This window comes from Pyrus communis, chromosome 7 (assembly GCF_963583255.1).
Source record: "Pyrus communis chromosome 7, drPyrComm1.1, whole genome shotgun sequence".
Taxonomy (NCBI): Eukaryota; Viridiplantae; Streptophyta; class Magnoliopsida; order Rosales; family Rosaceae; genus Pyrus; species Pyrus communis.
This window is the reverse complement of record NC_084809.1, coordinates 14,710,338-14,782,034: the sequence shown is the minus strand read 5'-3', so window position 1 is coordinate 14,782,034 and position 71,697 is coordinate 14,710,338. Positions and strand designations below refer to the sequence as shown.

The window sequence follows — 71,697 nt, the reverse complement described above, 5'->3', positions numbered from 1 at the left end:
TGAGCAGCGCATACGACTATAGCTTTGGCCAACAATTACTCACGACCCGTCACATTTGTTTTTGACACATGGGCTTCACGCGACCGTCCCTCTCCATGCCGATGGTCATGATGAGGAAGTTGTTTTTTCCTCTTATACAATGCCGGTTTTGAGGGGGAGTGACTTTTGGTTCATATATAATTATATTAAGGGTTAATCTCAGTTTACTACCATGAAGTTTTTTGATTTTCAACATTTGGTACATGAAGTTTTTTTCATCCCAGTTTGGTACCTAAAGTTATAATTCTGGGACACTTATATATCCGTTAAAACTTCTGTTAACTAATGACGTGGTGCCCACGTGAACAATAACTGGGCGCTATGTGTCAATATGGGGCCCACTTGAATATTAAAAAATACAAAAATACAAAAACACAAAAAAAAGAAAAAAAAAAAAAAAAAGAATACCCACCCGTCTTCTACCTCCCCCCAAACCCCTCCCTCGTTTCTTTCCTCTCTTTCCTCTGCAACCTGCACTCTCCCTTCTCTCCTCTGCAACCTTCACCACCCTTCCTCATCTCCTCTAAAACCCACACCCACCTCTCCTACCTCACCTCACCCCTGCTCCCTCACTTCTTTCCTTTGCACCCACCCAACGCTCTATACCTGACCCACCTCCACCTTCTTCACATTCCATCCCTTCTCTCTCCTCCATCCTTTTCACTTCCACCTTTTGCAAAGACCCTAATCCCCAAAATTTGAGGAACACAAATTCGAAATTTTATCTAGAGTAGCTGTGGTTCACTAGCCACTCAAGGACAAAGAAGAACCGAAGTAAGGGTGCCACCACATGCCGTTGTCAGAGTCCAATGAGGTGGCGGCAGGGGCTAGGAATGCTCAAGAATCGGTTAGGATTTGGGAATTTATCCAAATTAGGGATTTGGGTCAACTGGGTTTTTGAAAAATTTCAGAAATTGGATGGGTTTCTTGTTGAATTAGAATTCCTTTGGGGGGGATTTTGTTGGGTTAGGTGTGCGAGGTGGGTGGGTACAGGTTGCAAAGGAGAGAATAGAGGGTGGTGTAGGTTGCAAAAAAGAGAAGGGAGGGAAGGGGTGCGAGTTAGAAGAGAGAAGGGAGGGAGAGGGAACAAAGGGTGCGGGGATGAGGTAGGAGATGGATAGGTTTTTTTTTTTTTTTTTTTTTTTTTAAATTTCAAAATTTTTAATTTTTTTAATATTCAAGTGGGCCCATATTAACACGTGGCGCCTTGTTATTGTCCACGTGAGCACCACAGTTAATAGAAGTTCTAACAGAAAACTTAACGGATGTATGAAAGTGTCCCAAAATTATAACTTTAGGTACTAGACTGGGACGAAAAAAACTTCATGTACCAAATGTTGAAAACCAAGAAACTTCATAGTAGTAAACTGATATTAATCTTTATATTAATCAACTCATTACTATGCTCTTATGTTTTTCCTAAACCTTAGGGTTTTGCTGGTGATGTCGTTCTATGTCTGGGAAAGTGGTCTTGTGTCCCTGTTTTCAATTTTTTTTTTTTTTTTGGAAACTAGGGAATTCATTACATGGGCAAAGATGCCAGCCAATACAAAGAGAGCCTACACTGAGGCATGCAAACAACAAAGCATAAGAAAAACTACGGACAGCAGAGAGAGTTACATGGAAGATGCTAAAGCCAGGCTATCGCGTCACCCCCTCCACTGCCCCTATTACATTACGGAGGATAGGGTAACCCATCATTTTGAAGCACAAAAACCAATGAAGATGGGGGTCTATTGACCCATGAAACATCGCACATCTCCGCACACTACTGTGATGCCATCAATTCTGTCACCATGTTGGCTGATCTTGGGATCCAAGACCAGCGACAGTCCTAGAAAGACTCCCATAACTGTTTAGCTTTCACTAAGGAAGGCTAGGCCTCCCATCTGCCAATCTCAAGAGATTTCGAAAGAGAGCAAAAAGATTCATATGAATCAGACTCCACAATTACCTTTCAAAGCCCTAAAGCTAAACCAAACTTATAGCCTTTAAGGATAACCACAACTTCTGCAGCACCCACGCATGAAGCCCTAATGACATGCCTGATTGCAGCAACAAAAGAGTTGTCGCCATCTTGTAGAATAATTCCCACGAAATCAGAGCACGTCAGCGCAGACCACCTAGCATTAACATTAATTTTTGTGAACATCGTGGGAGCAGTAGACCATCTAGGCTGACGACCAGCCACCGATCCATGTTCTAGGAGCTCCGGGCTCTTTCTCACAACTTCGAAAAAAGTTCCAGCTGAGTTGAAGATAGCACATATAACTTGTGTGGGATTGATTTGACTATTATTGTACAAAAGATTGCATCTAGCTTTCCAAATGTGCCAGCACGTAAAGGTAACATACAAAAAAAGGGTCATTTTATCACCGGTAAGACCGCCATGCACATTTGAGAAAGAGAGTACCCACTTCATCCAGCTCGAAACCTTACACTTATCAATCTTGAGGTTAAGAGTTCCACCAAACCAGATAGGTTCCACCCAAGGGCATAATAACAGTAAGTGTTCAATCGATTCATCTTGGTTGTGGCATATCGGGCAAGTCGGATTAGGGACCGAATGCCTTTTGAACAGTTCATCCATCGTCGAAAGAGCCCGGTGGAGGGTTTTCCACATAAAACTTCTAATCTTTGCTGGTGTTTTAAGCGTCCAGATAAACTTCCAAATCCGACTTAGGACCGGGATGAAGAGGGATGATGCAACACCGGGGGGCTGATTTGGGCTTCCTCCCAGTGCTACCTGGTCTTCACCGAGTACTGCCCATTCTTGGTCTCCGACCAAATAAACTTGGCATTACACAAAGAGTCTCCAATATGTATATCATTAAAAACACTGAGATCGTCCATAGATAAGATGGGTTGAAGTGAGTTAAAATCCTATGTTCGAGTTGCTGGACAAATAAAAGTTGCCACTTGAGTATCCTTAGTGACCAACACCTTTCCACCAGGAATATGATGGCCTAACGAGAGGGATGGAAGCCACTTGTCAACCAAGAGTCGCACCTTCTGCCCATCCATGATTTACCAGTGAGCCTTATTCAATAGTAAATCTCTTCCCACTAATAAGCTGGTCCAAACCGAAGACGCCCGGCTACCCTTCTAAGCATCAAGAAAATAAATATTTGGGAAATACCTGGCCTTAAGAACTGAAGCCTATAACGAAGTCGGCTCCATGATCAACCTCCAACATTGTTTGGCAAGGAGAGCATCATTGAAGGATTTAAAATTTCTAAAACCCATTTTGCTGCCTCTACCATAACCTAAAAATCAAGGAGTCCAACTCATTACAAATAGTATTCGGGAACTTAAATAAATTCATCAGGTACGGTGGAATAACTTGAGCAACGACCTCTATCATCACCTCTTTACCAGCCTGTGAAAGAGTGCACTGCTTCCACCCCTAGACTTTTTCCATTAAACGACCTTTCATATAAACAAGCCCGCGACATTTTGAGCGGTTGCATATGGCAGGAATTCCCAGATAGGTTCCCGGATCGGACACCGCCGGTATACCTAAGACATTCCCTAGTTCTTCCGCAACTGCCATATGAGTATTGGCACTAAAAAAATACGCACGATTTTGTGTAGATTCACTACCTAGCTGGAGACCAAGTAGTAGGTTTCAAGTAGTCGGCCCAAGTTGCTACAATTTACCATGTCTGCCTTCAAAATGATTAGGGTATTGTCAACAAAGAAAATGTGGGAAATAGGCAGGCCCTGAGCACTCATCCGAACCCTTTGCAGCTTCATAGAATCCGTGGCGAAACTTATCATCTTAGACAAAACATCACTAACCATCAGAAATAGATACGGGGAGAGTGGGTCACATTGCCTTAATCCTCTTGAAGGAGCAAATTTATTACCAGGTTACTCGTTGAGGATGACAGCAAAGTTAACAGAACTCACACACCCCATGATAAGCCTTCGCTAATAAAGATGAAACCCCATCTTTTCCATCACGGCATCCAAAAAGTCTCATTCCACATGGTTGTAGGCTTTGTGCATATCAAGCTTGATGCCAAGTCCAAACTTGCTCTTTGTTTTCTTGAGCTTAAGGAAATGGAATAGCTCATGCACAATCCCGATGTTGTCCTGGATTTGTCGTCCCCTCACGAACGCATTCTGTATGGGAGAAATAATGCTTGGAAAGGTTTCAGTCTATTAGTTAAAACCTTGGATAATACTTTATAAGAAAAATTACATAAACTAATAGGCCTGAATTGAGAGATCGATTCCGGGTTCGGGACTTTTGGGATTAAAACTATGTGAGTTGTATTGAGCTGTCGAGGGCAGGTTTCACCATTCGACAAAAACATGACAAGCTCGTTAACTTCCTTAACAATGCAATCCCAAAAAGAGTGGTAAAAAACTCCTTGGAACCCATTCGGACCAAGGGCCTTGAGGCCTCCCATTTGTTGAGTAACCTCTTTAATTTCCTCCTCTGAGAGGCAGTACCAGAGAATGGTTCATTCCGTTCGTGACTACCAGGGTGATGCACTCCAAAACCTGCCATCAATTCTTCTAACTTGACGAGTTAAATGGCTTGATGAAGTAATAATCAACCAGTTGATGCCCACGACTTGGGTTCTCTTCCTAAACACCGTCATCCTTCTTCATCTTCACCACTTTATTCCTCCTCTGTCTTTGCAAAGTAAATTGATGGAAGAACGTTGTGTTGGCATCACCCTCTCGGAGCCATTTCACCCTAGACCGCTGTTGCCAAAAGCATTCTTTTTGTCCCTGAAGCTTGTCAACCTCAATGGTCTTTTTCTTAATTTTCTCCGCATTTGGTCCCTAGTTCATTTGGAGTTCCCTGAGTTGGTCTATCAGAACCTCAATATCTCTAGCTCAATGATTGAGCTTTCTTTTATTCCATGAGGTGAGTCTAGATCTACAGTCACTAATTCATTTGTGCCATCTGGTAATTACGTCCCCATTGCATGGGCGGTTCCAGCAAGCTTCGATTAAGTTCCTACATTCCTCCTCCTTGGAACATAAAGCTTTAAAACGGAATCATTTTCTACCTTCTCTCTAACTTGGTTCACAGCGGATAATGATCGGGTAGTGGTCTGAACTCACCACCGTTGCATGGGTAACAGATTGCCCAGCCCCCTGTCAATCCATTCCTCGACTAGCTCCCCATTTCTAGTCCTTCGCCATGTGAATGGTGGCCCCTCCAGATTTTTCGGACTCCCAGATGAATTCATTGAAATCACTCTTGCATAACCAAGAAGTATCTGAAGTCCGGAAGTGAGATGTCATCCAATCCCAAAAGTCTTCATCCCCCCCCCCCCCCGGGGATAAGATGTTCCATATACTCCAATCACCTTTACCCATATAACATCTCTGACGCCCCGAACTCTAGCATCGATGATATGTTTTGATGAAAAGGTAATTATGACCTTCAGCGAATCATCCCACCATAGACTAAGACCACCTGCCCTGCCAATAGGCGAGACATTGAAACCATCAGAGAAACCCATTCTTCTACGCACCCCGTCAATTCTATGATCCTTCGTCTTAGTTTCCGAAAGAAAGATCATAAAGGTGACATTGCGAACAGGCTAATAGGTAATAGTTGAGCGATCCTAATATTATTTTTATTAAAATTTGTAGTCTAATAGGTTGAACATTCCATTTTTTGCAAAATAACTAAATAAGGATAGGGAAGAATATGCCTTGTACCCAGTTTTTTTTACAATCAATATTTTACGGTAAATAAGACTACAATAAATAATACTACCAGAACAATTCTCCACTATTAATGTATTTCTCTCAGGGTTTTTATCACAAATGGTCCCTGAGATTGATTAAACTGATCATTTTGGTTTCTCACTTTCAAAATCAATCAATGTCGTCCCTGACATTCACTATCCCACATCAATTTAGTCATTCCGTTAAGTTTTGTCAACTATTCAGTTAGTTTGTATGTGGGACCCACAAATCCAATGAAATGGTGACACGTGGATTTACACAAAAAAGGTTTTTATCGCAAATGGTCCCTGACATTGATCAAACTCTTTATTTTGGTCCATGAGTTTCAAAAATCGATAAATTTGGTCCCTGACTTTCGCAACGCACATTAATTTAGTCCTTTCGTTAGAATTTCATCCATTCCAATCATATGACTCCACGTGGATTAAGTATAAGAATTTTTTTTTTAAGAGTGAACCAACGAACGAGTATTCCACGCTGGCATTTTTCTCGCGTCTCACAACCCCAAATTGAAAAAAAAAAATTCAATCTAAATTCGATAAAATCGAATCCAAATTCAATTCAAATTTGATAGGATTATAACCAACTAGAGTGAATGAAGAGTGAGTTATGGAGGCCAAGTACTTTTGTGGTGTCATAGTGCCTTACCTTTCTTTTTGAGCATACCCTGATGAAAACGATGATGACTATTTTTTCTTTTAGTTTTGATTTTTAGTTTCTTATTTTACTTTTAGTTTTAAATCTTACAAAAAAAAAAAAGGTTCTTGTAGTTAATCCACGTGGCACCATATGCTTGGATTAGTAGGACAAAAATATTGACGAACCTTTAACAGAAGGATTAAATTGACGTGTGGTATTGAAAGTCAGGGACTAAATTTATCGATTTTTAAAACTTAGGGACCAAAATGAGGAGTTAGATCAATATCAAGAGCCATTTGTGATAAAAACTCTTATTTTGTGTAAATCCATGTGTCACCATTTCATTGGATTTGTGGGTCCCACATACAAACTAACAGAATAGTTGATAGAATCTTAACAGAATGACCAAATTGATGTGCGGTAGTGAATGTTAAGGACGACATTGATTGATTTTAAAAGTGAGGGATCAAAATAATGAGTTTGATTAATCTCATGGACCATTGGTGATAAAAACCCTTTATCTCACTTGTTATGTGACCATATAATCAGAGATGGCTAAGAATCATTCGGCCGCATGATTCATGTTGGTTGGTTTATTTAAGATTCATGTTGGATGGCATACCTAACATTAGTTCTATATCTTTTTCACAAATCACAAGCAAATAGATGGTCCTAATTAACATGGCTTAGCCTAGATGAACAAAAAGAATAGCCTCCCCATTTGGGAATTCATTTTCCAAAAACAGGTAGGGTGTGCAATTTTTTCTAACACTACTTTCTTAAAAGTAGGAAAAACAGCAAAAACATTACTTTTGGCAATGGCCAAACCAAGGTCGGTAGCTAGGCTATATAACCCAGGACAATGTTTGGAAAATTAAGCAGGAGACGATCCTTAATCACGAATATTGTTTGACTCAAATTTAATTAGCTTTTAATTTTTCATTCAAGTCTTTTACTTTAGTCCACTCCATTATTTTAGTATTAATTAAATAACATGTTTGGCTTTTATTTTGTTTTATTTTATACCAAACGATATTATCTACATCAAGGGATAAGAGAGTGTGTCAAGCCTCACAATGGGCTAGCCATAATAATGTTGTTCAAATTCATTTTTGGCAAGAATGAAACCTAAGACCTCTAACTTACAAGTGAACAAAAATATCACTAGACCATAATACTAAATGATATTTACCCTTTAACTATTCTTAACAAAAACTTTATTTAGTGTACTTGATATTATCAGGCAAAAAAAAAAAAAAAAAAGGAAATTAAAATTGGAACTTATTTTTGTGTCAACCCATAACAGTTTCTTATTTTGATTTGGAATCATACTTCTTTTTCTTATTGTTCGTAATTCGTAATAAAAACATCATTTAATTTAAGAAATTTGGAGGAAGAAAAGTGCAGATTGTTTATCTGCAATTGTACCCATAAACATGCTTTTGGCGTATCTGAAATTGTTACGAATGGGTACACACTTAATATAAGCCTGACAAACGGGTTGTGTTTGTCATGTTTCGTGTCATTTTTGTATAACATATGTTATCTTAACGGCTCATGTCCTATCACATCTATTATCTTAACGGGTCATTAACAGGTCGGGTCACTTTACCCAACAAGTAAAATGATCGGAAATGATCGGACCCATTATGACCTGTTAAGAAAAATATTTTTTTTTCCTTAAATTTGCACATACCGCATTGCCACATAAATATTACTTCAAAACATAAAAACACATTTGTCATTAATTACTACATCTACACTCCAAAATAAGAGCCTAATAAAAGAGCACCAATACACTACTAGTCTACTACAAAATATCAAATGTGCAAGGATATGCAAAATGAACGAGTTTTTCTTTTCAAGACTATGAAGCCTTTCTCAGAAGTTAAAACGTTGTCAATGAAATTCAAAGCTTGCATGTTATTCCTTTTACAAAATTATTCAATTTTCATCCATCATGGGAAAATTGTATTAGAACTTTGGCTTGATCTATTGCCTTCAAGAGTTATGTCGATGATGTTTTTAGCAAAATTTTCTATATGAGAACTCTCTTCCGCATAAACTAAGTATAGAAAAACCAACAGTTTACCAAAATAATTATGAAAAGAAATATAACAATAGTACTATACCATATAAAATATATTACCTCACTTTTTCCAAATTTTCTAAATTTAAGTTAATATATATAATATTATGGAGAAATTAGGTTTTCATCCCTCTTTTTTTCAACTTTATTGATTGAAACCTTATTCCTTTTCAAATTTTAATCAAGGTCCCTTGGGTTTAATAAACATCATTAATTATTTCAATAATAAAATATTTTACATATCAAGATTATTAAATTTTATTTCTAAATTATTCATTTAGTGTTAGAACGTTACATTTGATATACTTGTATTTATGGCTAAATTTTGTATCAAATATTTTTATTTTTAGTTTGTACCCATTTTAATTTTCTATCCTTTTTTTAAATTGTGCCAATTTTCTATTCAGTTTTAGTTTGTACCCATATATATATATATATATATATATATATATTTTTTTTTGTCCATATTTTTCAACTTTTATTTGTACTCATATTTTTTTGACCTTTTATTTGTACCCATAATTTATATTAATAGTGTACTCATTTGTCTTTAAAAAGGTACCACTTTGTTATATGTAAAATGTACCTTTTTTTTTTTTTTTTTTTTTTTTTTTTGTAAGTACCATCTCTTTTGTGTAAAATGTATGTACCCATTGCTTTTTTTTTTTTTATATGAAATGTACGCATTATATAAAATGTATCACCTATTTTTGTATAAAATGTATCAACTTTTTGTATGTAAAATGCATCGTATAAAAATGACCAATTTTTTGCATGTAAAATGTCATTAATATAAGTAATGACAAATCATGGGTTTTATTTAAAGTATAATTTATTTTAATATTTTCAAAAAATTATGAATTTTATTTAAAATCTCATTAATATAAATAACTACAAATATCAAATTTTAATTTAAAATTATAATAACCTATATAGAAATGCATTATTGCATTAATTTCAGGGACTTCAATAAAAAATCAAGAACCAACAAGGTTTCAATTAAAGAACATTGATAAATGGGGACCGTATCTAAAGTCACCCTAATATTATATATATACATAATTATTATAGTATATAATATTATATATATAAATAATTGTGTATATACATATAATTATTATAGTATTTTTAGGGTATAAAATTATTAAATTAATATTTTGTTTATCGTGTATCGGGTTATCCACGTGTATACCCTGACCAACCCGTTATCTTAACAAGTGCTTATCAAGTTACTCGATAACGACTCGATTCATTGTCGTGTCGACCCGATAACCTATTAATTTTAGGGGTGGTTTTGATATTGCAAAATCGATTACCATTATCGTGCCAAACTTTCGGTATTACCGAAGTTTGGTATGTCAAAATATTTCGATTGGAATGGTATGATAATAGTAATTACTACTTTATTTCGGGCCACTTTTTTGGGCTAAAATTTGAATTTTTTTTTTTTCATCAACCCAATTCAAGGCTCACTTTTTTTCAATTTTTATGCCCTTATCTCATATTTTACATGCACAATTATATAGCTATGTAGATAATTCATACCGTTTAGATGATTTAATCATACTTGAAGCAAGCCGATAGCAAGTACAAACAATAAAAAACTTCAGGCAACAAAGCATAGAGTAGAAAGCACATGCAACATCACAACAACACAAATCCCAGCATATTTTATGTAATTGACGCTCATTAAATATATATTATTTTATATATATTTCATGTACCAAACACTAAAATATATGTAATAATATATATTTATATTTTTTGATACGGTACAATGATACTGTGGCAATGGTATCGAATACCAATACCGTACCAGAAAATTTTGGTACGGTACATAATCGTGTCATTACTGGTTGGCACAAAATCGGTATGGTACGGTTGGCAAATCGGTTGACATGGTAATTTGGCATAAAAATCCACTCTTGGTTAATTTTATGTCGTGTCATATCGTGTTAACAGGTCGTGTTAAAAATTCATAAGCCTAACTTGATATACAATTTCAAAATGGGTACTTTTGACATGCAAATTTGACTATGGATACATGTACCATCAAACTTTTCCATTACAATTGGTACATTCCTTTAGCAATTTTTATGGTGGGTACATTTCACAGCGACCATGTTAATCTGAGTCATTAGGTTAACTTACATTTGCCAAGAAAACTTTCGTGGGGTACAAGGATCAAGCAAAAACTAATTTTGCATTTCTAGGTAGAAAGATCAAACAAATAGTTAAATTATTAAAAATTGGTCATGGACTTCTTGGTTGATATTTTGGGATACAAAATTGGTTATGCCTTAAGTGAGTTTGTACCCAACAACATACATTAGAACTTCCAATTTGAAATATATTTGGTTGCGTGATATGGGGAGGGATATATGGATAAATTTCTGGTTATAAGAAGTACATTTAACTGTTTATAAATGACTTGTCACAGTGAAATAAGTATGTAACTTGAATCAAAAACTGAAAATCAATAAAGTTAGAGTCGAAGAAAGAAGTTAACCTGGGACCAGAATCAAAAGTTCACAATCAGACTTGATTTTCTTGAATATTTTTAGGTCATGATCGTGTTTCTACTAAAAATACTATTATTAAACGTCATTCCCAAGTTCTCACATGATTCTCGTGTAAAAGGTGCTTGTTTCTTAATATTATGTTTGGATGAAGGAAATAAATTTGGAATTTCGATAAAAGTCAGAATTTATAATTGACATGCATCAATCCCTTATTTGAATTCAAAAACATAAAAATTTACAATTTTCGTGTGGGATAAAAACTTGGAATTTGGAACCTCTAATTTTCAAGTTTAAATTTCATGTAAATAGGTAACATTTCTAACTTTACATGAGTAAGAGTTTAAAACTAACAAATTCCGTTTCAAATTCTATTGTTTTTTTAGGTTAACCAAATAAGAAAATTCACAAATTCTAGAAAATAAATTCCGTCATTTTAAAATTTCTTAATAATCTTAGATTTCCTCATCCAAAAATTTTCTTCTCAATATATACAATATGGGTAATGTTAGAAAGATGAATCATATTTTATAGATTATATGATGTGGTAGTTGATAATTGAATTCTTATTCAAATCTTTAAAAAAGATATTTAACAATCATCCTCTACATCATATGATCTATAAAATATGATTTAAAAATATAATATTTATGGCATTTTTAGTACAACATATACACACACATGATCAGTGCATGTAAAGTGTACAAAGTTCAGCAGTCATAATCATAATAATTGAAACAATATTGTAGCATGATAATTTACAAGTGCGATTCTTTATTTTTTGTGCTTGTATTGTTTTTTTGTTTTTTTTGTTTTTTTTTTTTTGTTTTGGTAAAGTTAGAGATACCATTTATTTGAGCTATATTTTATAGATTACATAATGTAACAGTTAATAATTAAATTTTTATTTAAATAATTAAAAAAGTATTCAATTATTAACTATCATATCTACAAAATATAATTTAAAAACATGATCTTCGTAGATTTATTCTTTGGCAAAGTGCTTGTATTGTTCCTATCCAACGAGAGTTAACGTGATGCAAAAACATGATGAATTAGACAATACAAGCACAAGAAATCAAGAGTCGCACTTGTCAATTATCATGGTTGTTTGATGGACAAATTCTTACTTTTTAAGGCTTCAATGCTACGTTATTCATATGCCTAAGATACATACATAGAAACCCCTCCGTTTGGATTCCACACGAACTCATTGTGGTTGACCCGGTCGCTGAAATTTTCGTGTACGTCTTGAGTTTATGATGAACGTGACATGAAAGTCCTTGCTCAAGAAATTGTCATTGTACGTAGTGGCGAAGCTAAAAATTATTAAGGGGAGGGACGAAATTTGAAAGGGTAAAAATTGTTGCCGACGAGGTTTCATGTCATGAAAACGTTCCATAATGTGCTCGTTCACTGCATAATGAAACGTTATTAACAAGGGTAAAATGTTGTAGTAAAAGGTATTGAGCCGTCGGAAAAACTTTTAGAGGAAAAAAATTGTCGTTGATCGTCGCAAATTCTTCTATTCGAAATACTTTTTTTTTTCTTTTCTAATTAGTCATCCAAAAAAACACATTTTCGACACCAATCACCCTTCGGTTTTGGTTAAATACTCGTCGAAGTCAAATTTTAAAAAGGTTAATTAATAATCCTAAATTAAAGAGGTTTTTTTGTCAATCTGGTGCAAATATAGTTTGCAAGTTAGCTCATATAAGGTTCTCAAGCTCACAATGTCATCAATTTAATAAATTATCATACAATTAGGCCGAAGATAAAAATTAATACACTTATAATATATCTTATGATGCATTATGGGAATTTTAAAACTTCATGACCCATTTTAGAAATCATTCCAAATGTGAATAGTGTAAATTGTAGTTTACCTGTTTTTTTAAGGTAAACTCCAAATACATACGACCCTTCATTTTTTTACTCATTTGAAAAGATTAAAATGAACTCTACTGTGAAAACAATCAAAATGAAGACTACCAATTATCAAATATTTACATATATGTAAGAGATTGAATTATGTGCTAACTATTAATGTACATTAGGTGATTGTAGACTGAAATTTATATTCATGTGTACAAAATTGAATACATTGCCAATATAATTTAACAAGTCAGAACTTAAGGGTATATTTGTGAATTGTGAGTTTTGGGGCATATTTTGCTGCTCTCGTAAAAGGGATGCGGTGTGTGTGAGTGTGAAGAAGAAATGGGGGACCAATGATCCCTACTATAATCATTTATTTTATTTTTTTTATCTCAATAAAGCAAAACGGCGTCGTTCCGCCTAGAAATTTTCAAAAAAAAATTATAACCCTTCGCTGTTGCTGCTGCTCGTAGTTGCAAAGAAACCAGAGCAGTAGCCGGGACTCCATCATTTCCGACGGGACCAGAGGGGAGGAACCATCACTCCTAGCTTGATTCCGGCGAAGGGAGGGGCGTCCGCCCCTCCTCGCTCCTTTGTAGTTTCGTGCGAGTGGCTTTTTCAGTAGTTGGTGAGGTGTAGTATCATAGCTTGCACCAATATCTCCCATTTTCTTCTTCCTCCAGTTGTTTAATTTATTGTGTTATAGATATCTAGGGTGGAGTAAGTGCCACGCCTCTGAGTTATTTTGTACTGGGACACACAGGTGTTTTCTTGTCAACTTGATCGATGAATGATACGAATGTGATTAACTGTCACCACCAGATGGCTAATTAAGTTTCTTATATGAAATTAGATTTGTGGAAAATATCCCATTTCTGCAACAACCCATGTGACTAAATACTAATTTTTTTTGCTAATTATTCGATCGTATGATTGAAAGCACCCTGTTGCTAATTATTCCATCGTATGATGAGGACATAATTTTTTTATATTTGTTTTAGGAAAGATAGCATACCAACTAATATTTTGATTTAGTAGCATTTTTCTTTATTTGTAAGTGAAAGATATGAATCACATATGTGACATCCCACATCGCTCAGGGGAGTGATCCTTGTATGTATATTCCCATCCCTACCTAGCACGAGGCCTTTTGGGAGCTCATTGGCTTCGTGTTCCTTAGGAACTCCGAAGTTAAGCGAGAAGGGGGCTAGAGCAATCCCATGATGAGTGACCTACTGGGAAGTTGTTCGTGAGTTCCCAAAAACAAAACCGTGAGGGAATGGTAAGCCCAAAGCGGACAATATCGTGTTACGATGGTAGAGCGGGCCCGAGAAGTAATCTGTCCCGGGCCGGGATGTGACACATATGACAATGATGTGCAAAAGTTTGTGTTGAATTTGATACTTATAGTAATTTGTGTTAGTTGAATTCAATACTTAGCAGACTAATTGTGTTGCTAACTCAATCCCTTTTCTCCTATCATAACCTTAGAGTAAAATATCTCTTATAATTGTATCAAAAAAAAAAAAAAAATCCTACAATTGGTTTTTTAATCATATATATGAGGTTATGAGCCTCGAAGACATGTAGTTACTTATAAATCACATAGCAAGTAAAGTTATTTATTTTATAATGTTTTAAATCTAAGACATTTGAGTTTACAATTCATTACATGATCTTACCTCTATCACTTTACCCAAGAAGCCTTAGAAGAAAGTTTCTACTATAAAATTAATTGACAATATAATCAGTAACCCAATTATTCTCAACACGCCCCTTCAAGTGTGACAAAATTTCAAGCCTAACACGTGGACAACACAATCAAGTGACTTGGAGCACGTGTGGCCATGTGATAATCTGATATGTGACCATGTGGAGCACGAGTGACGTTGAGCTTAACACATGGACAATCTGCTATGATAAGAAAGTTAAGGTTCCAACTTAAAACCAATTAGTAATAATAGAAGTAGTCTCATTACATATAAGCATATCTAAAATCTTTATTTATTTATTTATTTATTTTTATGTTGGATTCAGCCTCTCTAACACCTCATACTCACCATTACTGAAATCTATAGGATTCTCAAAGGCAAAGAAAATTAATGAATGGAAAGTTGCATGTTTCTTTGGAAAACGAAGTTGGATGACCCATTTGCTCACTCTGCATGTTATTGCAACTTGCAATACAAAGAAGTCACTTCACAATTCTTCCATCTTTTATCACATATAGAAATTTGGAGTGATGTCATGGCGATGAAGCAGCCCAAGTGTGAAGGAAGTTCAATCTTCTCATAAACTAGACTTGGCGTTCGTGTCGTATTTGTGTGTTTGTATCGTTTTCCTAACATACCCATATTTTAACGGGTCATATCGTGTAACACGTGTTAAAATAAACGAGTAATATGTCTCGACTCGGAATCAACCCATTAATATTAACGGTAATATGACTCAACTCCTTACCCATTAAAGAAAACAAAATTTAAATCGATAACTAATCAAATGAAAAACATAATACTGAATTATTATCTCTACATACCACATTGTCACATAAACATTACTTTAAAGCATAAAACACATTTGTCTTTCAAGTATTACATACCCCAAAATAAGAGCATAATACAAAAAATATTAGTACATTACTACAAAGTAGTGTTTTAATTAATGTAGAGGTGTAAAAAATATTTAATATATATATATATATATATATATATATATAAATGCTCGTAATGGCAAGCTCTACAACTTTTGTGAAAAGGTCAACTTCGAAATTTGCCACTATAATCCCATAAACCATAAATTTAAATTTAACCGTTAATTGTAATATGTTTACGGTCCATTCGTCCCACTGAATTTAGTTTATTTAGATTTTCTTTTTTGAAATCATGATTTTTTCTAGCGGATACAGAATGATGAACTCATCTTGCATACAAATTCTGGGGGTCCCAGGTCCTGCATCCACCAAGAACATTTCTTCCCTTAAGCGTAAAACTTCAGATTGTAAGGCATTTCCACTACATAAGAAAAAACTTGAATTAGATCTTGGAAATGCTCGACTCAAATAGATGCTCATCATAAGCTTTTTATTAAGATTCACTTGTAGTTCCGCTTTTTCTTTTTGCTATAACAGAAAGACTTGTGGAAATCTGGTTGGTCCAACCAAGAAAGGCACGGGAGTCTTTGGGCATCTCACAGTAATGCAACCATCAAATCTTAATAAGATGTTGACCCGTTTTTCTTTTCTTTGCTGATTCCTCTCAATGAAATTTGCCATGTTGCACTAAGTTACTTATGGAATCTCAAATCTCTCTCGACGCCGAGAATTTTTTATGTGTCCAGGTCGATCAGAGGTTCGGCTTGCTTCTCCCCTACCCTTTAGCGTTCTGGGCCCCTGAAAAAATAAAGAAACCCGAAAAAAAAAGAAAGAAGAGAAATTGGAACTGTTCAGATCGTTAATATAATTTTCAGATTTTTAAGATTAGTAAAAATATTACTTGGAGTTTATAAAGTCTCTTGAAACTATATAACATTGACTCATATTTCGATTAATTGTAAAAATCGGAACGTGATACCAACAATCCGAACCGTTCATTTTTATGCGTTTCCGTGTTATGTTAATGGGTCGTGTAAGAAATTGTCAGGCCTATCATAAACCATAGTAGGGACCAAATGGTGAAATAAATTCCAAATTATAAGGGTCAAATGGTCTTTTTCCATGTTAAAAGGTAGATGTTCGTTTAGAAATGAGTGTCTTTATTCGCATCCTAATGTTTTATCTCCCCCATTCACTTTTTAATGAAGTTTAAATTACAAATTTGTCATTTTTAAAATGATCATGAGGACCTTAAAAATATATATAATAATAGGTTGGGCGCAAAAAAGTGAAATGAGCCTTAGACTTACATTGAGTTGTGAAAGGAAGAGACAATAGGTAAGTCAAATTCGCAAAAAGAAAAGATAAAGGATGAGGATAGAAGAAATTCTGGAACAAAAAAGTGTGGATGCCCTTTCCAATTAAGAGGTAAGAAGTTAGAAATAGATGATGATCAGATATTGATGTTAGTTATTGGATTGAATAATCACACAGCAGTAGAGTATTTGGAGGGTCATTTAGTTATCGTCTGAGGATACTTTGTTGTTGGGCAAATAGCTATTCATTTTTTTAGGAATAACAGTTGGGTGGGAAATAGCATATTAGGGCATATTTTTGGAATAACAATGGGTGAAAAAGTAACATTTTATATTTTTAACATTTCATGATAGGTGAGATTATAATGTGGGTGAGGAAATCGGACACTGGGGTGGGTCTAGAACCTCTCTTAAAATTGTTCTTTATCATGAATTTTGTGGTTGTAAGAATCTACCATCTTCAGTCTTGACAAATTTGTAACTACAAAACAATTAACATCTTTGATCCAAAACCAAATCCTCATGTGCATATGAGGTGAGAGGGGGGTTTGGCCAATGGACCTCTGATGCCTAAGTCAGGAACTCTAAAAAAAGTGTGTTTAGGGTTTGTATGAGTAGCCAAATCTTACCAAAATATGGTGGAGATGAAAATTTATAGGGAGGTGGTCGACCTAGGTGTAGGGTATTGTGTTATATGTTGCGACTTCCCATTGGCCAAGGTTATGTTATCCGTAGGATGAATGAGGAATTAATATTCCCACGATGTTAATTAGGAGATAATATCTTGGGAAATTGGTGGAAGTATCCTTGATTGGTTATGAGGATGATTCCTTACTTGATGGAGTTGATCTTCAATTGGGAATGGATTAAACATGAGATTTATAATTCGAGCATGAGAGTTTTAAGCAGTCGTGGTCAGCTACTTGGACCTTCTGAGATGTTGAGCTGCGCATGGGAATATTTGATAAGCCCACCTATTTAAAGAGGGCAATCTTGTTTTTCTTGAGAAAAGGTCCTTGTGTCGCCTTTTGCACTTTTAAAATTATTTTTGGCTCCACAAATGCCCCACACCTACTTGGCTGCAAGCAGAAAAAGGCAATAGGTGTAGAAATCCCATACTCTTTAGGTGAGTAGAGAATTATTTCCCAATTTGATGTAGATCTTCTACTTTGACTTAGAAATAGAGTTTTCTAGGAAAGGGAATCTAATTACCACCAAAACCTATTTAAGAATGCCTTGAGTAGGGGGTTAAATAAATTTGGAGAACAATTTTTATCCTAACAAGAAAGAAAGAAAGCCAGAGGAAATTTATTCCTCATCTTTAGCTTTCTTCTTTGCTTCCTTTTGAAAATAGTTGTTTGTCGTCCCTTCTTCTCTACGCTACACCAAGGTAAAAAAACTAATTTTCTTTCTTCTTTATTTTTCTGCAGCCTATGGGCTTGATAGAATGGTTCAATAGGGGCCACAAACTTGGGTAGGCATGGCTGGGAAGCCACAGTGCTGCTAGGAGCAGCTCGGAACTACTGTAGAGAGGACTCATCTCGTCAGGGAGCCGAGAAGCTAGTGTGGCACGGCTGGGTAGCTAGGGCTAGGTGTTGGCTTAGCTCAGGTCGAGGAGCTAGTGTCACATCCCGGACTCGACTCCACCGTAGCACGATATTGTTCGCTTTAGGCCCCCGACCACGCCCTCACAGTTTTGTTTCTAGGAACTCACACAAGAACTTCCTAGTGGGTCACCCATCCTGGGATTGCTCTCGCGCGAATTCACTTAACTTCAGAGTTCCGATGGAACCCAAAGCCAGTGAGCTCCCAAAAGGCCTCGTGCTAGGTAGAGATAGGAATATACATATAAGGCTTAGAGGATCCTCTCCCCTGGGTGATGTGGAATGTTACAGCTAGGGCTCGGCCTGTGGCTGGAGCGGGCCAAGAAGGTTGGGGCGCTGATCATGGGTGAGCTAGACTCGGCCCATGAGAAAGAAAGAGAGACGCGAGCCTCTTTCCGTGATTGGGCTTGGCAAGCGAGAGAAAAAGGTTGGGCCTAAGGGCTTGACCTGTTGGATGAGAGAGAAAAAAAAGCTTGGCTGCTGTTGGGCTTTTTCACCGTCCGAAAGAAAGAAGTGAAAGCCTATGCCTCTTGTTGACTTGCCTGAGGCACTAAGGTGCTACAGGCTAGTCCGTGAGGGCAGCAAGCTGGGTTGAGGCTTGGCGCGCTACTCTATATGTATTTTTTTCTATTTCTTTTTTGTCAAGTACCCCTTTAATATTTTTTTTTTTATGTCCACCATGTAGGAATTCTTTGAGTATGTCTCCCTCAAGTCACAAAGGTGATGAGTATCTTTAGCCATTGTACCATCAAGGCAGATCTTCTAGTAAGGTAGGCTACTTCAAGGCAACAACATCAAGATTAATTCCAAAGAGCTATTTAGGAACTTTCTTGAGACATTCAGGCACGTCATTCCATTTAGGGTTCACATGAGACGTGCGAAGTAAATAAGCAGCCATGAACATGCCGTAGAACAACTAAGAAAGCCATCAAGTTCCATCCTTACTACTTCGTGCTAGGGTTCACTTTTCCTATGCCGTGTTTTTCTAGAAGGTAATCTGCTCCATAAAGTGCGCTCTTGTCTAGTGTTCTCCAAACATGATTCGCATGATGGTGGGATTCTTCAACTTGAGCAAGTTCTTTGACTTCGACCTAACCATTGATGAGTTATGGTAGTTCTTCGACATAGGTCTTATTGACGGAATTATAAAACCCGTAGAATACATGTTCCCAAATGGTTATGTCTTTACTGTTAGGGATGTCGCAATAATTTAGAGGTCCATGATATAGACCGTAGTTGTGAAATCTTATAATCATTCCAAGCTTACCCTACTTCACATGCCACACGTGAGAGATATGGTTGAGAGTTCTTGTTGAGCATATGTGAAGTACCTGCAGTTTTTCATCCATCCTTGAGTTCCAAGAATGATTCATAAGATAATACAGCGTGTTTCAAAAAGACCAAGACGTGATACATCCACAAACTCAACACCAATCATATTGAGCCCACATCAAATCAGTGAAGCATAAGAAGATTGAAGTCAAGAAAATCCGATCCTAAGACAACCTTGCCGACCTCTATACGAAATCACAATTGAAGGCAACATTTCAGAAGCTTGTCTGATGAATTGGTATGTGGAAATTGTCTCATTTGCAATGCTTGTAGTTCTCATTTGGAAGTTTTGTCAAACTCAAGAGGAATATCTAGAAGTATACTCGCTTGACCTTAATATGCTATTTTCCCCTTAGATTAGGAGCATTTTCCCACTGAATTTTTGCTACCTGACGAGGTTTCAACTAGGCAACCATCTTGGGTTGGTCATGCCTTGTGTGCATTCTACTTGTGTTCTAAAGGCTTTTAGTTTTAACTTATTGCTACTTCTCACTTTTCTACTTAGACTATGGATTTTATCCTACCTTGGGTTTTACCATAGCCAAGTTTTGTGAGTTTTACTACTTATGCATTCTTCCGTCTAATTTTAGACTCTCATTCGCTCATTGTGCCAACTAGAGGAGAAGACTTCATCAACTATTTATACATCATCACGTGAACACCTCATGCACCATCTGTTACACACTTAAGGGAAAGTGTTGCAATCCTAAATTCATTAAGAGTGTGAATGTGTAAATCCTAAAAGATTATATATAGGAATCCTATGAGATTTAGAAGATCTTTCCTTGTACAACTTGTATTTCTTTTGAAGCAAGTTTTTCTCTCCCTTGTTAATATAAATAAAGGCATAAAGCATGAAAAATTCATGACCTCAAGCCTTTCTCTCTTCTCCTTACCGCGGGTTCTCTCCCTCTCTTTTCCCTCAAAAAAAATAAGCCTACAACAACGTATATAATTTCCAACAAATTACGCACTTTACACTTCTATCGCAGATTGTGATAAAGGGCTTGTTGGGAATATAGTTTTTTGCGAGATTTGTTTTGTGAAGTTGTTCAATACTTAATCAAAGTTCCACTAAGCTGGGTCATCACTCCTCAAATTTCGGTTTCTTCTATAAGGATACTGTACTGTACGATACAAAACCGATTTTTATTCTAAGATCTTGGTTAATGCTCTTAACCACTTTGATTACAAACGCTTTACGACCACAAATCTCTTAAGCAACCATATGATGGAAGTCCAATAAATTTAGAATAAGAAAGCACAAAGGTTCTATTTTTATCACTATTTTCTACATTGGTTCATATGCTAGCCAGCTCAACAGAAAATCTTTTGTCCACGTAGAACTACACTCACTGCCAAAATTGATGGTTTTTGTAGAGACGATGACAGATTTCCTGGGTTGCAGAAGAAATCCTAGACCAGAAGGACCCGTTGCCCCTCGCGTTCAAATCACAGCACAACTGAATGCACATAACATTCAGATGGAACTTATCAGTTCACTGGTGAGCACTGACTGCAAATATAAGAAGGAATGAGAGCCTCGTCTGCAAATTTACAATCAACTCTGTAACGATGGGTATGCATGCATTTCTTTCAACGGAGGAGCCTATTATGGTACTCGACTGGAGGATGTGAAGGATTCTCCAAGGCTTCAACCTCCCCCAGAGACGAGGCATAACCTTCTATACTTGGGGAGCCAAGGATGCATCAAACTTGCGCGACTACTCTGAGAGTGCCAGGAGTGATGCTAGTAAAGAAAATGCTGAAGGAACATTAGGGTAGATGCTTATACCTGCTTAAACATAGTAAAGAAAACCATTTAGCTAGTTGATTTCTCAATAGGAGATAAATTTCACACACAGAAAAACGTGCAGACAAACTACACGAACCTAGATGAGAGGGAGAGAGGGTAAAGAAGTTAATGAATGCATCACAAATATCCATATCGTACATAAGTATATATTCTTCAAAAATAACAATTAAACATAAGAATCCTCATGCAAAAGAGATGAAATAAACCCAGCTTGGGTTCTTCGTGTACAAACTGTGAACTACCAAACTACATTGTCCTTCAAAGAATTTGGATGATTCTTCTGTTTATTTTTATTTTTTTCACATAACAGATCTTTCAACTCCATACAAGCGAAGACATCCTAATTGGAGTGACTATTCAACTTTCAACGAGGGATTCTGCCAATAATGGCAGATAATCATTTTGAGGTAACTAAGAACTAAGAAGGTTAAATAGTATAGAAGCAACAATAGTGGAAAACAGTTTAGGATTTATGCTAATCAACTTCTGAAACAATCCACAGAGACATGTAAATTTGACTCCCTAATGACCATTCTGTATTATTATTAGTACTGCAGTCCACCCTACCATGATGTCACGTACATAAAATGACATGTATCGTAAATCTAAGATCAGATAATATCAAATTCATTTCCTCTCCTAAAGGCCCCAGTCACTAATGGATTTATTATAGTAGGAATGAGAATTTGCATTAATCAATACTCCAAAAACATCCAACAAGAATAGTGCTATAGCAGGCTGATCCCAAAGTCAAAAATAACTTCAACAGGGTCTGGATTAAGATCAATATAACACTAACAGGTTCTAGAGCATATTGACTTTCAGCATATCAACCAAAATAAGAAATTAAAAAAATACAAAGTAGGCCAGAGACGAAAGGCTTACAATCTGGGATGCATACTTATCCACTCACACCCTCCCGATAGGTTAGTTCTCTTTTGTGCCAGAAAGAACAAGTCTTTGAAATTTGTCGGATAGTTCTTGATAAAGATGAATTTCTGTTGGCTTCACTTGTTTAATTGCAGTTTTTAAATGTTGCATTTTTACTTCTGAGGCATCAAGGCTCTCCTGATAGAATAAATAATCATGGATTGATGAACTGATTCAGAGAAACAAAATTCATGCAATAAAATAAGTAATATTCAAACCTCCATAGCTGCAACGGCCGCTTCTCGGCAGATTAACGATATATCAGCACCGGTACAGCCTTCTGAAAGACGAGCAAGTTCAGATATTGTGACATCAGAACTGCATGGTATCTTGCGCAGATGGATATGAAATATCTCTTCCCGATCAGTCTCATCTGGAGGTCCCACATATAGCAGCCGGTCAAAGCGTCCTGTCGAAAAAAGAATTCTATTCTCAAGGAAATTTTCAAGTTGTTGGAGGAAAAGAAAGACACTTACAAAAACTCATCCATCTTGTGTGTACAATGTTACAGGAATGCACCTGCTACCCATGAGGTGGGTGAACGTGAATACAGAAAATGTGTATTTGTGTGTATTTGTGCTGGAGAGGGAGAAGGAGAAGTAGAAAGAGGAGAGAGAGAGATGTAGAACCTGGCCTCAGAAGGGCACTATCGATCTTGTCTGGCCTATTTGTAGCAGCAATAACAGTTACATTAACTCTTTCATGCAAACCTAATTTTAACAGTATAGATCAAGTCAGAGATTCAATAGCAAAAATGATGATTGCTTAAGTTAGAATCCTGGCTAATAAAGATTCTACATATTGTATAAAAAGAAAAAAAAGCCTTACAAACAAAAAAGAGAAAAAGCTTATAATTGTGGATCGAGTAATGTAGAACCGTTACCAACCATCCAATTCAACAAGCAGCTGACTCATAACCCTATCCGAAACTGAAACTCCGTCACTTTCCTTCCCACGAATGGCAGCAAGCCCGTCAATTTCATCGAAGAATATGATTGCTGGAGCATTAGCCCTTGCTTTCGCAAACAGGGATTTCACAGCCTTCTCAGATTCACCAACCCATTTGCTAAAAAGTTCTGGACCCTTCACAGCAAGGAAATTTAGCCCTGCCTCAGAAGCTACAGCACGAGCCATAAGGGTTTTGCTGCATCCAGGAGGACCAAACATCAGGACCCCTGTCGGGGGCCGAGTCCCGATACGCTTGAATGCTTCCCGGTGTTTTTGAGGCCATATTACGGCTTCCATTAACTGACTTTTTACCTCCCTTTGACCACCAACATCTTCCCAATTAACTTTCGGAACTTCAAGTATTACCTAGAAGTTTAAGGGAACAGATTAGGAGTATGAGTAGTTACATCAGTGAAATTAATATGTCAAAAATATGGCACATTATATGATTAAATAATACTAACAGTGAAACATTTGAACTCAAGACAGTATTCTATTGGAACGTCAATCCAAAGAGAGACAGTAAATAACTTGTATGTACTTGTAGTTGTTTAACAGCGGTTGGATTCAATAATTTGTACTAAAAGCAAGCCATTTGCTATCTGGTCTTGCATTCTACGATGGGCTCATAAAGAGAAAGAACCCTCACTTAATTAAGATAATTTAGGCATACTGGAGCTTGATACACAACATATACTAAACATAAATGACTGCCTGGAAACATGGAAGTATTAAACTTACTTCCCGCATGGCACTAGGCCTCACTCTCATCCTGGCCTTTTCAAAATCCTCAAAAGTCACTTTCAAGACACATTCTCCTTCAATGTCATTCAGAAATTTATCACCATCTCCAATTGTTCCCTTTAAATGCAAGGATGTCTCTAAAGAAAAATCCAAATGTGAGACAGATGAAGATCTGGAATCTGAGTAATCCATCGATATATCTGTCGTATCTTTTGAGAAACCAGGTACATTTAGACCGTTAGAACAATCTTCATCAGCAATAGATGTTTGGTGCAAACAATCATCAGAGTATTTCGATTTGACATAACGTCTAAGACAATTGAAGGCCGCTTCATTACAAAGGGCAGCCAGATCAGCACCCACGAAACCGTGTGTAGCAATAGCAAGATGTTGAACTTGCTCGTATGAAAGAGATTGCTCCATTTCGCCGATAAGAGAATGAAGTATCTCCAAACGTTGCTTGGGAGATGGCACACCTGAATGTTAATTTTCAAAACAAAAATAATAATTACATGTCCTGGTATTTGTAGTAACTACCTTTCTCATAGGCCGTATTTGTAGTAACTCATAGGCCAGTGTGGATTGCTCTTCTAATATAAGCGTGTTATTAGAAATTAGAAAGTTAGAAACCAATTTTAATTAAATATATATAGATTGTATCAACATTAGAAGATAAGGCTGTCAGATACCTTGTGGGTAGTGGGAGCAGGTCAAGTAGTTCATAGGGAAGCTTTGTTGTTTAAGCGAGCAGTTTCATTTCTTTTTTATTTATATTACAAAACTATTTTTGTCCAGATATAATTAGGTTTTAAATGGTCACGGTAAAAGGGAATAGAAAATGGGCACAGAAGGGAGAATCCCCTTTTGAGTAGCCTTGTATTTGCGTATTTCTTGCTTAAAGATTTTAGTGTAGGTTGGTCTAAGAGCTTGTGTGTTGAATCCATTGGTATACAAAAATATTTAATGAAAATTCTTTTTTTTTTTTTCTTTTTTTTTTTTTATATTTATTTTTATTATCTAGATCCACAAACGCTGTGTGTATGCATGGGTGTGGATGTCTTTCTCCATTTAAATAATTATTTAGACATTATTCAACTTTAAGCAGTCTCAGATCAATAGGGAAAAAAAATTAAAGGTCGAATGTGAACAATCTAAAACCAAACCCAAGGAAGTAAACTAGACTAATTATGACATTTGCACCTGAGCCTAAAACAAGGATGAAGACCACCAGAATTCCCATCAGTTTGTCAAACCTCTAACAGACCAACATATTAGATGGATACCTATGGTTTTCTTACTAGTATAACTCCGGAATTATTTAAAAAGGTTTTGTATATGACAAAATACAATCAACACTACAAAAACTTCATATTACCTATTTCAATTTCCCTGTCAAGTCTTCCAGGTCGTCTGAGTGCAGGCTCAATGCTATCAGGCCTGTTGGTAGCAGCAATTACAAGTACACCTTCAGTTCTACTTACACCATCCATCAAATTCAACAGTGTAGCAACCATTCTTTGAGATAGCTCTTCACCTCCTTCTTTCCTTGCAGGTGCGATAGCATCCAGCTCATCAATGAATACCTATGGAAAGAACTAATTAGAGAAGACAATATAGATATGTGTATTGAAATAACTAATTTAACAAAGGCAAAATCTTGGTAACATAATCAAATTTATTAAACCCCATTCCTGCATATATACAAGTACATACCTATAAAAACACAACTCTTCATTAAAGATCTTAAACAGTACAAGATACGTGAACAAGGAATCCACTTCTAAAATAAACTGTACATAAATCTGGAGCAACACCTCAATCCTAGGGGAAACCATCAAGCAAAAAGAATTCCGACGAGCTACAAAACAGAAGCTTTCCAATCTGACAAAATAACAGAAAAAAGGATACTTCCCTAAATTCCAAAGTAAGTCTACAAAAGGGATTCTTGCTTGCATACCTTATTTATTAAACAAAACCTTCTAAGTTCAATAATTCTTTATTAAGTATTCAGCTGATTTATGGCTTAGCAAAATTCCTCAAAGTTAAAGCTTCAGTGATAATTCTTTATAGAAATCAAGCCCTTGTCTGCTGTAAGATGATAGATATTTGGTATAATTCTAGGAGAGCACCTTTTCCAGTATTCAGTTACATTCTACAAGCATAAGATGGCATTTGACTCCATGCTATTTGAAAGTTACACATAAGAGAGTATGTAAGAGCATGTTAGGTTTTGATATACAAAAGTAATCAACAATATTAAATCACTTTAGATTCCAAATTTAATAAGCATACAATTTTCAGTGACAAATGCCAAAAGATAAAGAATTGAACAATTGAATGACAGTGTGCATAATTTTATTTGTATGTTTGCATCATTTAAAACTTAAAATAAGTTCTAACCAGAAAATAATAATGAACCCTTAAAATACAACGCATGAAAACTGAAACAGAGAAGAAACCTAACCACAGAAGGTGCAGCTTGGCTAGCTGATTCGAAAACTTCTCGCAAAGCTTTCTCACTTTCTCCAAAGTATTGACTCACAAGTTCAGGTCCATTGACAGAGAAAAAGTTAATGCCAGCATCATGGGCACATAATCGAGCCAAAGAAGTCTTTCCCGTACCAGGAGGACCATGAAGAAGCACTCCCTTTGTAGTTCGTAAACCAAGACTAATTAAAAAAATATATATGCATAAATAAATGTACTAAAAAAGACTGGTTATAACTTATGAACACACCAAAACCAGATGTTTCATCAAATGGACATGTAAATTGGTTATCTTGTGGAAGACAACAATTACATTTCTTATATTTTTCCATTGTTCAGGTATATTTCCTACGTCCGAATCATTCAATATATACATCATAGGATATTCTAATACCTTAGTAGTTAGAAATTTTATCACTGGTGGCTGACAGATTCCACATAGATTGACAGCTTACCTTAAAAAGATTTCTTTATGAATGGGGGAGCACACCATTAAATGGTTAGTACAATCTTGTAATTAACCATACAGCTCATACCTTGAACATGTTAATAGCCTTTATATCAAAAGAATATACCCGCCCGCCACAACCAGAAGTATTTAAATTAAACAAGAAAGAAACAAATAATGTGCAAAAACCCAAAAGTTTAGCATCACATGAAAACTTCAGTCAAAATATTAAGAAACAAATAATATGTCATATGACATACCTTGACAAAGTGTCCATAGAGGAGGAAAATATGATGTCCTTCAAAACTGCATATTCTTTACAAAGACCCCCCAATCTTGAAATGTTATCTCCTGTATTAGCGGCAGGATCATTACATTCCAAATTGGATAGATTTCTTCTCTGTGGAGTTTTAGATGCTTGGTTTGATGGCAAATGGAAAGATAATTTTGTTTCTCGCTTCACTAGAAAAGCATCATTTTCACAGCCCACTACTTTAGAAGCCTCATTTAGCAAATCATTAGCATCACAGCTTGACAAACTTTTAGCACCAATCACTCGGAGTAAACAAAGTTGTGAGAGCATTGGGATGGTGACAAAATTTCCGCAAAGTAGACAGCGAGAATACAACCATGTAGTAGCACATGTCTGCATAAGTCTTTTGGTACTGTCATCCCCTAAAACCTCTTCAACATCAAAAGAATTAACAGATGACACATTGGGAATGGTTACACCTGCTACTGACTCACGTAGAGGTGAAGTTACTGGACTAGTACTAGACACACTTAGCTTTGATCGATTCAATGGTGTCTTAGGAGATGCACCCATTCCCTTTTCAGAATAATGGTAAGATTTTTCAGCGGAAATGTTGACAGAGGTATTGTTCATGGTTAATCTATTATTAGAAGGAACAATCTCCAAAACTAACTCGTTGCAGTCGTATACTGAGAGGCAATCAACTCCGGTGCCACGTGGTTTTCCTGACTTACCCAGAAGACCAGCTCCAAACTGATTTTGTACAGAGTGGATGAATATTACCCTGCCTGATGGAGGACAACCAATTGTATTTGAAAGATTTGAAGACAATAGCACTTCATTCTTCGTAACCTGAGATAAAACATAAGCCACTATAATTCGAAACTTCAGATTCCCAAAGGCAGGAAAACTTATCAACTAACCAACAAAGGTTTCCATAACAAATTTTACCAAACTAATTCGATAATTTTTCAATTTTTTCTGACCCTAACTACATGATGCCATTTTCAAATTCAACATTATAGTTCAAACTAGAATATCACCATAGTTTGGAAGCACCCTTTGGGAGATTAGTAGTTAGGTATTTACCGTCAAGAGTTTAGACACATACTAATGTCATATGTTTTACACTGTATTGAATAGTAATGAATCTCCTAAACATATTCTTTTTCTTGAACCCGTTTTTCGCAATTGCCATATCAAATAAGGTTCCACAAAATAGAAAGAAAAGGAGGAAAAAGAGTAACCCAGTTGTTATTCAAACCTTAGAAGATGGAAAAATTGTAGCAAGAGCAAAGTAGTTCCCTGCTTCATTAGCCAACTGCCCACAAGAACCAATCCCAAAAGTTCTAGCACATTCATCTGCTAAAGAACAGAGAGGAAACCCATCTGAATATCTACTCTTCGAGCTCGGAAGCGACACCTGACAATCAAACCAATGCCGAAACACCGAAAATTAAACCCAAATACAAAACAAAAAAAACACTCGTTTGAATTGCTTTGCCAAACGAAAAGGCGAAAACTTTACCGAAACAATGGAGCCAGGAGTGAAGGAAGAGGCGACCATGGAAGGCTCTGAGAGCCAAATTTTGCAGCTTTTGGGGTCGTCCTGAACGTCGGCGACTCGGGCAACGAAAGCAGACTTAGCAATCAGAGATGGGTATTTGATCGAAGCTTCCTCGATGAAGCTCGCAAAACCCTCTGCTGTTTCTTCGAAATCAAGCGACCCATTTGACGAGAAGTTGTGTGAAGAATTCGATAGCCTCGATTGGGTCTTCGAATGCTTCTTTCCTTTCGCAGAAGGCATATGCAGATAGTGGATACAGTACAATACTAACAAGGTTGATTGCTGTTCGGGAGACGGTGTCAAAAGAGTATGGGTCTTTCGAGTTCAAATGATCCCGACGGCCGGAAGTTCACTTGGCAGCAAGAGTTCGAGTGGTTGGCGTGGCGGTAGAGTCAAAACTACTGGGTTGGCGGCAGAGGGAGAACGGGGGAAAGGGAACTGAAATTGTCGAGTTTTAACTTTTTTGCTAGGTTGAAAATACCCGGTTGTAACTTAAGCTAAGTTTAAATAATAGCTTCGTCCAAAAAAAAGTTTAAATACATCTCCTTAAAAAACAAAAAATTAAATATATATATATATATTTTTTAATACATCAATATTTTTACACTGAAGAAAGGGAGAGTTTGGCTAAACCACACAATGGGCAACCTAATTTGGTATTGAATTCGCCATCCACGAGATTTAAACCTAAGACCTCTCACTTTCAAGTGAGAAATACCACTAGACTGTAGTACTGAGTGACAAAAATAGTTTAAATATTAGCGGTTGAGATTCGATCTAATGGCTAATTAGACATTTGCATTGACATACTTCTACCTTTATCTCAAAGAATATGATACAGTGCAACAAAAAAAAAAAAAAAAAAAAGAAGGTAATTCTCAGTTTATTACCGTGAATTTTTTTATTTTCAACATTTCATAATTAAGTTTTTTTTTATCCTAATTTGTTACTTAAAGCAAGGTTCTAAAAGACGATAGGTGCTAATCGGGCGGTGGGTTGGGGAACAAGCATATAATTTGTCTTCATTTTAGTATTCAACAAGTTTCTTACGATTTATTTTAAAAAAATGCAAAATGACAGTTATCTATTTTCTATCTAAGTAAGTCGCAACCTAGGCAGGTGTCTAGGTGTGTTTGGACGGGCTAGGTGGGTGCTAGGCGATTTAGGCGGGTGCCTCAGAAGGTCTAGTGCCATTTCTAAATTTTCAAATGCCTAGGCATTAATCAGGGGTGGCCAACCGCTTAGCTCCTAGGCGGGGCTTAAAAGGTGCTAGTAGGGGATTTTTAGAAGAATGACTTAAAGTCATAATTCTATGACACTTTCATACATCTGTTGAGCTATATGTTAAAACAATCGTTAACTTGTGACCTGGTGACCACATGAACAATGACTGAGCGCAACATATCAATCTTGGACCCACATAGATATTAAAAAAATAAAAAAAGTGAGCATTGGGATGCGGACTCACTACTTTCCCTTTCCTTCTCCCTCACCATCCCTCTTTCCTCATCTCTATTCGACAGCCACCAATTCTCTATTTCTTCTTCCCTCTTCAAATCAAACCTCCCGTCAAAACCCAGAAGCCAAAAAAGCATGGCAGCTTCTCTTTATTTTCCTTGGCGCCTCCGTCCTCCAGTCAAACTTCGCATCAGGTCTTGTAGTAGTTAAATACAACAAACTGCCAACAATCTTCCTATATAAACCTTCATCAGCATTCTCACTACCATCAGATTTGCATATTTTTTTCATTTACTACAAGTGGTGTACCAACTAATTTGCAATCCTTTAGCCCAAAATTTTCTAATAATGTATTGGCATACTTCTTTGGAAGAATAAGTATGTTATTCTCAGTTTGTATTACTCCTAAACCAAGAAAATGATGCAGAAGTCCTAAGTCGTTCATCTCACATTGTTTCATCATTTCCATTTGGAACTCCTTAATCATGACATTTGAGCTATCAGTGTAAATTATGTCATACACATATAGAGAGACAATGAGAATACCTGCATCAGTTGACTTAATGTATAATATGTCTTCATTTGGGCTCTTTTGGAAACCATACATTAAAATAGGCATCAATCTCATCATACCAAGCTCTAGGATTTTGCTTCAACTCATATAGAGCTTTCCTTAATTTGTAAACCTTATATTATTGACATTTGATCACAAATCCCAGAGGTTGTTCAACATACACCTCTTCATGTAAAACACCATTAAAAAATGCAGACTTGATATTTGGAACAATTTTCATTCTTTTTGAGTTGTCAAGGCATTAAAGTTCTAATGGTATCCAATCTTGCCACTGGTGCAAATATCTCATTAAAATCTACCCCAGACTTTTGAGCATAGCCTTAGCCATCAATCTTGCTTTATTCTTTTGCACAGAGCCATCCAGATTCAGTTTAGTCTTATAGACCAATTTGACACCAATGACGAGTTTTTCAAACGGCTGACATCGAAGACGGGTTTTTCAAATGGTCTATCAACCAATTCCCAAGTACAGTTCTTCTCTATCATTTCAATCTCAGCATTCATTGCCTTTTTCCATACTCATCCTTTGATGCTTCTTCAAAACACTCAGGTTTAATCACATATAGATTGCACATCTCATACAAAGCTTTAAAACTTAAGAGGAGTGATCATACTCATGTGAACCTGTGATAGCATTTTGACTATCATGACTTGCAAAAAAAGTAAAGACTTGATCATTTTGATCATGTGACAATTCTGCAGACAGTAGTTCACCATTTCTTTCTTCAATCTCAGTTGTACTCCATTCATCTTCATGTATTACTCATGTATCATAAGCAATATGTACAATCATAGTTCTCTCAGTCCTTGACTTCCAATCTCAACAAGCACTTTCATTGGAAATAATCATTTTTTCAATTTCCAAGTTGTAGAGCCTATAGCCATTTTCACAAGTTTCATATGCAAGAAATATACATTTAGAGCTGGTTTCATCAAGTTTATGTCTCAACTTATTAGGAACATGAGCATACACAAGGATTCAAGCACTTTTAGATGTCTGAGTCTAGGTTTTCTTCCACTATAAGCTTCAAATGGAGTTTTTCTATCCAAACCTTTAGTAAGACATCCATTGAGAATATACACTGCAGTATTACCAGCTTCTGCCAAAAAAATTCTAGGGGGATATTTTTCATAATCATCATACACTTGGCCATCTCAACAGTAGTCCTATTTTTGCTTTCAGCCATCTCATTATGTTGTAGTGAGTATGCCACAGTAAGTTGTCGTTCTAGTCCTAGATTCTCACAGAACTAAGTAGACTCCAATAAGGTGTATTCTCATCCTTGTCACTTCTTAACTTCTTCAGTTTGTAACCACTTTGTAGTTCCACTATTGCTTTGAACTTCTTAAACACGCTAAATGTCTCAGATTTATTTCTTAGAAAGTAAACTCAGCACATCCTAGTGCAATCATCTATGAAAGTAATAAAATACTTATTCCCAGCCCTAGTAGAAGGTTGCATAGGACCACATATATCTGAGTGAATCAATTCAAGTGGAAATGAAGTTCTTTAGGTTGCTTCTCTTTGAAATGCATTGTCAAGTGCATAACCTTCACAGCTAGCTTTTGTCACTTTCAACCAGTTTTCTAAAAATCGGTCTAGGCAGTGCCTAGGTGCTAAGCGGCGGAGCCCCAACTTGATTTAGGCCAAAGCGTTTACTTAAAGTGGGGAGGATTTAGGCGCCCACCTAGGCGCTTGCTAGGCGGTCTACGCGGCAGTCTAGGCGGCTGCAAATCTCAAACTTACTGCAACTCTTGCAACAAATCTGAAACTTTCGATGTCATACGTAGCAGCAAAGCCTCAACGATCTTCTGCAACTTGTCGTCTATGAACAAATGAGAGAGAGAGAGAAAGAGAGAAAGGTATTTAACATTTAATTTGAAATGGCGAGAGCTGTAGATTCACTGATTCAAGACTCTAGAATGGCTTTGAAAGGGCTAAGGGAAGAAGAAGAAATGAAAAAGGAAGAAGAAGAAACAAAAATGTATAATAGAATAGGGCTTTTCAATTTTCAAGGGGTCAAAATGTATGATTATCTGGGACTCCACCTTTGGGAATGTGAAAGAGGTGGGATGGCACACGGTTTTGAATATTGAAACCACCCACTACTTGGGCTTTATGTTTTTTCAAAAATTTGAGATTTACATACATACATACATATGTGCATACACACACACACACACACACGGTTTAGAATTATATATAGGGGTTTGAGATATATATATATATATATATATATATATATATATATATATGTTATATGAATTATTTGGATAATGTTTTTTTTTCTTAGACCATCAAATTATGTAAATAAAATAAATAACATATAAAAAATTATCTAGATCCACCTAGCCGCCTAAGAGGACTCCTAGGCGCTGGGCTCCAACTCATCGCCCGACTAGCGCCTAGCGTTTTTTAGAATCATGCTTTCAACCCTAGCATTCCAACCACCATTTTTTGTTCCTAAAGTTGCTTAAAGGCATTTACATTCAGATGACAATCTTCTATGCCAAATCATTGCAGATTGACACACATTGGCTCTCATTGCAATTTGCATTCCTGGTTGTAACTTCAACGGAAACTTTATGCTTACTTTCATGAGAACCTTAACAATCAAGTTGGAGAAGGTACAATCATCATAAAATTCCACCTTATTGCCTCCAATGTTGAGAAAATATCCATACTCCATCATTTGTTCCATACTTAGCAAATTTTCTTTCAAACCAAACATAAACATTACCTTATATACATATATATATATATATATATATATCTTTTGCCTAGCTTACTTTCAACCACAAGATTACCTTTTCCAACATCTACAAAATTTCTTGTACCCATTTCAACCTTTGCAACTACACTTTTGTCAATGTCCATGAAAAGATCTTCTCAATCAATCATATAATTGTTGCATCCACTATCAACATACCATACATCTTCACATTTCTTCACAATAGCAACATTACATGCAAAAAACATAGTATGAGTCTCATCAACATGGCTAGCATAGTTCACATGTTGAATTGCCTTCTTATCATGATAATCTTTGGCAATATGACAAAATTTATCAGAATTATGGCACTGAGGTTTTTCTTTGAGCCAACACTTTCCAAAGTGCAACTTATCACACTATTTGTAGGGATTCTTTGTTATCTTGGAATTAACTACTGATTTTCCTTGCTGGTACACATGCTTATTCTCCCATTTCTTTCCGTTTATCTTCTAATTCTTCTGGGAATTGAAGTTTCGATTAGCATTGAACTTGTTTTGCTTAGGAGTTACACTAAGACTAGCAAACGTTTTCTTAGTTCGATTCTCATAATGCCTCTCAATTCTTTGTTCATATCCTTTCAAAATGGCAACATCTTGAGCATCAACAATTTCTAGATCCTTAGTATTTTCAATTACAGAAGCAATACTATTATAGGACGTAGGTAAACTAATCAATAATATATGCGCAATTCTTTGATTACTCAGATTCTCACCGTAATATTTCATTTAATTAATCAAATGAAACAATCAAACAATATATGCAGATAATGATTCATGCTCAGCCATTCTTGTATATTCAAAATCATGATGCAAGCCTTGTAGTTTACAGGCCTTTACTTGTTTGTCTCCCACAAATTCTTGTTTCAAGACATCGTAGGCTGATTTTGTAGTCTCCTGGGTTGCAATCCTTGGAAAGATCTGATCGGAAATAGCTCTCTGAATAATCCCAAGAGATTTTGCATTTTGACAATATTTTCTCTCAATTGCAGAGATTTCTTCCTTCTTTTTTGCTCGAACATCGAAGCCCTTCTTAACTATATTCCATAGCTCGTAGCTCAACAACACTTGATCTAGCCATATGAGACTTGTTATCGAGCTACCCAGACTTTTTAGAGACTTAGATTTGATGCAATAAAGCTCGATTCAGCTCGAGTTCCTTTGCCACCAAGAATCATAGATTCACACCCAATTTAGATGATTAAACTAGGCTACGAGGTTATTTTAGTATTCATTTCTGTTTGGATAAACTTCAAAGGGGGTTGATGATCTTAGCAATTGCAATAAGAAAATAGAAGAATGAATGTTTTAGAGAATAACTTTCTGTTTCATTGGATTCTACTTAGCACACAAAGTGTGTAAAAGTTGTGTTACCATTAGGAAGCAAGGTTTTGAAAAACGCTAGGCGCTAGTCGGACGGCGACTTGGGGCCTAATGCCTAGGCAGTCTAGAAGGTCTTAAGTAAATTATTATATATTTTTATTATATAAATAAGTTAGACATAAAAACAAAAAAAAAAAATAACAAAGCATTACCAAAAATTAATAATAAATAAATAAGGTGTTAGGTTGAATTTGGATTATTTCGAACTTGGTTTATTTCGAGCTTGCTGGTTGGCTAGGCGAGATGATATAACAAATTGTCAAGTTTGTCTTGGTTTTATCAATAAAAAAAATATAAATTATCAAGTTGGTTTTGGTTTTATCAATCATTTTAATATTTTATTAATTTTTCTACTCTAAAACCGTGCCTTGGTCTTGGTTTTATCAATCCTTTTATATTTTATTCATTTTTTTCTTCAGTTGTTGTGCCATATTTTCCTCTCCCACTAAATTTCCTTCTTTTATCAATCTCTCGCTCAACCATTTCAGTTTCTTTTCTCAGAAAACTAGTCGTGTCTTCCTTCACCATTGTCATCGCTTCACCACATCCACCTATCTTTCCCACCCTTCCTCTTCTCATTAGATTAACAGTGAGTGAAGCTGAGAGATGCAATGGCGACCAAAAACGATAGAGTCTACAAAAAACCCACCACTTGGATCGCTACCTAGGCCACCCAAGCCGCCTAAAACGCTCAGAAAGCGCCTAGGCAGGCGCCTAACTCCTACCCGATTTTGTTTTACAATTTGGCCTAAATCACGTCGGCTCTCTGCCACCTAAGCTGATTTGTAGAACACTGTTGGAAGGAGAGGGAAACACTCTCTCTTACATCATTACAAACAATCCAATCATTCAAAATTAACTCATCTTGAAAGATTACACATGTCATAAGCTATGACTCATTGTATTCTAATCTAAATGAACACATGGACTATGATCCACGACTTATATTAAATCATGCTATACTTAGTAAAATCCAACCCAATTTAGCAAATACATTTAAACTTTCTCCCATATACGGTTTCACTTCAGGTGATAGTTTCCACTTATTTATAACATATTTATAGAGTTTAGCTTATTATGTGTGTACAAATTCGTTAATTTCTGTAGCGGACAAGAAGCAACTGCACAAGAGGATATATGTAACTATGGACTTACTATTTCAAGTGAATGATATTATTTCAGAACGTTTCTATTTCACATTGTTATCTAATTTCACTTGCATTCCACCTCTAAAGATGAGTTCATTCCCCTACTTGCAAATATCGTATCTTATCCATAGAAATTTCATAATCAAAACCATTCAATTTCTAAATCTTCATGTGAAGATCATCCTTACAAAAATTCATTCGAATAAGAGAGCTTTGAGTTTTCCTTGGACTCCTTCTAAAGAGCTTGCTGCAAGGTCAGGACGAGGAGATGTTCCTCAATAGAGATTGGGAGGAAGCCATCCTATCATATATAGTTTTTGTAAATGTGTAATTTTTGTTTCATCGTCTTATATATAGTTATGCTTCTGGTTAGAGTTTATGCTCGTTATTATTTTGCTTCTTGTTCAGTTGATTACATACAAATTCACTAATTCTTGTACTAAGATGCAACTGGAGGATGTATCTTTGAATTGACAATTCTCTCCACGTTGAATTGAATGATAATATTTTATTTTTTATATCCGTTTCTTCTCTAATTCTACTTTTTTGTTTCTATCCATTTGAATCTTCAATTATGTGTTTCAAGAATCTATTAAGTACTTAAGAAATAAGCATGCCCTTTCTTTTTGAACAAGTAGGAATGCTGGCTACTTTTCCCACTTGCCTTCTCCTACTTCCCTTTCCTACTGAATAGATGTCATGTGGATTATCCTATACTCAAATGTATGTATTAATTGTGTTTAAAAAAAAAAATTCTTCTCTTTCCCTAATGCCCCTAATTAAATCTCATATGCCAACCAAATCATTAAATTAATCTGATATGCCAACCAAATCATTAAATTATCTATCAATTTTGACAAATCTAATTATTTTAATTATTAATATATATATTTTTTTACACAAATTTCATTTCCTTTTTTTAACTCTCCTTTTTTTTTTTTTTTTTTTGTCCCTTTTCTTTTTAGGCTCTTGGAGAGGTCTACAAAATTCTCACAGATGTCATTTTTTTATACGACATATACTACAAATAAATAATATTAAAAAAACCTTTTGTGTTGTGATCTATTTTATCTGACAAGGAGAGAGATGGGTGGCGGCAAGAAGAAGAAGAAGAGAGAGGTATGTGTTTGTAGAATTGTAGGGGAATGTGTGTTGTTATCCCTCCTACATTGTGCCTTTATTTATAGTAATGAAAGGGAGAGAAGATATTTCTTCATCCCCAAGGAATACAAGATACAATAGGAAAGGATAACTAGAATAAAAACTAATCTAGGATTTACACAATCACACTTAAACTAGGAATGTTTACAACACTCCCCCTTGAGTGTGTAAATACTCAAGGTAGATTTAGCATCATGCAGAAGTTGAGGAAGTCGACTCATTGGCACTGATTCTAAGGAACAACGCTTATTCTCCGGACACAAATTGATCAAGAAAAAACGCTGTTAATGAAACAAGAGCGTTTAAGGAAACAACATGAAGCTTGTCGCCCAGCAAAAACGAATGTTGTAATGCTGCTGTTTCCCAACTCCCAAAAACAAACTGCATTTTTCCTAGCTTGCGTACAAGGTTTTGAAGGCTGACCAACCAGGTGAGCATCATGCCACACGGTGAAGGAACAAATAGGACGCTTGAGGTTTTGATTGACTAGACACTGGGTGAGAAAACTGAAGTGCAGGAAGGAGAGGCAAAATTGCTGAGGAAAGAGTAGAGGAAGCCGCGCAGTGAAAGGCAGAGGAAATGATTAGACAAAAGATCAGATGAAATACTGTCACAATCCACAAACTCTGATACTTGCGGCATGAAAGATTCAGGATATCTTCCATTCTGAAAAATTTCTCGAACGAGTGGAGTAATTGTTCACTCAAGAGATGAAGATGAATACTATGGAATCACTCTCGCTCGACTTCATTTCTATCGAATTTTATGATCATTTGTGTACACCAAGTTTGGTTTAATTCAGTGCCGAGTGATCATTAGGAAGTATTATCCGTCATTATGCTTAATCATATTGAAATTTAACTAAAACTAAAAAGAAACAGTCATTAGGTAAAAGTAGATCGGTAGAGAAACGAAACATAAACATCTAAAGTCCGAAAACATGATCATCAAACATAGATAACTAATTAACAATGTTGAATGAATACTTTGAACGAGTCACAAGAATAAAATAAAGTGGAACAAGACTAGAGTGCTGAGGAGTACGCTACTAAAACCAAAAGTGTGATGACGAGAGGCATAACAAGCGACCAAGGAGTAATCGAAATGGCAATGCCTAAGCTTGGCGAGGGTGCAGGTGCAGGGGAGTCGTCAGGCAAATATTGTTCAGGTGGGGCGGCAAAGGGTGGAGGAGACTGCACGATCGGGGGAAGATCAATCACCTCGACAAAAAGTCTCTGCCCGTTCTTGCAATGATCAGGAGCTCCGCTGATGAAATAGAAAGGGCCAGGCCTATCGAGCTTCATGATGCTCTTGCCGTTATCAAAGTCGATGATGGGATTGCTTGTGTTGCAGTGGTAATAATCCCATTTGTCAACCTCAAGAACTGAATCATTCTTGTATGTGAAAGCTGTAAAACAAGTCGAGAAAATAAATGAAACTAAAACAATAACAAACTTAACAAATATGTTATGTGTGTGAAGATGTCTTCTAAACACCAAACTTCACACATGAACGTATAGTTTAAGTGATTAAAAGTGTTTACTCATCATGCACTCGAGATCCTGTGTTTGAATTCCCCTCCCCCAATATTGCTAGTTTCAAAAAAGAAAAAACATCAAACACCACCTCTCTCTCTCTCTCTCTCTCTCCCCCCCCCCCAGGTAAGGTACTTTAGTTTGTAATCTTGAATTTGGTGCAAAAACAAGCACATATTTTGTAGCATGCGTGGAAAAACTAGACATGTTTTGTTAAACCAATTTAAACCTAAAGAAAAATCATATTTCATCAAAGTTTCTTCAAGTGCAAGAAACAAAAACGTTAGTGACTCACAAAGAGAATCCCCGACATGAAATCTCTTCCCGGCAGCCCACTGAGAGTACACATCCGTGTCGTTCAAGCCAGGTTGCCTCCATCCCAAATCATCACCCACTCGGAACTCCTTTGCAGCTTCAACTGGACAATTTGTGACGGCCAAGAAGACCGTCAGCGAAGCATGGAAGAGAAACAAGAAAGAAGACATGTTTGGGATGCTTTACAGTTAGTTCTCACAGAGAAGAAGGAGGTTAAGAAACAAAAACAATGCAATTGAAAAGTAAGCTGCAAGGAAGGCGATATTAAGGTATATATAGGACATATGGTTTTGCCGGGCAGGCGGGAGAGTGGGCAGAGAGGGAGGTTTGCGAATAATCATGGGTAACTATCATGGGACACGTGGCGGACATTGGATCATTTGATGAGAACGTGTAGAGGTAGTGACAGTTAAATCCAGTTACCGGGCAAACTGTGATAATAGGGTTCAGAAGCATAGCCCCATTTTCTGGAAAAGTTCTTTCGTGCGGCTACCCCGGCCGAGAGGGATGGGGCCGACACAAAAGGCAGGATCCATGCTTGTGGGTCCCACCTGGTCCGACCCCTTCCCGTAAAAACCTATGAAGGGGATCCATGCTTGTGAAGTTAAAATTTAATCAGAACATTTATGCATTAGTTTTGCTAGAACTCGCACCTGGTAGCTTCTACTGAAGTATATATCTATTAACAAAAATTTGGTCTCCTTGAACTGCTAAGAACCATTTTGTTCAAGTGGCCAAGTAAAATTAATGAACTGAAACATACGGAAAATTTCGAAAATCGAACAAATGAATATTGATGGGGGCTTCTCCCTCAGATTGATGTTGCTCTGCATGACCTCCCCCGTATAAATGTTTCCGATCAACCAATACACTTCCACAATATGATTGCCCAAGCAGCCAGGCATGTCAAACGTCATACGTTGGGAAAGATACTCACGAAATCACTCGCTGCTTAATTTACCAATCCCGACCTGTGCGTTGCTTCCAAATCAATGATTAATTATCTACCACATGATTCTCTTCACATTTTTGCTCATAAGTTGCTACCTAAAGCTGCTTCCTTTTGGTTCATCATCATTTCTTGGAACTGCTTCCGTTTGGCAGCTCGGATGTCGAGTATGCTAGGCGGCATAGGTTTGAGGGTACCATGTAACTCAACTAAGCTAAAGAATTCTTGCTTGGTTAAACTCTTCTTCTGGACAAGTTCATCGACCACTGCATCCATGAGCGTTCGGTTTTTCTGCAAAATCTGCTAAGCAAAACATAGCTATGTAACTATTTTTAGATAAGTAAGCATAATAGAAAACCTCAGTGCAAAAGTGATTCTTTTACGTTACCTCTTTTGCACGTTCATAACACATGTTGACAATTTGCAATGCCTCCACATCGAGGTCCTGAAAATCAAATTGTTACACGTTAAGCTGACATTGGTATTTACAGAGCAAAAACCAAACTCAAAACCCTTATTTTCTTTTGAAATCAAACTCAAAACCCTTGAGCATAAAAGCGTGTAAAGAGATATAATTACATTGAGTCGATCTGCAACCCAGAAATTAGATAACCCGTGATGTTTCTCCGAAAGGCCACCAAGAACATATGTTCGTGCTGCTGACCTAGCATTGTCTGCTGTTTCAGCCCATATCGTACTTAACTGTGAAAAAGTAGAGAGAATTTTGGATGCATCACCATTAGACTAATGAGTTCAAAATGAAAAGTCACCTTATTTAAAAGATTTAGATCCATGCACAATGTCTTAACCATTTTCCAGGATAAGTCGGATGATCCTTACGTTACCATGTAGCATGCAAGTTGATTTTAACAGTGTGCAAGACAACAGTAAAAATGCGAGAGATTCCTCAAACCCATAAATTGAGTAAACCACAAAGGTACAATCAATATACGAGACATAGAAAATGAACACTTTCTATGAGCAATGCATTTTCTGAAGTTGAGTAACTATTTTTACTTTATAAATTTCCTAGTTACCCTAATTAACTACATTTTTTCTACAGCTGAGTTTCTGCATCCAGCACCACACAATTAAGGACACATATGGTGTGTAGGCTTGGATTGGATGAGATAACTAACTAGATACGAGGAATACTGAAGTAAGAAAAAAAAGGTCAATATCCAAATTTTGTCCAAGTTGAAGGAGTTAGTGTTAGAAGAAGTCAACAGTTGGTTACCACCAACATTTCTTGAGGAGTTGTGCTGTGCTTAGGAGTCTTATCTCCTTGTTTGTAGGATTTCCTTTTGACTTATTCTTGTAACTAAACTGTGTGTAATCTTTGTAGATTACAGTTTGTATCTTTGAAAGTAGGGTTAATTCAAACCCTGATTGTAACCTGTAGGTGGCTATAAATACAGGCATCCCTCGTTTGAATGGGTATGCAATTAAAGTGAAAGTTTGAGTTCTTAAGTCTTACAGTTAGATGGAGTAATTATAAGGTGGAGATATCGTACTATTTTGTGGGATTAGAAGGTGTTAATTTTCTTCATGACTCCTCAATCTTCTAGCTTCAACTTGGACCAAATTTGGAAGTTGGCCTCCATTTCTTTCTTTAAGATTTCTTGAGTTATCCTATCTGATCCAATCCTAGGCACCAAGGATGACCTAAATGTGCACATAAAGGGATAGTAAACCTCTTACCTGATCCTCACCAAACCAAAGTTCATCAGCTGCACGTGGTGCCAGTTGAACAGTGATATGATCGAGGAGCGATTGCCGACTTCATGACATGCGAGATACAAGAAATAATTATTAGAAAGAAACAACAAAACATGAATATATGATGCAATATCAACAAGAAACAGCACAATTAACATATCATAAATACTAAAGGCAACATTTATTCCCAAGTTCACATGTCTTATCTTATTGTATTGTTTATAGGATTTCAATTCCTATTTCTGACATGCTGGATGGTACTCACAATATTTATATACTGTATATGGGGTAGGAAGGGGAGAGCACATTCACAGAAGGAGAATACTTAAGTTTTGGACTCTCTACTTATAAACTACATCGTTTAAAAGAATAATTTTTCTCTTCCCTTTTAATTTTATAATTTTTCTTAAAACACCCTCCAATTCGTATTCCTAATTTTTTTTATAAGAAAAGAATGTCATAATCCCTCCCATGTTATTTAGATTCCTACAATTCTGATAATCTCTTTGTTTTAATCTTAATGTTAGTTAATAGTAACATATATCTTTAATTACCCATCGAAAAAAAATCAGCTTATAATGTCTTCATTAATATATGAATGTAGTTTTTAATTAATATTTTCTATTACCAAAATTTATTACTTTAATATCAAATCATTGACCTAGATTGATTACAATAATTACTTTGATGAGCAAGTCTCAACAGTTAACACTTCTTATCACTAGTAGCATGATATTAATCTGAAGTCCCTTTTTCTCAGTTCTCTGTATATCTAATTATATACTCTAATTTATTGTATTCAGTGACTTATTATACACTATAGTTGACAATGGCATGCTATGCATGTGCCAGCATGCTAGTCTCTTTGAAAATTAATGAAAACTAAACAAATAGGGATACGAAGGAAGTCATACGTAAGCATTCCTTCTCTGAACTTGATAGGATCCATTTTCATTCTAACATAACCCAATTCTCGACCAGCTCTAGGAGCAATTGTGACCTGCACCACATCATTAAACTGTTAGGAAAAATTTACTCATTTACATTAACAAGTACATATGGAAGAGCATGAATGAAATCAAGGAATATTATTTGAAAAATTCATAAATCAAAAAGGACATTAGTTGACTTTAAGTCAATGAACCCAACGACAAAAACAAAAGAATTAAGAAGCCATACAAACTCAATATTTCTAAGATCAGGAAAGTTCACAGCAACAACAGCCATTGCAGCCTCATTAATAGCTACTTGCTTCCATGTATCTAAACTTCTCTCCTTCCTATCTAGCATTCCTCTTTCTTCCATTTGTGCAGCTTGTAAAAGGTCGTCAGTAGTAATCTGCACATACAACGAGAGCAGGGGTTTAAGAGGGCAGGTCAAAATGTATGGCATAAATAACTAAGTCGGAAGTTCAATCTTCAAGATATACACACATACGCACATACGTACGTACGTATGTATGTATGTATATGTGTGTGTGTGTGTGTGTGTGTGTGTGTGACAAAGATGTGCATAAAGTTGATATAGTTATAATGGAATTTTAAAGCTGAACGAACAGATAATCAATTAAATTCGTAAAAAGTGCCCGAGCCTGAACCTCTATCACATGTTTTAATGGAATATAGGCAGAAGAGTGCAAATGCTTAATAACTTTCACACCCAAATATTTGCCCCCATCAAATCTTACCAACACATTGATGGATAATGTAGTCTTCAATAGCCTGTTTTATTCACTCCTTTTTCCATTTTCATTTTTAGTGCAAGGTGTAATGCCAAGTATCAGTCAGAAAAACAAAATAACAAGGTTTAATCTATAAGAGTAAGTAATACTAATACCTCAGTCCTTCCATCACGCATCATGTTGATTGCAGCAACCTCAATTATGTTAGCTAGCTCTGCACCAACCATTCCATCTGTCATACTAGCAATAGCCATATAGTCGACGTCTTCAGCCATAGGCTTCTTGCGTGCATGGACCTATAATCAAGACATGGAAACAATTAGAATCATAAGGGTAACAGAATAAGGACAGTCTTGCAATGCTATATATCCAGTGGAAGTGGTGCAGGATATAGGTTTGGACTGCTACCTTCAAAATTTCAATGCGACCTATAAGACCAGGCTTAGGGATAAATATCTTCCGGTCAAACCGTCCAGGTCTGACAAGGGCTGGATCTAGAATATCTGGTCTATTTGTGGAAGCAATAGTGATCACTTCCCCTCTTCCTTCAAACCCATCCAAGCAAACAAGGAGCTGGAGAATATTCACAAGAATGAACAATTGACATAAGTAGGAGTTTAATTGAACATATCAGTATTAAAAGTTCTCAATACAACACTTATATATTCCCTAACTAACCTGATTAAGAGTAGCATCACGTTCCTGTCCACCAGAACCCTTGATCAAACCACGCTCTCTTCCAACGGCATCCAACTCATCAATGAAGACAACTGATGGAGCCTATGCAGATAAACATAAAAATCATGAGATGTAACATTTGTGCACCATCGCCTCATCCTCTAAATAAAAGGATAAATCAGAAAGGCATATAACTTTCACAACCTATATCTGTCATCTCCTTATTAAACAGAGAAATGCCACCATTTAACAACTACGGATACATTAATATTATAAAAAATTAGTACCTAGGCTAGCCTATCATATAAGGAATTAACAGGACAGGGTGTGGAAGTGTGGGGTGAGGGGGTTGGGGAATGTAAGGAGGGAAAATTTGAACAGCTAATGTCAACACTTACATTTTCCCTTGCCTCCTGATAAAGTGCTCGGACACGAGAAGCACCAACACCAACGTATATCTCCACGAACTGAGAGGCCGAAATGGAAAAGAAGTTCACGCCTGCTTCACCAGCAACAGCTTTTGCAAGCAATGTCTTACCCACTCCAGGAGGGCCACAAAGCAGTATCCCACCTGATTAAGAAATTAATGACCCGAACAAAATGGTCGGGGAATAAGAACAATCAATTCGGAGTGCTTTCACTGGAATCAGAGCATATATTCCAACTAGGGTAAATAAATAATCATTCAACAAAAGCCAGTCAAATATGTCATGAATTCAGCATACACATAATGTCATATACGATAAAGCTATCTAACAATGTCAACAGAACAGTAGCATAGGTACAACATCTAACCTGGTATTTTAACTCCTCTTCTCCTATACATTTCACCATGAGTGAAGAACTTGACAATCTCCTCAAGCTCAAGCCTAATCTTCCCAAGCCCTGCCACATCCGTAAACTTGACATCCACGCCTCTCTCCAAATACTGAGGCAGCCTCTTATTATGAGCTCGTCGAACACGAGCACCAGACTTCATGAACTGCATTGCCATTTTCAAATAAGGATTCTGCTCACCCTTCCCTGGCTCAATCTCATCCTCCTCATCACCCTCAATCCCCTCCATCTCCCTCTCCAACTCCCTCATTTTCTTCCTCTCCTCTGCCTCCGCCTTTTCGATCTTCAGCCTATCCTCGTAGTCCTTCTTCTGCCTCCTATAACTAAGCACCACAGTCCTATAAAATATGTAGAAGAACACCAACCCAAGAGCAGTAGCCACATTGGTGTCCTGAGCCAAATTGGCCCATACATTGGCCATCTCCTGATAATTCCTCCGTGCCTCGCGCAATGAATCGTCGTGCTTCTTCTTCCTCATTTCTCTCCTCACTCTCCTCTCCTCCTCTTTCTTCTGAGCCTTCATTGCCTTGTCAATCATCTCTCTCTCCTTCCTCATCCTATCCAATTCCTCCTTCCTCTGCATCTTGAACTCCTCCCTTGCCCTTCTCAACTCCATAGCTCTCTTGCTCTCCTTCTTCGGCTTCCCGGAGAAGGACGACAGAAACCCCGGCCATTTCGCCACAAAGCCCAAGTACGGCGACGGCACCTCCGGCCGTTTAAGCGGCGGAGTGTAAGCATTAACACAGAAAGACTCAATTTTCAACTCCTCCCATTGCTCCCAGAACCTCCTGTCGCTATCCACCGATGGCAAAACGGTGCGTAGAACCCGAGAATCTTCGAGAACAACCAGAACAGGCTCTGCCCTTTTCTGCAATTCAATTCCCGGTGGCTTGATTACATGCTTCAGCTTACCTTCCTGACTGAGCGCCAACAGCTGGGTGTACGGAATTCGATTGGAGACGATGGGGAGTCCCTGGGACCATGACTCGAGTTCTTGGGGAGATAAAGCTTCGGACTTTTTGGGGGTAGACTTCTTGGGCGCGCGCTTTTTCTCCTTGACGGCGGCGACGGCGGTGGGGATTTGGGGGAGGGAGGTGGAGATTACGGTGAGAGTTACAGAGAGCTTGAGGAAATCGAAATTAGGTTTGTGGGTTTTATCGTTTTCATCATCATCGTCGGCGGATGCGAGGTGGGAGGAGGAGGAGGAGGAGGAGGAGACGGCGGAGGGAGGGAGGGGTTTTGGCGGGTTTTTGGTGAGGGGTATTGGTTTGGGGTATGGGGATAGGGAAGAAGATGAGCCCAGAAGGCAATGGCAGTCCATGGAGCTTCTCTCTCTTTATCTCTCGTTTCTACATTTGATTAAGCGAAGGTTTTGTGGACAAAAAGGTGTGACTCCATTTTTCAGCTTCTTCTCTTTCGGGTTTCTGTGCTCTCTGAAATCTATCCGGAACGAACCATTGTAACAGTCGACGGGAGTGGAGCTCTTAAACGACAGCGTTGGATGAGCATTATCATCTTAAATGGTGGTGGACCGGTGGTGCTTTTTCTGGGTCCAAAGAAAACGGAATGACGGTTCGAGGTCCGAGCCTAAAATTGCAGAGTCCAAGTCCAATCTCAGGAGCCAGGCCTAAAATGTGTTTCAACAATACTTCAGTGCCCACTGCTTATTTTTACGAGATGAAGCCCATGCACTTTTTTTTTTTTTTTTTTGGCTCTAGAAATTTATTATACAACTGTTTTCAATACAATCAAACATAAAAGCGTTATAACTCTTATTCGGATAGGTATAATGGTACTTTTCTTAGTTCTTTGCTGAGAAACAGCTCTATTAATAAATAAAATAGTATAGATTACGAACCAAAACATCTATGTAATACATTATTCATAATCATATTTGTAAAAAATTAGACAAATACAAAATCATTAATACATCCAATTGTAATAGATGAATATGGTCTCTTAAAGAAACACTAATATGACTATCTTTTAATCCAACTTTCAAAAGGTTTTCAGATTTGAGTGATTTTTTTGCAAGGACGAACTTTGAGAAAATGCCTAAAAGATGGACAGTTGGATCATTGAAATACGATGCGGAGTGGGTGCTACAAAGAATCCCTCAACTAAGCTTATTTGAGGGATCCCTCAACAAAAGTGGATTGTGTATATATATATATATATAGCGTCTGATATTCTATATTAATCTATACTAAGTAGAGTTAGAGGGTTTGAACCACCCAGAATGCATAAGATTGAAGAGGAAGGTCATAACCATCAGGGCAATCCACCACTTGAAATCTTGCAAATGCACACTGCAGTCGTAATGTCTACGTAATTGTTATCAACTAATTTTTCTCATTTTACTCCTTATTAATTGGTCATCGGTGGCTTCTACAGATTTACATGCTCAAAAGCCTTAATCCTTAGAGAAATATATTGTATAACACTCATCAAGTAACTTAATTATGTGAAAAATGAGTGTAAATATGTAATAAATGAGACACAGTTTAACATGCAGTGATACCTGAGTAACTCCAAATCTATGTGCGTTAAACGTGAGTGTGACGATGTAATAAATAAGTGTATATACGCACATTCTCTCCAATCCTTGCCCATGCATGGACCAGTCACATTATAGCAGAAGCATTCTGACAAAGCTTGGTCATCAAGCACCATACATCCAGCATTTTCCATCAACATATGTACGGAAGAGTTCTTTAGAACTTTACAAAAGGCACACCCTTAAAACTGAGTCTGAGACTAATTAGTTAATTAAGCTAATATAATTATGATAATTTAAAGTGCAAGTGCAACATCAAGCGGAAAATCATGGATGAAACCAATCGACGTCGTCGTTGTCATCTTCGTCACTTCTTGGAGAGCCAAATTACATTCTGGACAGCAGATATGGCCAGCAGGAGGCAGCTGAAGAAAGTGAAGGCTATTGAGATTGCAACATGGTCACAGAAAATATGCAAGGGCTTACAAAAATCCGGAAGAGCTGTGTGCCGGATTCCGGTGCGGTTCAGGTTGCTTACTCCTGATGCAGCTGACCCGGCGCTTATCATAGCATAGGCAAATACCTGCACACGGAAACAATAAGGTCAGATTGGATGCAAACTTTTACAATGCACATAAATTTAATTTCGTTCTATACACCTATATATGTATGTATGTATGCATGTACATTTGCACAAAGGCACATGAAACTGAGATCATGGATGAAACGTTAGTAAAGCGAAAGGATGAAACATCGGAACTTATAGCTCTAGCGGTTCAGAACATTCACTTTTATATACACTCAAGATCCTAAATTCAAATTTTCATATCTCCAGTATGGTTTGATAAGAAGGACAAAAACAAATACAAAAAACCGGCTCACGAATAGGCCATGTGTCATTTCTAATTACATTTTTTGTTAAGATGGTTTACCGTAAATCTATGTGGGAGTTAATTAGATGGCATTAGCAAGGAAGGTGATGAAGATTGATTAATTACCTGATCCCCAGCAAAAGTAAGCCATGCATGATTCCTTGAGGGAATGAGTGGAGACTTCCTGAGCAGCCTAGACACACTTACTAGTAGTTGCATCAATGAGTGAGCTGCCACAGCTGCTGAAACTCCCACCAGATACCTGCTCCATCCATCACCACAAATGATCAAAGAAGAGTTCATTAATACCTGCTCAATACCATTATACAACTAATATCAAATGACAGAAATCGAAAACAGGACCTCAGGTTTTGAATTAAATGCCTTTTATGCTAAAAACACTTTTACAAAGACAATTTACCAAATATATAGCTGATTATTTTTATAACACAACGTAAACAATTTTTTTTTTTAAAAACACTTCACACCAAACTAGCCATTAGCTTAAACAGTGAAAACTTCATGGTTTAAGCTCACGCATATTTAAGGATTAATACTACTAAGTGCATGTTCAAAAGATAGATCAAATTTTAAATTTGAAAACTTATGGGCCATTTTTTTTTTTTTTAATTTTGTTATCCACTTGATATGTCAAATTAAACTATAATTTACTTTTCATAATTGTAAGAAATATTTTTAGAACGAAAAATAATAATAAAAATGATAAAAGAAAACATTTATTAATTAATTAAAAAGAGATTTGAAGTTGCTGTCAAATTTGACCGCAATCATCTTTACTACCAATCCATGTCATGTCATGATGCCACATAAGCATTGATATTTTGGTTAAAAAATACTCATTTTGTCTTTTATAACTTTTATTGTTGGTGTGGAATTTTTTTATTTCTTTGAGGATGCTCTAATATATCACGAAAACGCCCACAAAATCTCATGAGTGGTAAACTAACGTGATTAGTTTAATGTCTAGTTTTCAAATAATGGAATTAAAGTGATCTAATCTTTTCGATAAGGAATACAAAAAGCATTAATATGATAGCACTAGCAAGACAACATTTTTCACGCATCACAATAGAAAATTATACATAAAAAATAACAAAATACACAAAAGGAATCAGTCACGGGTCTGATTCTGTTCATCGATATGGGATGAAGCTGGATTGGTGAGGTGGGGAGCTTAAAAAAGGTTCTAAATGCAACAGAAACCTCGTCATGCTCGAAAGCTCCGGTTGGTCCGTGATAGAATAAATCATATTTAGAAAAACAAATGTTGAAAATAAAATTATAGTTCCGCAATAATTAATATAAAATTATTGGCATTTTAAAAATTGAGCGACGGTTTGATAAAAAAATTGAAGTAAACAAAACGAAATAATTTTATTTTTTGTTTAAGGTGATTAATTTGAGAGGGAGGAAGCGGAATGGAGCAGAGGCGCTTACTCGAAGGCGTTGGCAAAGGACCATTTTGAGTTGACGGGGAGCGGAAATCCGTAGACGTACACAGTGGTCGCCTCCCTGGCTGTCACCATGAACGACAGCGCCGTCACCGAGGCCACCATGCACAACGCCCTCAGGCACAAGTGCGTCACTTCAGCTCTCCGAGATAAAACACTAGCGGCGCCACCACTTCTCACCGTTCCATTGATCTCCTCCTCCACCACCTTTCCCACCCCCGCCGCCTCTTCGTCGAACGACGTCATCTTTCCGCTGCTCACCATTTTGCTAGAGAGAACGTTACAAAGTACGTGTGCGAACGTCGTAGTTTAGTGGGAAAAAAAAAAACAAAAGAGTGACCAAGTTGAGTTGGTTTTAGGGGGTTTTTATAGATAGAGACGGGGTTTCTGTTCCGTCAGGGTACTTACTACTGCATCCCAAGCCAAAAAATTAATAGAAAGTAGTAAATGATGTCGTATGTTTACAACGGTGCGTGTTTTATGCAAGAATTAACTATTGGAAATCTCTATATGCAAGATTTAACCATCGATTTTAAATATCACTTAATGATATGTATCATAAAAGAAAATTCGCAAAATTTGTTCACATTTTATGTAATTTTGCTTAAGAAGTGGCTTCCACACATCATTTTTAACTTCTTATACACTGTCTTTAATTATAACTGTTGATTCTATTTGATTAATTTAATTTAGTAGATATAAATAAAAAGAAGTGAACGTAAAAGTTAAAAATAGTATGCAAAAATCACTCTTCATTTTGTTTTTATTTTTGCAGCATTTTAAATGGTGGAGCTTTGGCTTTTGCGGAATGGTGAGCTTAAACTGCATGAGAGAGGAACGGGTGGAAATAATATAGAGCATCAGAGCAGACCGTCAGAGCCCCCGTGAGTGTGCAGTATTAATTATTGCAATGCCTTGACTTGTTCTACTCCTTCAGACTGTTTTGACACTTCACTGCTGCCTATGATATTGAAAGGACTTGTAATTTCCATGGCTGGACTCTGGAACCTCATTCGGTTTCTTACTTCTAAAACGTTGAACAAAATTGTTTTTTTCTGACAAAATTATTATGGTCAGACTCAGAGACCAAGGTTTCGTTCATGTGGTTCAGTATCATAATGGATAGGCTGTCGGGCTTTCATCCATATATTTCAGGTTTGAAACTTCATCTCCTAAAATTATTATAATAATTTCAAACTCTTTCTACTCTTTAATAATAAATTAAAAAGAAAACTCAGAGAATAATATAACTACATAACAACTTTGATGTACCTCACTCGTATAATATGTACTAATCATTGGTAATTGAAACGATAGGGTTGAATTATCCTAATGGATATAATTTTTTCTTCAACTTACTATATTTTTGTTTCAAATCAATTCTTTTCCTCTTTATTGTAGTTTAGATTTTAGAATAGTAATATTATTTGCCCAAAAAAAAAAAAACTCATTTCTCAGAGTATAACCGAAACTTTTATTTTCAAAGGCATCGATCATTCTTGTAAATGACTGACCAAGCTAGAAATCATCATATGACTATATGATTGATAGTGTAATCATTTAGCATTTCATAAGGTTTAACTTTTACTTGGTTGATTTTGTAACGAGATATCATTTAAGAGGGAGAACTTAAAAGAAACTACATTGCAATGTATAAAACATGTTTAGAAAAAGACATTAAATATAAAACTAATTTATGTTGACGTCCTATGTGCCGCCATAGCAAATTCAGCACGAGTACATTATCACGGTGGCAGCTTATGTCAATAAGAGAACAATATATGTTATTTTCTCTCTAAATGTTTTTATTATCATTGTCATTTAACGTTATCTTAACAGTGTACTCTTGTCATACATGTCTTTCTTCAATTTAAATAAATGACCCGTGATGGTTCAAATCATACATCATAAATGCGAAAGACATGTATGGATCCACAACTGACAAGTGACAGGTACTCAAGTAACATTAAAGCCCATATACGTCACTCATTTAAGGACAAAGCTTCCAATTTCTTCAGATGTCATATGATGTCGTATTTCAAGGGAATGAAACTATTGTGACGAGGATTGCCGGCTTTCAGTAGAAAAAAATTGATGGTTTTGAGTTTGATAGATGCACATTTATTAGTATTGTGAGAAACCAACTGTTTTGATAGTTTAGATTGCATAGTGAAACCTTGGAACAACCGTAGTTCGATCCTTAAGACCGACCGTAGTTCGGCAGCTTAAGACCGACCATGGCTCGGGAAGCTTAAGGATCGATAATGTTCGATTTACTGGTTGAGATAGCCATACCAGTAGAGAAAATCCACACTGAAGACAGACATGCTTTTAACATTCATTCCATTTTATACCAATCAGGACGCAACCATGGTTGCAAATATGCATGTAATAAGCTAAACCACTTATTGATACATCAACCTCAAATCCCAAATGTATATTTCCCTCAAAACGTTGGAGTGAAAAAAAGGAAGTTCCAACTACAACGATTTAACGATATGACACCTCTTTCAAGTTTTAACCGAAAACTTTACCAACAATTACATTTTCTTACCACATAATTCTAGAGTACGTGTTGGCTGGCCGGAGATGTTAAACACCAAACATTAAATCCATGACTTTGGAGACCAATGACTTTGTTGGGGAAGCAATCGCACCTCCAGATTTCTGCGCACTGGTATTACTGTTTAGAAGATAGTAAGGACGAGAGGGGGCTCTTGAAGCATTCAGCTCTGCATGTTTCATTGACGGCTGAGGGGGAAATGTCATGAAACCCTGATTGGTGACCTTTTCATTTAATGCATGGCGTTGCATTGGATCCAGCGGCTTCACACCTATAATTAGTGCCCCATTAATTTGCGTCCCATTCTTGCTGAGAGCCTTCTGAGCATCAGAGTTACTCTGCACCACCAGAAATGTGAAAAGTTAACAAATTTCAATAGCAGTTGCATTCATCTACGATACTTAGCCAAACTGAGGCAAACGGAGAGCAAAAATAGGGAATAACGGTAAGCCTTTGGCGACCAAAACACACATCGACAAACATGCTCTACATCAACCTTCCATTACAAATGCATAAGCCAATAGCAGTAGCAAATAATTATTATGTGCATAAGTATTTCTGAATAATCCTAATTAATACTATGCCTTTGTGAGGCTATGTCTGCAACCAAGGCCAAACAAGCAATCTTACGTTTGATGTCCATGGCAGCATCCAGCCAAGAATAAAAATCCATATATTTTACAAGTAAAACATCTTTTATAACACACAACAAAAATTCATAGAAACACTACTCAGCTATTTCCAGCTGTATGATTTTTTTTTTTTTTTTTTAATATCAAAGTCTTGGTTACTTTTACTCCCAATTTCGAGTGCATGTCTTATGATGAGCCTGACAGACGAACTGTCCAATTGGCGAAGTCATGGAAACACTAGCAGTTCAGAAAGGGAACGGAATGACAAGAAAATAAATTCTTGGTATAAGAAATTCGCGTCACCAAACTTAAATTAATGTAGGAAAAAGAACCTGGTATAAAATGTGCATCCAGTTGGCATCTCTTGGACCGGGAACATGTTTCAAAATCACACCACATTTTTCAAACTCTCGTAAGACTAAATTTGTATCAGCTGGAGAAAATCTGGAAGAACAAAAAGAAAACACTATCAGAAGCCTATAATCAGAATAGCAAGTAAAAACTACATTGCCAAATTATAAACATAACGTCAGAGGTTGAAGGCTTGAAGACTAAGTAAGACTATATAAGCTTCAATCAGTAGAACGTCTGTCCTAAAATGTTGGAAAGAGCCATGTGATCTTAAAACAAGACAATAAAGAGTTCCCAGCATATTTCTGTAGAGTGCACAACAAAACAATTCCATAGTCCTTCAAACTGCGAACTAGAAGCTCAGTGTAGCAATTCTAATAGTTTAGTTCTTTGATATCTTTTGAACAGTCACAGCTAAAAAATATCAAACACCATCACATCCCATAATCTGGACTGTTTTATACCATTACCTTGTTAACCTTTTTCCTAGTCTCCTTGTGGGATGTTAGTTCTGCAAATAATAGAGCACGCTACTTATTAAGATTTGTCTTACTTCTAACAGTTGATTACTGAACAAGATACTCACTTTTTAATGTGCATAGTCAATAAATTCTAAGTGATTAAGTAGCGAAGAGGAGCACAGACTTGGGAGCAGGTATGTGGCTTGGGAACAATTAAGAGCAAATTGACACACAACTTGCTCACCCGTAAGCAGCTAAAAGGACATTTGTCAATGCAGAATACTTCATCATGACAAATATCTGAAATTTCTCATAGTAATTCAAAATTTTAATAACATTTGGCCAGGAGTACTTCCAAATGACCACTGACCACTTCAAGTTTAAAATGTGTTGCATGGCACATGTTTAATGCATATCTGAAACCTCCAACAGCTGAGAAATAAAGAGATGTTTATTGAAAGAAAGCTCTTTTCTTGGCACAACAGCCACATGGATTAAGCCATGAGCTTTGGCCCCTTCCTATTTTCCTTTTCAAGTCATAATGGCAACACCTAAAGTTAAAAATATGATGATACAGAACCAAATGGCATAAACAGGAGTAACAAGCACACAGGTAATGAATAAACCTACAGTGCACATACATTAGCAATTATGCAATATTGAAACCATCATGCATGACATTTTTGTAAGAATTCCTCAATAACTTTTCTGCATCACTTTTAGGCAAAATTAGGCATCTTATTTAGTAATATGCAAGTCAACACACAATAGCAGCTAATTAGATATTGTGGCTAATGTAATTTTCACATGCAGACTATTCCCAAGAACAGATGCAAAGGTAAGGTTAAAGAATTACCCATAAACAGTAACCCATTCTTCTTCGTTGAGGTTTGCTGTAGGCAATGTATTCCTTTGCATCTCTGGCCTTGCAACTTCCCTTGGAGGTGGAAGAGTGATCAGAGCAAGAGGCTGAACAACACCCTCAACAGGTGAACTCTTTCCCTTCTCTACTTGCTCACCGCCACTCTTTGAGGGTGACCACCAACTCATACTTGCTGAACCTTGTTGGACATGGTGTCCGTTTGATAGAGCATACGAAGTGCTTGCCTCTGATTTTCCCTTCACCGGAGTCGAGGAATCACGCCCAAAACTGTGAACCGGGGTTCTAGGATCCGACTTGATTTCGGGGGATACTGGGTAATCTGGAATTCCAGATTCAGGGGAGAAGTCCGAGCGGTCTTCCAACGTGTAAAGCGGAGGTGGTGGAAGGTCCGATCCCCCACCGCTCTCGCGCCATAGTGCAGAGACTGCAGCTGCCTGGCCTGGAGTTGAAAATTTTCCTTTCCGGGACGATACGGGTGAAGCTAAATCTTGGAAAAACAATGACTGCCTACCAGATTTGGGAGTTCTATGGACTGTGGTGCTCATCCTATGATATCTTTACAAACCAATTCCTCTGAAAAATGGACAAGAAATTCCCAATTATTATTTGTTTTCCTTTTGGGCAATTGTCAGCACGCAAAGGACAACATAAACAAATATCAAAGACCAAAATTTTAACAGAAAATGAAAAAGGGGGAAATGTTTTATTTACTTAATTGAAACCAACCTAGCTCTAAATTCCTCAAAATCGGTCGTAAATTTCGAAAAACTGGATTAGGGTTTCTACCTTTGGTTGCCGCGACGCCAGGGACATTAATTTAATCACCCAATATAAAATGAAATCGACGAAGCTAACGGCACGAAAGAATGTGCAGTAATCTAAGTCAAGAGCTGAGAGAGTACCTGAGAATTGGGGGAAAGAGGCGCCTGAGATCTCCGATTAGGGATTTTGAAGTAGGAGGGATTTTTATTGAATTTCTTTCCCAAATACTGAAGAGCGAGAGTGTTCGAGAATGCAGAGCTGCTCGTCGAATAGAAAGCCAACCTTGAAACCCTAAACCCTCGCCGTCCCGAAATTCGAACTTGTGCTCTTTTGACAACAGTTGCACTTTTCCCAAATGACGATTCTATCCTCGTCCCGCTCCGTAAATTTCAGCTCTCATTTGATTTTCGAAGATTTCCGTTAGAGCAAGTCCACCGTTGGTGGTGCACAAAGACAATAAAATTGCTTTTATTTTTCATTCTAAATAGTAATTGTATTTGTGAAAGTTTACCAGTTTGGAAGGAGGATAATTATTATTCACAAACATATTTTTTTTAATTTTTTCTTCATCTTATCCTCGCATATCATTATCGCCGTAAATTTTTGGATAATTTTAAACGTTTAATTTGCAAATGTGTTGAACTATGTAAGATTTTAAAGTGTGAACTTTGTATTTTTTTAGTTTTTTAAATAAATTTTTTTTACAGTTTTTATTTTTTTTATTTTTTTTATTTTATTTTTTTGTCAAAATTTTTTAGAGTTGGATTAATCCTAGCCGTTTAATTGAAAAAAATTTCAAATCCAAGGCCCACAAAGAATCACGTGGGTGGGAAGTGGGAGAGCTGATGAATAGAGACAAATTTAGGCTTCACGTGGAGGGACCCTCTGTTTGTTGGGCTTCAAGTAGGGCGCAAGCCCTTGCAATTGTTGAAGGGGCAGCTGCCTTTAAGTCAGCCCAATTGCCTCTCATTTTGTGGACTGCTGGAAGAGATTTTGGGGGGTGGAGGCAACTCAACCCAATTGCAACCCTTGCGATTAGGTGGCGGGTGCAAATGCTCTTACAACGATAATTGCCCAGGCTATTAGGCAATTGGCCATTAATGTCATTGTGAACAGTAATTGCTTAAGAGCATCTTCATAAATGAACTGCCTGGACAATCAACATTAAAAATTTATTTTAAAAAAAATTGAAAAAGAATAAATATTATTTAGTTATTAAAATACTTTATTTTTCTAGGGGTCTCTCTAGAAGCCTCTACCAACCCTTCTTCCTCTCTTACTCATCTCTGCTTCTCTGTCGTTCAATCCCTCAAGACCCTCATGCAACCACCTGATTAAAGATCTCCTATATGTTTTCCATCTTCCAACCCCACATACAACCCAAAAATGCCTTTTTCTAACCATTTCTAGCAATACCAAATCCGCTCCAAGCATCGGCTTCGGCACCAAACATCATCAATCTCTATTTTGGAGATCTCTGCTCCAGTAATCACCTTGGGATTTTGACCACGCCAATGAGAAGAAGAGCGTTACCTGAAATCAAAAAGGTGGGAGTTGAGTAGGTCGAGAAGAAGCACGAACGAAGCTGGGTTTTGGACATAGGGCAAACATTAGCCAGATCTCATATTGCCTCAAGTGGACAAGCGGGCGTAGCCCGAGTGCTGGTCTGTGGGTGTTACCCACTAAATGGCCCCATTCATATAGATGGGTTAGAGCTGTTTTTCTTGGGTTTGGGGCTGAATCACCTGATTGCTAGGGCAATTGGATGGGGTGGCAATGCTCTTATATGAAGAAATGAGGGATAAGAAAGAATTTATATGAGATAAAAAAATCTTCTCCATCTTAATGGAAACTTGCTTTTTCATTTTCTTTTTAACAAACGATATTATCTACACTAAGGGGGAGGGGGTCGGCTTAGTCTCCCAATGGGCTAACAAATAATGTGGTTCAAATTCGCCTTTGGCGAGAATCGAACCTAAGACCTCTCACTTACAAGTGAAGAAGAATACTACTAGGCCATAGTACTAAGTGGCAAATTTTAATTAATTAGTTATTAGTAAACACATGAATATGAATACCACACGTTTGTTGTAAGTAAATATGGCCCAAAATTATAAATAAATAGGGACGTTAAGGGGGTGTTTGTTTACCCGCATTAGCCTTTACTCGCTTTCACAAATGGCTTCACTAGCCAGTCTTAGTGACAGATCCGAAACCCACGAGACTAGTTAAGACATTCATTCATCCTATCTCACCTTCGTCCATTCTCTCCTGCATCCTATATCGCCTTCGTTTGCTTCATTGCCCTGGGCCTCAATAAAAGTTGGAACTTGGAACGTCTAGCTTATCTCCAAAGTTCGTCTCTTTCTTCTGTGGCGATCAAATTCTAAAGGGAGAAACATGGTGTTCTATGTCAAAGCTTAACTATTCATCGGCGATTTCACCATTCTCATAGGCTCGACAAGTTCAAGAAGGAAGAGCTCATCAAATATGGCTTCCTAGAAGACTTTTGATAGCTCCCTCCCCTATCTCTGTCTCCAATTTTCAAATTTTCAAATTTAATTCGCAATTTACCCCAAATTTTCATTAGGAAAATAGAAAATTTGCATCTGCATTTCTTGTCAGGTTTAGAATTTTTTGGTCAAGCATCAAGAGTGACTCAAATTTGGGGATTACATTAGGGAGAAAATTGCAATTTTCTCACAATTGAAGAAGCAATTTGTTGTTGCTGCTTGTAATTTCCAGCGAATAAGAAGAAGAGAAAGTCATTGTTTGGACCCAAATGATTTGTTTTTCATGATTTTTGAACTGGATATTTTGAAATTGAGCATTTTAGTGCATATACTAAGTTAATTTTGGTTGAAAATTTGAGTTGTTTGTACTAATTTGGTGTCGGATTTGTGAATTGCATGTTGAAAATTTTATTATCCTACTTCTTAGTCAAACACTGCACCAAATACTTCACTAAGTCAGTCCAGCTTAGTCTATTCTAAGCCAGTCCAGCTTAGTCTTTGAAGCTAGTCCAATCCAAGATAGTCTGATGCAACAAACACACCCTAAAACGTATTACACTATAACAATTATTTTTAAAACATGCGATGTCTAAAAATAATGTATACAAATGGAGGACATGGTTTGAACTGGACACAGTGGATTAAAGATGAGAGATTTTTTAGTGTGTTAGAACACATGATAGAATACCACATATCATGGCATGATTGGAGGAAGGTTTTTATTTTATTTTATTTTATTTATTTATTTATTTTCAAGTTTCCCTTTGATTAAACTGACACATAGTGTTTCACCCTGTGTTTCCAGGACATTGAAAAATCTTTCGTTAAAGATGAAGACTTTAACAACCAGGACAATCTACCACTTGGCACAATATAATAGTTTGACTTGGTTTGGTTTTGGTAATTTCTTAAGAAAAAAAAAAAAAGGAACTAAACCCAATCAATGTTGGACAATGGAGTTAGGTTTGGTTCGGGAGGTTTGAGCTTAATAGATTTTCTCTGCGCCGCATATGGGTTATGCGCGTCGATTGGGCAAGACCCGACAACGATCAAATCCAAGCCTTCCAATTTTATAACTTAAAACATGAGGATATGATAAGTCTTAGATGAGATACAGTAAATTTAAAAGGAGTCCAGCGTGTAACACCTGACCACGATTTCCCTTTCCTTCCATCCTCCTACTGCCTACCTCAGCTTCTCCATTGTCGCCAGCTGCACCGACGTCAACCTCTGCAACCTGAAGCTTCTCATCAACCTTGAAACCTTCCTCAACTACATTGTTATTGAGGTCTTATACGACGATCGCCGTATTGAACAGGCAGTGGTCTAACTTCGAATTACGCCATATTTGAAAGCCGTTGGGGATGAAGTTTGGAGGCAAGGCCCTAAGCTGGGTCGTCGATGCCTTGGAAGCTAGTAAAGAGGGATACGCATACCTTACAAAATTTGGTTTAGAAATTTGGTCTCTACATTACCCTATTCATATTTGTGGGTTATACTCTGGTGTATACTCTTTGCTGCAGTGATTGCCACTTTTCTTTTTTTGAACAAACCATATTATCCATACTAAGGGGGAAGGGGTGGGCTTAAACTCATAATGGGCTAGTAATAATGTGGTTCATTTCGCTTTTGGCGAGAATCGAACCTAAGATCTTGCACTTACAAGTGAAGAGTAATACTTTGTTTTCATTTAAAAAAAAATTGGGATTTAACTTGTTGGGTCATGCGCAACCCATGCGTAGAGCCCAAATGCTTAAGAGACAAAAATCTTTGGGCTTAAACCCAATTAGTTTCTCTTTTTAATTTTTTAATTTTTCTTCTACTATCAAATCCGACGTACCATCAAACTTACAAATCAAAGATATTCAATTTTCCATCAATCTTCAAATTTAATATTCTAAGTTTACGTAGTTATTTTCCAATAAAAAAACTAAATGTGTAAAATGAATTCATTTAAATACTAATATGCAAGTAGTCGGTTCAATTCCGTTTACTTCAATTTATAGAATCCTAAAAGGCTAAAAACTTTACCAAACCAGTTTATTATGGTTGGATTCGGTTGTAATCTTATTTGTTATATTTGAAATAAAATTTTGAATTCTTGTTAGTGTAACAAAAAATAAGGCCTAACATATCGCACGCTATGATTTAAAGGAACTTTTGATGGGGAGTTTCAAAATGTAAATATTGAAAATATATGTATTAGCATGACTAAATGAATACAAATTTAGTATGTTAGTTCTAATAATAGAAAATGTAGTGTCCATGTGTCAATACCTGAATGGTCCATCTGTTAAGGAATATAATTAGTAGTAAAGTGGTGCGCCACATAAGGAAAGTTAGTTGGGCTTGGCCTATAAATTCTATTGTACTGGTTTACTCTTGCTTTAATGAAAATCACTTCATATTCTTGTCTCTCTCTCTCTCTCTCTCTCTTTTGAGTTCTTACTTTCTCTCATTAAAACTTCCATTGTTTCATCTTACAAGATTATCAAAGTTCATTGCCTTCAAGAGTGTTTTACTACTGTTAAGATGGTATCGAGCCAAGGTTCTGCTGTGAATTGGAGAATTTTTTGCAATGGAGCTCGGTGGTCTGCGTTATGTTTCGAGCGATTCTTCTGACAATTTTTGCAGTACATTATTTTACTTGAAGCTTTTATGTGTTTCTTGAGTTCAATTAGGGATTTTAGTATCAAGATTGTTAATTTTTCTTGATCAAGTGGTAAAGATAGTGTAATTTCTTGATTGAATATTGAAAAGTATATCGAGGCCAATGGCAGATTTGTTGTTCTTGACTATGAACAGGGTCTGAATTGTGAAAAGCCGATGTTATCAATTCAGTTTGTGATTGATTGAATTCAAAGGGCGAAGCTAGTGTTTCTTATATTTGATTTCGATTTTTTCTTGGAAATTTTACACAATTATAGTTGGTTTGAAGATTATCATGAGTTCTTCTACTGTAAATATTGAAGGGTTATTGGGAATGTTAACCATAAAACTTAATGATCATAATTACACTAAGTGGGCATTTCAATTCAACTCTATGTTAAAAGGTTACAAGATTTTTGGTCACTTTGATGGGTCTGATGTATGTTCTTCTAAATTTATGGTGAATACTGAAACTGGGGTCACTAAAGAAGTCACATAGGCTTATCAAGAATGGGAGTCCACTGATTTGGCACTATTAAGTCTTATAATTGCAGCTCTTTCTGATGATGCTATAGAACATGTGATTGGTTGTAAAACAGCAGAGGATGTATAACCTAATCTTGAAGAAAGATATGCATCTATGTCTAAAATTGGAGTGAATCATTTAAAGATTGAGTTACATACAATTAAAAAAAAATGGAGATTTAATGGATAAGTATTTGTTGAAGCTTACGTCCATTAGAGATCAGTTGATAGTAACAGAGGAGTTCATTTCTGACAATGATGTGATAATTGCAGCTCTTGCTGGATTACCAAAGAATATGCTACAATTAGGACTGTAATTCTTGCAAACGAAGCTATTGTCACTATGAAAGAATTCAGAGCTTTTCTTCTTGGTATTAAAAGAGAGAATGAGATGGCTATTAATTCTCTTACTCATAATATGTCAGCTTTATACATGAATGGAAGTTCACACATGGCAGGAAGTTCACATTGTGGAACATCTAGCTCAAATTCTTCTGATATTGAATCAAGTACTGGAGGTCGTATTACTGTAGTTCTTTTAGTTTCTTTTGGTCATCAATCATAATAATTTTTTGGTTCTCAACAAGCTGGATCTTATGGACCACAGTCACTCAATTAGTTTGGATATCAGTTCACTAATTTATCTGTATACTTTCCTCTAGGTTCATAATCAAGTACCTTTATTTCCTGGTTATGGTACTGGTTTTCTAGGCAATATGAATCAATATCAGTTTATGAATGGTCCATCTCAGGGTCTTGGATCTTCTTAATTTTCTGGAGCTTCTTAGGTTTCTAGTGGTCAACAACAACAACAAGGGTCATTTTCTAGAGGGCAACAGAGGAATTATGGTAATTATAAGTCAACTATAAGGGAAGAATTCAAATGGCTTCAAGCAGAATAGTGGGTGGAATGGAAATACTAAAACTTGAACTCCTCAACAACATGAGTGTCAAATTTGCCAGAAAATGGATCACACTGCACCAAATTGTTTTTATAGGAATGGTCAACCTCCTGCAACTGGTTTCTCAACTGTGTATCAGATTTGCTACAAGAAGGGATATAATGCATTGAAGTGCTACCACAGAGGAAACTATTCTTATCAACCCAGTGGTCCTCCAACTTTTGTTGCACCAATCTTTACTGCAACTCCACCAATGCCTCAGATTCCTCAAATGTCATATACTCCTGGTCTTTTTACAATACATCACTCATATCAAATTCCTGAACCTTCAGTGGATGTGAATAATCCAAATTCTTCTGCAAATGATCAAGGTTCTTCATCTGTTCCAAATTCTTCAAATGTCATATGCTATTACTGTACGTAATTCTTCATCTATTCCAAGTACTCCAACATGGATTTTAGGCACTAGTGCATCTCACCATATTACCTCTGATATTCCAAGCTTAAGTAATACTATACCATTTAAAGGTGCATAGACAATTAAGATTGGCAATGGTCAACGTTTGCCAATATAAAACATTGGTTCTACAATGATTCAAACTCCATCTAGTTCTCTTGTGTTAAAACATGTGCTACTTGTTCATTCTGTTGTTGTTAACCTTATATCTGTTACTTAACTGTGTAAGGACAATAAGTGTTGGTTTATTTGTGATGACACAGTGTTTTTTGTGCAGGACAAGGTAACAAGGGAGATTTTGTACAAAGAAAGGATTAAACCTGGAGAACTGTTTCAGATCCCTACATCAACATTTCCTTTTGCAATAGCTTTTCGTAGATAGCTTATAAAGTCTTCAGTGTGGCATTATAGATTGGGACATCTAATCAATGAAGTTTTAACATTTATGCTAGCCAAATCTCAAATCTCTCATGCTATAGATGATGTGCATAAAATGTATACTACTTGTATTCATAGGAAAATAGCTAAGAAACCATTTTCTGTTGAGTCAAGTAGTTTTAATAGAATTCACACAGATGTATAGGGACCATCTCCTGTAAAATCTATTGAGGGATTTAGGTACTATGTTACATTTTTGGATGATTGTACAATGTACATGTGAATATTCCTACTATTCAATAAATCTTAAGTCTTTTCTACTTTTGTTCAATTTTACAAATTTGTTGAAGTTCAGTTTGGTATAAGTATTAATTCTTTGCAATCTGATTAAGGTGGAGAGTTCACTAGCAAGGTTTTTAAGGATTTCGTTGCTTCAAAAGGAATGACTCACAGAATTTCATGTCCTTATACACCACAACAGAATGGTCTTGTTGAAAGAAAACATAGGCATAACATTGTGATTACTATAACATTGATGGGTGTTGCAAGCTTACCACAAGAATTTTGGTTTCATGCATGTGCTCATGCTATTTTTCTCATTAATAGGATGCCAAGTAAAGTCTTACAAATGAATTCTCCCTTTTGTGCTCTATATGATAAGCCACCAAAGTTACAAGGCTTAAAAATATTTGGCTCAGTAGTTTACCCTTACTTAAGACACTACAATGATCATAAACTTCAACCTAGGTCATCTGTGAGTATATTTTTGGGTTATGCATCAGGCTATAAGGGAGTAATTTGTTATAACTTGTGGTCAAAAAGATTAATTCTATCAAGACATATTCTTCATGATTAATCAATGTATCCTGCTAAGTGTATACAACTAGGTTATAGAGAAATGATATCACAGAGGCCATCTATGTCACATCCAACAATTGTTGTCGATTTGGTTCAACCTGGTCTACATAATACTTTACCTAATGAGGGCCAGTGCATGGAGTTTAGTTCTTCAGTAAAAGACTTACATGGCACATCTAGCTCAGGTACAACCCTAGCAAATTTACAGCGATTTGAACTATGGCTTCACAGAGGTCTGAAACATCAAATTCTCATGTTTCCTCTTGAACACAAATTATACTTCAAACTTGTTGCCTGTCCTCAATCTTGCACAACTTTAGGTACTTTTACCAATCTCTCATTAAGATAATAATCATTTTTCAAATGCATCAAGAATAGTACCTTGTTGGAAATGTGCCCTAAAGCCAATCATATGATGATACTTTACGAACATTTCATATGTTAAACTAATCTAGTTTAATATAAAGGGCAAAGATTATTGTTTAAATTCATCTCATATAAATGTTATATGCTTAAATGATAAGTCCAAGGAATATGTAATTGGGAGAATGTGATCTAAAGAAATGAGATTCATGAAACCATTTTCTTTTGTATACATATCCTAAACATTCATGACCATAGGATTGCCAATTGGGCATTGACAGTCCGTTAAGATCAGTACGTGATATGTCTTTTCTTAGGAAGAGTGACTGGTCTCGAGTCATTGGTGTGACTGACACCAAGACAAGCATGTAGGAGCTCAATAGAGAATGAGTCCATTGAACGGGATCAACAAGGAGTTCTCATACTCATGTCACATGAGAACTCATGGTTGGGATAATGCAAAGTAGTCATTTGACCTGAGGCATCATAGTTGGCTTGTGGTTAAGTCCTTGATCTTTGACTATGTCAAAGTCACCCCATCAAAGGGTGTCCACGACATAGTTGAGGTTAAGCCACTTAGTCGTGGAAGCAAGTGAATGCACAACAAGGGATCTCTAACCTTTAAACCGTTTGAAGGAGAATACTCTATGATATGATTAAGAATATCTGGCTAGAGTATGAACGAGATTTAGGAAATTATTCCAAATCACATTCAAGGTAATCATATAAGTAAAAGAATCACATTGGATAGTGGACATGAATAAACTATCAAACCAAACAATGTGGTCAAGCGTATTGTATTAGAGAAAGACCATGTTGCATTGTAATCCTAAACTGAATAGGTTATCCACCTCTTTTGATTAGCTTAGATAGCCATGATATATTTTTAGGTGTCACTCATGGTTTATGGAAGCCCTAAAGGTGTATAATCACTAAAGGGAAAATTGAAAGTATGGTTTATTGAAGAGTTCTAATCATCCACTGCCTCGCTAAAAGGAACCTAATGGATCGTACACCGTGTAAGGTAGAGATTGAAGAAACAACATAGATGAGTAAGGATAATTAAATTGTTTAATTATTTATGGCTATGGTTAATTAACATGTTAATTAATCAAACGAATAAGTTCGTATTAGACCTCGGGTTAGTTTTGGGCCTCAAGGTCCAATGGGATTTGAATGTCAAGTCTAATAACTCAAGTTGTACAACAACTTGAAAACAAAAAGGGCTTGAAAGCCCAATAAACCCATGAAGGTCGGCCATAAGAGTGAGGGGTAGTGAACTTGGTTTAATTGCAAGTTTGCCACTCAAATGTGAGGTGGTATAAATGCATCTTTATAGCCATTTCATCATTAAGGTTTTCTTTGAGGAAATTGGAGAGAACACAAGCTCTCATTTTCTCTCTAAGAGGTCGGCCACCTTAGAGGAAAACAGCTAGCAATCTTTCTTCCTCTAGGTCACTCATCTCTTCCTTAATGCTCTCTTTGGTGTGGAGACTTAGAGGTTCCCTATTTTGGGAACTTGGAGAATTCATTCCTTTATCCATCCAAGAAGTTATTGAGCCAAGAAGCAAAGTTCTTGATAGGAGCATATTTAGGCGACTTACTTAGCTTGTTTTCGTGCATCTATGTTGTTAATTCATAATTGTTTTAGTAGTTTAAGCCATTTTCGTGTGTTTTTAGGTTCATATGGCTAAGGAAGCAAAAAGATGCATTTTGGAGCATTTTGGAGCAAAATTGGGCTTGGAATGGATAGCATATGCTTGGAGCCAAAGTGTTGGACGAATTTGAAAGCCTTGTATGCACTTTGGACATAAAACAAAGGGCCTAGCCCAATCAAACAATCCTTTGAGCCATGCAAAACCTCTAGCCCAATCAACAACCCTTAGCCACATGCATCACATGCATCACAACCCCAAAACCATCAAGAAACACCATTCACACACACATGCACTTACTCTTTCATCATTGCACCACCAATAACACATGCATTTCCACCTTCCTACTTCATCATTTCATCCACATGCACTCTCAATCATAACAACCACATTCACTCTTAAACAATCACCCACATACACATGCATTTCCACCTTCCTACTTCATCATTTCATCCACATGCACTCTCAATCATAACAACCACATTCACTCTTAAACAATCACCCACATATTCTCCCATTCCCCCTATAAAAACCCATGCATTCATACACAAAAAAGACATCTCATTTTCATACACAACACACCACAAACACATCAAATCTTCCCTTATAATCCAAACACCACTCCTCATCCATTTCCATAATTCCCCAATCCATTCAACACACCAACAACATCCCTTAGACCTTGTGCTACGACGAAGAGGAAGATAAGAGGGCCTAAACGTTCATACAATTCAAGTTTGAGTTGTTGGAATGTTTAGGTGTTTCTTTGATTCTCTTTGTTTTGTACCATGAGGAACTTCCTCTTTCGACATCAGTTTTGCTTCAAGGGTTCTTTCTTCTTAATCCTATGTTCACTCATGTTATATATTTTTATGTCAAACCTTTTGTAAACATGAAGTGTAACTAATCTCTCTCTAGGGATTCGATGTAGCCTTGCAAGAGTGCCATGTAGTTAATTCAGAATTCTCATTTAATCTATCTATTTCTTGTTTCATTCTCCGATTTAATTGTGACTTAGTGTGTTGATTTTAGTGCTTGATCATCATTTGAATTAACCACAGGTTGTTTAGCCAAGATTAAAGCACACATCATGCATAATCTTGGTGGATATGTGAATGAATGAAGGGAATGTTTTGCAAACATCCTGCCGAGTGTTCCCTTTGGTTTTGTGAAAGTTTCTTATGCACTACATATTCTTGATTAGGAACCAAAGTTGCACATCACAATTAGGTTCATGATTAGGGACATTTGATCAAGTCCACACATCATATGGCTGATCATATCTAAGTGAAACAAACCCAAGAAATAAGTAGAGGGATGAGTATAATCTGACTTAACAAGCATGGACTTGGCTTAGCAATGGTGAAATCGAATCTCTAGCTACATCTCTATTTGTGCTATCTCATTTCATTAGTTGTTTATTCATTTATTTGTGTCTACTTCATTTTCTTGTGCTTTCAAGTTACAACAACAAATCTGCCTAAATTGATTAGTTTTATTTCTCTTATAAAGTTTTTGCAAAACAAGTAGTTGTTTAGGTCCAATTAGTCCCTGTGGATTCGACACCCTTATTTGTGCCATTATACTAAAAATATTCTAGCACGAAGAAGGAAAACTTCAACACCATTTCATCAATTTCATATTTACATTCTGTCTTAGTGTTTTAACGTTTAGTTTCGCATTCTTTGAGTCTAGTTTAGTGTTTTATATTGTTTTTACGTTTTTGAGTCAGTTTCCAAGTGATTAACAATCCCTCCTAATCCCCGGTCCAGAACGATCCCTACTTATACTTATACTACAATTGATAAAAAGAGGGTTTAATTTGTGTGCGTATAAATAACCGCATCAAATTTTGGCGCCGTTGCCGGGGATTAGAAAATTTGCTAATCCCTTGGATTGTTTTATTTTCGTTTGATCTTTTTATTTTTTTTATTCCAGATTCTTAATCTTGTTTTGTTTCTTGTTTTAGGTACTAGTTTATGACTCAGAGTTTTCATCCGATTCGTGAACATATCCTGGAGTGATTGGGTTCTTCGTCCGGCTGCAAGACGTAAAAGAAAGCGCTACTTGGGAGGCAACCCAATGCACTGAATAAAGCAAAGCATGTTCATAATAAAAATAAAAAAATAAATAAAAAAATAAAAAAAATAAAAAAATAAAAAAAGAATAAAAATAAACATGGCAGAAAGATGGAGCCTTCACAAAGGATGTTTACGTGAAGCCCCACTACGAGGCGTCGGAGCAGAAGGCGTCGGAGCGGAAGGCATCGAAGCGGGAGGCATCGAAGCGGGAGGCATCAGAGCTAGAGCATTCCAGGCCTCAATACTTGGCCAAACGCTGGATGACCCAGGAAAAAGGTGCCTTTGGAGATAAGCCGCAAGCCTTTGACGGTCACTGTGAATTCGACCCTCAGATTCTTGCAGCTCATCAAGCTTCCTCTTCATGCCCGACGAATAGTTATTTGCAAGCACATGCAAACTTCTATTCTCGTACTTAAGCTGCTGTATCTCTTGCTTAAGACTTTCCACCTCTGCCATCAATGATTCCACCTGACGGGAGCGGGCAAGCAGGCGTTGGCCCATGTTGGACACAGAGCTCGCACACTGAACACTAAGTGCGAGGGACTCTTGAACGGCCAACTCATCGGACCGTCCTGACAGCAGCCTACTATCTTTTGGAGTAAGGAGGTTCCTAGCTACTATTGTAGCTGTTGTGGCGTCCTGCATCACGGAGTCTTCACCTGTAAGAAGACCGTTAGAAGATAAAAAAGAAGGGCGCCATACATTACCTTGACGGGGCGCAACCGGATCGCTGCTGAGACTCAAATCTAAGCTAAGGTTCGATGAGTTTGCCATTTTTTTCAAAAGTGTTCAAAGAGAAGGGGTGGAGGGAGTAAATTTTCAAAGGGCCGGAGACGATTTTCAAAGAATGGGAGATCTTCAGAGTGTGTATGTTGGCGGTGATCGATAGCTCTATAAAAGCCAAGGCGACGCGTCCACCGATTCAAAGAGCTGGATTTTCCGGCGTAAGTTAAGCGACGCTCCCTCAGCTTTTCAGAAAACGCGTTCAACTTTGTCAAAAGATTTCTGACAAAGCTGAAAACACGTGGAGGCCATCATTGCAACTACACATCTTTAGCCGACAAGCGCAAAGTCCGGCGACGCTTTCTCTGCTTTTCAGAAGACGTGTGCAGCTTTGTCAAAAGGAGCCGCATCCGCACTACTACGTGTCGGTCAGAAAGAAAAAGGGCGTCGTTCAGAAATCGAAGGGGCGCCTACTCAGAAATCGAAGAGACGTCTTCAACGATCGAAGAGGCGCCACTATTTCAAAAAGCCGGATTTGCGGGATCAAAACGTTTGTCGACAAGGGTAAAAGAAGAGTACCACGACTTGATATTATCTCTATATATGTCGACCTTCGTCTTTTATGGCAAGGAAAACCTGAAGAAAATGCCCAACTCTCCCTCACCTCTGAGGGCGCACTCCCAACAAAGCCTTTCGAAATACTCTAATTCTTCTTCTTCCCCAAAGATGATACCAGATGCCTGGAGTACAGATGACCCAGGAGGAAACGCTGGATTGAAGTGTGCTGATTCATTCACCGCTTCTTCAAAAGCAAAGGTATCTCATATCATCAAGGTCAAAAGCAAAAGTATCTCATATCATGCTCTTTCCCTGTCCTTTTCTTTGTCCTTGTTCTTACTCGCATGGCAAAGTGAAAGAAGCAATCAGCCGGCACTTGGAGTCAGTCTTCCGATCTGGTTCCGACTGCCTGGAATTTATTCCTGGTTACTTACCTAGCGTTGCTCTCGAGTAGTCATCTTCAACGGTTGATACACTTCCGGAGAAGGGACCACTCCTGCAAAGATTGAACAAAGAAACAGATAACAGGGGTAAGCTCAGACCTTCGGGGAAGACCAAAAGAATCCTGCTGCCCAGTTCAAGAGTAGCACAAAGGAAAATCAACGAGTTGGAGGAGACCAAAAGAATCCTCCAGCCCAGTTCAAGAGTAAGCCTGTGGAATCACCATGATCAAAGCCTCAATGCAATCACCAAGGAGAAGAGGGAATTTACACTCCATAACCAGATTTGCGTCCCTAAACTCTTCTCTTTGTTAATTACATTCTGCCATGTTTAGTATGTTTAGTTGCTTTTTGTGTGTTTACTTATGTTTTGTGTGAATCTATGCTTAAAACATTGAGGACAATGTTTGATTTAAGTGTGGGGGGGGGGGGTAACTAAGTATATTTAATGCAAATTCGTGGGATTTTATCACCCATAACTTCAAATGTTGTTCCTTGCTGTTTTAAGGTGTTTTTAAGTTGTTTTAGAGTGTTTTAGTATGTTTTGTTTTTATAACTCCGAAAATCACATAAAATTTTGAAAAACATGTTTTAAAAAGCCTAAAAAGAGTGTTTTGAGTCGTTTTTGTGTGTTTATGTCTTAGGGTACCTTCCAACACAATGACATGGATTTGGTTTGTAATTGCATGACGGTTAAAAAGAGTTATAAACATAGAGAAAAGTTTGATTTACTCTTGGTATATGCTTGGTTATGGTTATAATGTATGACTTCACATGCAATCATAAAAGAAAATTTCGTTTTTGTGACATGCTTGAAGGAAGGAACTCAAACAAACGCTACAACCCTGTGAGACTCGAGCCATTACCTTCTTTGGAGAGTTATTTTCTGTGATTCTTTGTTTTCTAAAGTTGTTGCATGATCTCATTATTCCTTGCTTGGTTGCTACTTAGAATGCAATTGTATCATGATAGAACTAAATGCTAGAACTTATATCCATTTCATTCAAAGCATGACATTGAATTGCATAACATATATCAAGATAAAGTTGTGTAGTTGCCACCATAGCCAAATAGCCTTACTTCCCATATTTCGTATTTGTTGTAAGTTTTAACCCCTTTGAGCCTTGTTTAGCCTATGTTCTTTGTTAACCCATGTTATCCTTATCTAGCCTAGAATAGGACCATCCATGCCTTTGTTCTTAAAGTATAGTAAGCATGACGGAAAATGAATTCCTTTTTTATTAATATGTTGCAGAAAATAAGTGTGGGGGAAGGATTATTGATGAGAATTGTTGTGCCATAGGCACGGCTAAAAAAAAAAAAAGAAGAAAAAAAAAATTTGAAAAAAAGAAAAGAAAAATAAGAGTTGTTTGAATTTCCCCTATTAGTCTAAAAGTTGTTTTCCGCGCTCTAAAGGGAATTCTAAGTGCCTAATTCAATACTTTGCTCACTATTGCTTTAAGAATGTTTGTTTATCCTTCACCTTTCATTGTTAACCAGTACCCTAGCCCCGTTACACCCCTTTGACTTCTATCTTGATCGTTATGTGTTCAATAATGTGGAGTTTGGATTTGATATGAGCTTATGGAATCACTGGTTCTCATTCTAAGTAGTAGCATTCCATTCATGAGATCATATTCATGTTATTATCGTAAATCCAGAAAATGCTTTCTTTGTTATAACATATGTGAGATACTAGTCTTTCATGTTTACATCAATCTCTCACATATAACTAGTGTAGGGTGTGTAGTAAGAAAATCTGTGTGAAAATAGAGTGCATTCTAGTAAGGAATTGAGTAAATTCTCTAAAGCATGTTACTACATTTGAAATGTGTTTTAATTGCTTAATTGTGAACTAGTATGTGGTGACTATGATTAAGAATGTACTTAAGTGTAAAGATGGCTAAAATCTGTGAGAATAATGATTTTTAACTTGTCATGTGCATTGGAAATCCCTAAGACGGTTGTTGGAAG

General features: G+C 36.8%; 5 protein-coding genes across 8 annotated transcripts; all 5 read right to left on the bottom strand.

The window, feature by feature from the left end:
* Positions 1-20,857: 20,857 nt before the first annotated feature.
* Positions 20,858-29,389, bottom strand: LOC137740271 (calmodulin-interacting protein 111). 4 transcript variants are annotated; one of them, XM_068480122.1, is made up of 11 exons: positions 28,882-29,389; positions 28,618-28,776; positions 27,361-28,205; positions 26,630-26,834; positions 25,541-25,748; positions 24,163-24,641; positions 23,361-23,787; positions 23,103-23,183; positions 22,692-22,882; positions 22,429-22,611; positions 20,858-21,525 (listed from the first exon to the last, which is right to left on the bottom strand). In XM_068480122.1, exons 1-10 carry the CDS (start codon positions 29,158-29,160, stop codon positions 22,471-22,473), a joined length of 3,015 nt encoding a protein of 1,004 aa, XP_068336223.1. In that variant the 5' UTR covers positions 29,161-29,389; the 3' UTR covers positions 20,858-21,525; positions 22,429-22,470. The 4 variants fall into 4 exon arrangements, 2 of the variants coding, with proteins under 2 accessions (XP_068336223.1, XP_068336222.1); XM_068480121.1 differs by having other exon boundaries at positions 20,858-21,522; XR_011069156.1 differs by lacking the exons at positions 20,858-21,525; positions 22,429-22,611 and having other exon boundaries at positions 22,827-22,882; positions 23,357-23,787.
* A 9,050-nt stretch (positions 29,390-38,439) lies between these two features.
* Positions 38,440-39,434, bottom strand: LOC137738969 (early nodulin-like protein 7). Its single transcript, XM_068478437.1, has 2 exons — positions 39,245-39,434; positions 38,440-38,822 (listed from the first exon to the last, which is right to left on the bottom strand). Exons 1-2 carry the CDS (start codon positions 39,432-39,434, stop codon positions 38,440-38,442), a joined length of 573 nt encoding a protein of 190 aa, XP_068334538.1.
* A 471-nt stretch (positions 39,435-39,905) lies between these two features.
* On the bottom strand, positions 39,906-46,604 carry LOC137740181 (probable inactive ATP-dependent zinc metalloprotease FTSHI 2, chloroplastic). Its single transcript, XM_068480004.1, has 11 exons — positions 45,087-46,604; positions 44,690-44,862; positions 44,292-44,393; positions 44,022-44,186; positions 43,769-43,909; positions 43,112-43,270; positions 42,847-42,932; positions 41,915-41,993; positions 40,793-40,915; positions 40,602-40,658; positions 39,906-40,513 (listed from the first exon to the last, which is right to left on the bottom strand). Exons 1-11 carry the CDS (start codon positions 46,447-46,449, stop codon positions 40,298-40,300), a joined length of 2,664 nt encoding a protein of 887 aa, XP_068336105.1. The 5' UTR covers positions 46,450-46,604; the 3' UTR covers positions 39,906-40,297.
* A 1,188-nt stretch (positions 46,605-47,792) lies between these two features.
* LOC137738841 (CASP-like protein 3A1) lies at positions 47,793-50,269 on the bottom strand. Its single transcript, XM_068478315.1, has 3 exons — positions 49,956-50,269; positions 48,624-48,759; positions 47,793-48,208 (listed from the first exon to the last, which is right to left on the bottom strand). The coding sequence occupies exons 1-3, from the start codon at positions 50,231-50,233 to the stop codon at positions 47,993-47,995; spliced, it is 630 nt and encodes a 209-aa protein (XP_068334416.1). The 5' UTR covers positions 50,234-50,269; the 3' UTR covers positions 47,793-47,992.
* A 2,026-nt stretch (positions 50,270-52,295) lies between these two features.
* Positions 52,296-55,997, bottom strand: LOC137739672 (nuclear pore complex protein NUP35-like). The gene is made up of 4 exons (XM_068479334.1): positions 55,762-55,997; positions 54,833-55,432; positions 53,497-53,608; positions 52,296-52,870 (listed from the first exon to the last, which is right to left on the bottom strand). The coding sequence occupies exons 2-4, from the start codon at positions 55,402-55,404 to the stop codon at positions 52,562-52,564; spliced, it is 993 nt and encodes a 330-aa protein (XP_068335435.1). The 5' UTR covers positions 55,405-55,432; positions 55,762-55,997; the 3' UTR covers positions 52,296-52,561.
* Positions 55,998-71,697: the final 15,700 nt, after the last annotated feature.

Bases quoted from the DNA above. Each gene is read 5' to 3' on its own strand.
- LOC137740271 (XM_068480122.1), bottom strand. From the start codon at position 29,160: ATGCCTTCTGCGAAAGGAAAGAAGCATTCGAAGACCCAATCGAGGCTA. The intron at 26,835-27,360 runs GTATGTCATATG...TTTTTTAATTAG, and splicing joins TCTATGGACACTTTGTCAAG to TCTTGGTTTACGAACTACAA. The intron at 23,788-24,162 runs GTAAGTTTAATA...TTAAACTTCTAG, and splicing joins GGCCTAGTGCCATGCGGGAA to GTAATACTTGAAGTTCCGAA.
- LOC137738969 (XM_068478437.1), bottom strand. From the start codon at position 39,434: ATGTCTTCTTTCTTGTTTCTCTTCCATGCTTCGCTGACGGTCTTCTTG. The intron at 38,823-39,244 runs GTGAGTCACTAA...CTTGTTTTACAG, and splicing joins TCATGTCGGGGATTCTCTTT to CTTTCACATACAAGAATGAT.
- LOC137740181 (XM_068480004.1), bottom strand. From the start codon at position 46,449: ATGGACTGCCATTGCCTTCTGGGCTCATCTTCTTCCCTATCCCCATAC. The intron at 43,910-44,021 runs GTAGCAGTCCAA...TCTTGATTATAG, and splicing joins GTCGCATTGAAATTTTGAAG to GTCCATGCACGCAAGAAGCC. The intron at 40,916-41,914 runs GTAAGAGGTTTA...ACTTTTTCACAG, and splicing joins TTTGGTTTGGTGAGGATCAG to TTAAGTACGATATGGGCTGA.
- LOC137738841 (XM_068478315.1), bottom strand. From the start codon at position 50,233: ATGGTGAGCAGCGGAAAGATGACGTCGTTCGACGAAGAGGCGGCGGGG. The intron at 48,760-49,955 runs GTAAGCGCCTCT...TGGATGGAGCAG, and splicing joins TCCTTTGCCAACGCCTTCGA to GTATCTGGTGGGAGTTTCAG. The intron at 48,209-48,623 runs GTAATTAATCAA...TTCCGTGTGCAG, and splicing joins TTACTTTTGCTGGGGATCAG to GTATTTGCCTATGCTATGAT.
- LOC137739672 (XM_068479334.1), bottom strand. From the start codon at position 55,404: ATGAGCACCACAGTCCATAGAACTCCCAAATCTGGTAGGCAGTCATTG. The intron at 53,609-54,832 runs GTAATTCTTTAA...TTGTTCTTCCAG, and splicing joins GAATGGGTTACTGTTTATGG to ATTTTCTCCAGCTGATACAA. The intron at 52,871-53,496 runs GTTCTTTTTCCT...CTGGTGGTGCAG, and splicing joins GGATGCACATTTTATACCAG to AGTAACTCTGATGCTCAGAA.